Below are 72089 nucleotides of genomic sequence, written 5' to 3'. Positions count from 1 at the left end.
TTGAGCCTGACTCGCCTGGTAACTCTGAGCCCACAGGTATCCTTAAGGATGGAGTGGTATTGTCAGCCGTTTCTCCAGACCTGCGGCGGGCCTTGCAGGAGTTTCAGGCGGATAGACCTGATCGTTGCCCACCTGATAAACTGTTTGTTCCTGATGATTGGACCAATAGAGTCATCTCTGAGGTTCATTCTTCTGCGTTGGCAGGTCATCCTGGCATTTTTGGTACCAGGGATTTGGTGGCAAGGTCCTTCTGGTGGCCTTCCCTGTCACGAGATGTGCGAGGCTTTGTGCAGTCTTGTGACGTTTGTGCTCGGGCCAAGCCTTGTTGTTCTCGGGCTAGTGGATTGTTGTTGCCCTTGCCTATTCCTAAGAGGCCTTGGACGCACATCTCGATGGATTTTATTTCAGATCTGCCTGTTTCTCAGAAGATGTCTGTCATCTGGGTGGTGTGTGACCGTTTCTCTAAGATGGTCCATTTGGTTCCTCTGCCCAAGTTGCCTTCTTCTTCCGAGTTGGTTCCTCTGTTTTTTCAAAATGTTGTTCGTTTGCATGGTATTCCTGAGAATATCGTTTCTGACAGAGGGACCCAATTCGTGTCTAGATTTTGGCGGGCATTCTGTGCTAGGATGGGCATAGATTTATCTTTTTCGTCCGCTTTCCATCCTCAGACGAATGGCCAGACCGAGCGGATTAATCAGACCCTGGAGACATATCTGAGGTGTTTTGTGTCTGCTGACCAGGATGATTGGGTTGCTTTTTTGCCATTGGCGGAGTTCGCTCTCAATAATCGGGCCAGCTCTGCCACTTTGGTGTCCCCGTTTTTCTGTAATTCGGGGTTTCATCCTCGATTTTCCTCTGGTCAGGTGGAATCTTCGGATTGTCCTGGAGTGGATGCTGTGGTGGAGAGATTGCATCAGATCTGGGGGCAGGTGGTGGACAATTTGAGGTTGTCCCAGGAGAAGACTCAGCTTTTTGCCAACCGCCACCGTCGTGTTGGTCCTCGGCTTTGTGTTGGGGATTTGGTGTGGTTGTCTTCTCGTTTTGTCCCTATGAGGGTCTCTTCTCCTAAGTTTAAGCCTCGGTTCATCGGCCCGTATAAGATATTGGAGATTCTTAACCCTGTTTCCTTCCGTTTGGACCTCCCTGCATCCTTTTCTATTCATAACGTTTTTCATCGGTCATTATTGCGCAGGTATGAGGTACCGGTTGTGCCTTCCGTTGAGCCTCCTGCTCCGGTGTTGGTTGAGGGTGAGTTGGAGTACGTTGTGGAGAAAATCTTGGACTCTCGTGTTTCCAGACGGAGACTCCAGTATCTGGTCAAGTGGAAGGGATACGGCCAGGAGGATAATTCTTGGGTGAATGCATCTGATGTTCATGCCTCTGATCTGGTTCGTGCCTTTCATAGGGCCCATCCTGATCGCCCTGGTGGTTCTGGTGAGGGTTCGGTGCCCCCTCCTTGAGGGGGGGGTACTGTTGTGAATTTGGATTCTGGGCTCCCCCGGTGGCTACTGGTGGAATTGAACTGGTGTTTTCATCTTCTCTGTTCACCTGTTCCCATCAAGATGTGGGAGTCGCTATATAACCTTGCTGCTCTGTTAGTTGCTTGCCGGTCAACAATGTTATCAGAAGCCTCTCTGTGCTTGTTCCTGCTCCTAGACAACTACTAGATAAGTTGGACTCTTGTCCATGTTTGTTTTTGCATTTTTGTTCCAGTTCACAGCTGTAGTTTCGTTACTGTGTCTGGAAAGCTCTTGTGAACAGGAATTGCCACTCTGGTGTTATGAGTTAATGCCAGAGTTTAAAGTAATTTCTGGATGGTGTTTTGATAGGGTTTTCAGCTGACCATGAAAGTGTCCTTTCTGTCTTCTGCTATGTAGTAAGTGGACCTCAAATTTGCTAAACCTATTTTCATACTACGTTTGTTATTTCATCTTGATTCACCGCCAATACATGTGGAGGGCCTCTGTCTCCTTTCGGGGTATTTCTCTAGAGGTGAGCTAGGACTAATATTTTCCTCTGCTAGCATTATTTAGTCCTCCGGCTGGTGCTGGGCATCTAGAATCAACGTAGGCATGCTACCCGGCCACTGCTAGTTGTGCGTTAGGTGTAGTTCATGGTCAGCTCAGTTTCCATCTTCCAAGAGCTAGTTCCTATATATGCTGATGCTATGATCTCTTGCCATTGAGATCATGACAGTCATCATAACAGAACCAGACCCCAATCAGAGGACAACACAACATTCACTCCTGATCTAGGAACTTTCCAATATTTATGGACACAACTGTTTATCACTTATCACTCTCCCATAATGACAGTTCTGTGCTGTTATGTATAAATATGTGATTCTTCAGAATTTGCTTTAGTCTGTGCTGATGAAGAGACCTGAGTAGCCTCAAAGGTTTCAATTTGTTGCCATCTTTTCAGTTAGCCATTAAAAGGTATCAACCACTGAGGACTCTCAATTCTAAATATTTTTCTATCTACTGGCTAACACGGTACCAAGATATTTATCTTTCCTGATGCAGACTCATCACAAACTTGGACAACCCCGTTAATATTCCTGACAAAAATATGAGAATTAGTCAGTTTCACAAAAAAAATTTACATTCAGGCATCTGATAGATGACGTCATCACTGGATATGCAAATTGCTTCAGAGAGAAAGAGGACTTGAATGCTATATTTCCACCTGTTGGAAGGTGAATAAGCATCCATACCTTGACAAGCCAGAGCTGATATGTCACTCTACACAAGGAGATGTCATCACTGGAGTCGTTCTCTTTCTTTTCTTCTTCATCTTGTCCAGACTCCAGGGGTTTTCTCATCCACAGCTGTCTCTGCAGACTTCCATCTTCTCCAGTCTTCTGAAGCACATCCCCACACGACACCCTTAAAGATAGCAGTGTCATTATAATGCTCCCAAATAAAAATATTTTTCCTACACTGAGCCCCTAAATAAATAATTGCTCCTCACTATATTCTCTGCACAAAATATGACTCCCACACTGTCCCTCTTATGGTGCATGCTCTACACACTGCCCCCTCCTTTCCATACTGGGCCCACCTCTTCACACTGTTCTCTTACCCTGAGTCCCCCTATAGGGCCCTGTCTCTAAACTGCGCCCCCTCATCACACTCCCCCTCCTTGGTATACTATTGCCTCTTGGCTGTGCCCTTACACTGTTCCCCCATGCTACACCCCCAACACTACTCAGTCTCTATTTTGTGTCCAATCACACTTTTTTTACCCATCCTGTCTCCTCACACTATTCCCCTCAATAGTCTCACATGTTTTCCCCTCCCTCCTCATACATTTACCCTCTCACTTTCCATACTGACTCCGACTCCCCATACTGTTTCTGCACCCATCCCATTACTCTCACTTCCCATATTGTGTCCTCATAAATTTTCCCCTCGCTCCTCATACTGTGTCTGTACTCATCCCCCCATACACGCCCCCTTCTCACACCTTCCTCCTCATATTGTGTCTTCAAATTTCTCTTGCTCCCCATATTGTGGCTGCACGTATCCCTTCCTTGCTTCCCAAACTTGTCCTCAAATCATTTCCTGTTACACGAAATCTCACCCAGCCACATTACACTAATTACCCCATCACATTAATTCTCCATCAGCCATGTTACAGTAAATCTCCCCCCCACAGTAAATACCTGCCCAAACACACAGTAAACACCCCCTCATACACAATAAATACCACCTCACACACATAGTAAATACCCCCTCACACACAGTAAATGCCCCCCACACAGTAAATAACACTCACACACAGCAAATACCCCACAAGACACACAGTAAATACCCCCACACTAAATACAACCACAAACACACATTAAATGCACCACCCACACCCAGAAAATACCCCTCACACACAGTAAATACACACACACATAGTAAATGTACCCCCCTAGTAAACACTACCCTGTTGTGGATTCTGTTTGCGGGCTCCCTCTGGTGGTTACTGCTGGTACTGGGTGACTTTGGTGGGTTGCGGCCTTTGGTTTCCATCTGTCCATCAGAGGCTGGGTGTTTCCTATTTTACCTGGCCTCTCTGTCATTTCCCTTGCCGGCTATCAATGTGTTCAGATGTGCTCTGTTTGGTTCCTGCCTACCTGCTCCCAGATCTTTCAGGATAAGCTAAGTGCTGATTTTCAGTTGTTTGGTTTTTTGTCCAGCTTGCTTAGAATGTCTCTTTGTTAGCTGGTTGCTCTAGTGGACTGAGGTTCTCCCCATGTGCCATGAGTTGGCACATGGGTTCTTGTAATCTCAGGATGGTTTTTTTGATTAGGGTTTTTTGCTGACTGCTCAGTCCCCTTTTGTGTCATTCTGCTTTCTAGTTTTCAGTGGCCTCTATTTGCTAAAACTATATACATCATCTCTGTGTATGTGCCTTCCTCTCATTTCACCGTCAATACATGTGGGGGGCAACTATATCTTTGGGGTTAATTCCTCTGGAGGCAAGTGAGGTCTTTGTTTTCTCTGCAGTACTAGTTAGCTCTTAGGCTGGTGCGTGGCGTCTAGAACCAACGTAGGCACGCTTCCTGGCTATCTCTAGTTGCGTTTGTCAGGCGTAGGGCAGCGGTCAGCCCAGGTTCCATCGCCCTAGAGCTCGTCCGATATTTATTATACTTTGCTTATCCTGTGCTATCCCTAGCCATTGGGGATTCATGACAGTATAGCCGGCCCACAAAGTGTTAATTGTTTGGGCTGAAGCAGGAGGAAAAGAAGTGTTCAAGGAAAATTTTTTATTTTTTTTTCCTTCAGAGTTTTGCTGCCTAGCCCTTAATTGCTGTCTAGCTGCTTCTTACCTCCTCTTAACCCTTGAATGGCTTTGATCTTAGCTGTTTATCATGGATGTCCAGAGTTTGGCTTCCAGCCTGAGTAATCTCGCGGCAAAGGTTCAAAACATACAGGATTTCGTTGTTCACACTCCCATGTCTGAACCTAGAATTCCTATTCCAGAGTTTTTTTCTGGAGATAGATCTACCTTCCTGAATTTCAGGAACAATTGTAAATTGTTTCTCTCTTTGAAATTTCGCTCCTCTGGAGACCCTGCTCAACAGGTCAAGATTGTTATATCGTTCCTACGGGGCGACCCTCAGAATTGGGCATTTGCATTGGCACCAGGGGATCCTGCATTGCTCAGTGTGGATGTGTTTTTTCTGGCATTGGGATTGCTCTATGAGGAACCTAACCTAGAGATTCAGGCTGAAAAGGCTTTATTGGCCCTCTCTCAGGGGCATGATGAAGCGGAAATATATTGTCAGAAATTTCGGAAATGGTCGGTGCTTACTCAGTGGAATGAGTGCGCCCTGGCTGCAAACTTCAGAAATGGTCTTTCTGAGGCCATTAAGGATATTATGGTGGGGTTCCCTGCGCCTACAGGTCTGAATGAGTCTATGGCTATGGCCATTCAGATTGATCGGCGTTTACGGGAGCGCAAACCCGTGCACCAGTTGGCGGTGTCTTCTGAACAGGCACCTGAGACTATGCAATGTGATAGAATTCAGTCCAGAAGTGAACGGCAAAATTATAGGCGGAAAAATGGTTTGTGTTTTTATTGTGGTGATTCAGCTCATGTTATATCAGCATGCTCTAAACGCACAAAAAGGGTTGATAAATCTTTTGCCATTGATACTCTGCAGTCTAAGTTCATTTTGTCTGTGACTCTGATTTTTTCACTGTCTTCCATTTCCGTCGATGCCTATGTGGATTCAGGCGCTGCCCTGAGTCTTATGGATTGGTCATTTGCTAAATGCTGCGGTTTTAGTCTAGAGCCTCTGGAAGTTCCTATTCCTCTGAAAGGAATTGATTCTACACCATTGGCTATGAATAAACCGCAGTATTGGACACAAGTGACCATGCGCATGACTCCCATTCATCAGGAGGTGATTCGCTTCCTTGTACTGTATAATTTACATGATGTACTAGTGCTTGGTCTGCCATGGTTACAAACTCATAATCCTGTCCTGGACTGGAAAACAATGTCTGTGCTAAGCTGGGGATGTCACGGGGTTCATGATGATGCACCTCCGATTTCTATAGCTTCATCTACTCCTTCGGAGATCCCTGCGTTTTTGTCGGATTATAGGGATGTTTTTGAGGAGCCTAAGCTCAATTCGCTCCCTCCCCATAGAGAGTGTGACTGTGCTATAGAATTGATTCCTGGCAGTAAGTTCCCTAAGGGTCGTTTATTTAATCTGTCACTGCCAGAGCATACTGCTATGCGGAATTATATTAAGGAGTCCTTGGAAAAGGGACATATTCGTCCATCTTCGTCCCCTCTGGGAGCAGGTTTTTTTTTTCGTGGCAAAAAAAGATGGTTCCCTGAGGCCTTGTATAGATTATCGCCTTCTGAATAAGATTACAGTCAAATACCAGTATCCATTGCCATTATTTACTGATTTGTTTGCTCGCATTAAGGGGGCTAGGTGGTTCACTAAAATAGATCTTCGTGGTGCGTATAATCTGGTGCGGATAAAACAGGGTGATGAGTGGAAAACCGCATTTAATACGCCTGAGGGCCATTTTGAGTATTTGGTAATGCCTTTTGGACTCTCCAATGCTCCGTCAGTCTTTCAGTCCTTTATGCACAATATTTTCCGTGAATATCTGGATAAGTTTATGATTGTGTATTTGGATGATATTTTGGTGTTTTCTGATGACTGGGAGTCTCATGTTCTACAGGTCAGGAAGGTGTTTCAGGTTTTGCGGGCCAATTCTCTGTTTGTGAAGGGCTCAAAGTGTCTCTTCGGAGTCCAGAAGATTTCTTTTTTGGGGTACATTTTTTCTCCTTCTACTATTGAGATGGATCCCGTTAAGGTTCAGGCTATTTGTGACTGGACACAACCTACATCTGTTAAGAGCCTTCAGAAGTTCTTGGGGTTTGCTAATTTTTATCGTCGGTTCATTGCTAATTTTTCCAGTATTGTTAGACCTTTGACTGATTTGACTAAAAAGGGTGCTGATGTTGCTGATTGGTCTCCTGCGGCCGTGGAGGCCTTTCGGGAACTTAAGCGCCGGTTTTCTTCTGCTCCTGTGTTGTGTCAACCAGATGTTTCACTTCCTTTCCAGGTGGAGGTTGATGCTTCCGAGATTGGAGCGGGGGCGGTTTTGTCACAGAGAAGTTCTAATGGCTCGGTGATGAAGCCATGTGCTTTCTTCTCTAGAAAATTCTCGCCCGCCGAGCGCAATTATGATGTGGGTAATCGGGAGCTTTTGGCCATGAAGTGGGCATTTGAGGAGTGGCGTCATTGGCTTGAGGGTGCTAAACATCGCGTGGTGGTCTTGACTGATCACAAGAATCTCATTTACCTTGAGTCTGCCAGGCGTTTGAATCCTAGACAGGCTCGTTGGTCGTTATTTTTTTCTCGTTTCAATTTCGTGGTTTCATACCTGCCAGGTTCAAAGAATGTGAAGGCAGATGCTCTTTCCAGGAGTTTTGTGCCTGACTCTCCTGGAGACACTGGGCCTGCTGGTATCCTTAGGGATGGAGTAATATTGTCCGCCGTATCCCCAGACTTGCGACGCGCATTGCAGGAGTTTCAGGTGGATAAACCGGATCGATGTCCACCAGAAAGACTGTTTGTTCCGGATGATTGGACCAGTAGAGTCATCTCCGAGGTCCATTCTTCTGTGTTGGCTGGTCATCCTGGAATATTTGGTACAAGAGACTTGGTGGCCAGGTCTTTTTGGTGGCCTTCCTTGTCTAGGGATGTGCGTACCTTTGTGCAGTCTTGTGAAGTGTGTGCTCGAGCTAAGCCTTGCTGTTCACGGGCTAGTGGGTTGTTGTTATCCTTGCCCATCCCGAAGAGGCCTTGGACGCACATTTCCATGGATTTTATTTCTGATCTCCCGGTTTCACAGAAAATGTCCGTTATCTGGGTTGTGTGTGACCGCTTTTCTAAGATGGTTCATTTGGTGCCCTTGCCTAAGTTGCCCTCTTCCTCTGAGTTGGTTCCTTTGTTTTTCCAGAACGTGGTTCGTTTGCATGGGATTCCGGAGAATATCGTTTCTGACAGGGGATCCCAGTTTGTGTCTAGATTTTGGCGGACGTTTTGTGCCAAGATGGGCATTGATTTGTCTTTCTCGTCTGCATTCCATCCTCAGACGAATGGCCAGACGGAGCGAACTAATCAGACCTTGGAAACTTATTTGAGGTGTTTTGTTTCTGCTGATCAGGATGACTGGGTTGCTTTTTTGCCACTGGCCAAATTTGCTCTTAATAATCGGGCTAGTTCGGCCACGTTGGTCTCTCCTTTTTTTTGTAATTCGGGGTTTCATCCTCGTTTTTCCTCTGGTCAGGTGGAGTCTTCGGATTGTCCTGGAGTGGACGTGGTGGTGGACAGGCTACATCACATTTGGAATCAGGTGGTGGACAATTTGAAGTTGTCTCAGGAGAAGACTCAGCAGTTTGCTAATCGCCGTCGCCGCGTGGGTCCCCGACTTCTTGTTGGGGACTTGGTGTGGTTGTCTTCTCGTTTTGTCCCTATGAAGGTCTCTTCTCCTAAGTTCAAGCCTTGGTTCATCGGTCCTTATAGGATCTCGGAGATTCTTAACCCTGTATCTTTCCGTTTGGATCTCCCAGCATCGTTCGCTATTCATAATGTGTTCCATCGGTCGTTGTTGCGGAGGTATGAGGTGCCTGTTGTTCCTTCGGTCGAGCCTCCTGCTCCGGTGCTGGTGGAGGGAGAATTGGAGTATGTTGTTGAAAAGATCTTGGATTCTCGTGTTTCCAGACGCAAACTCCAGTATTTGGTTAAGTGGAAGGGTTATGGTCAGGAGGACAATTCCTGGGTGGTCGCCTCCGATGTTCATGCGACTGATTTGGTCCGCGCCTTCCATAGAGCTCACCCTGATCGCCCTGGGGGTTCTCGTGAGGGTTCGGTGACCCCTCCTCAAGGGGGGGGTACTGTTGTGGATTCTGTTTGCGGGCTCCCTCTGGTGGTTACTGCTGGTACTGGGTGACTTTGGTGGGTTGCGGCCTTTGGTTTCCATCTGTCCATCAGAGGCTGGGTGTTTCCTATTTTACCTAGCCTCTCTGTCATTTCCCTTGCCGGCTATCAATGTGTTCAGATGTGCTCTGTTTGGTTCCTGCCTACCTGCTCCCAGATCTTTCAGGATAAGCTAAGTGCTGATTTTCAGTTGTTTGGTTTTTTGTCCAGCTTGCTTAGAATGTCTCTTTGTTAGCTGGTTGCTCTAGTGGACTGAGGTTCTCCCCATGTGCCATGAGTTGGCACATGGGTTCTTGTAATCTCAGGATGGTTTTTTTGATTAGGGTTTTTTGCTGACCGCTCAGTCCCCTTTTGTGTCATTCTGCTTTCTAGTTTTCAGTGGCCTCTATTTGCTAAAACTATATACATCATCTCTGTGTATGTGCCTTCCTCTCATTTCACCGTCAATACATGTGGGGGGCAACTATATCTTTGGGGTTAATTCCTCTGGAGGCAAGTGAGGTCTTTGTTTTCTCTGCAGTACTAGTTAGCTCTTAGGCTGGTGCGTGGCGTCTAGAACCAACGTAGGCACGCTCCCTGGCTATCTCTAGTTGCGTTTGTCAGGCGTAGGGCAGCGGTCAGCCCAGGTTCCATCGCCCTAGAGCTCGTCCGATATTTATTATACTTTGCTTATCCTGTGCTATCCCTAGCCATTGGGGATTCATGACACTACCCACACCCAGTAAATACCCCCTTCACATGTAAATAACACCTCCAGTAATTAAATCTCCCTCCAAGCAATACATACAAAGTGAAAATGGAGAATCAAAGAAAAAAGGGGAAGAAAGAAACATTTGAGAGGCATAAAAGCAAGACATTTTAAAATATTTTTGAATATATATTTATATTTTTGCTTTTATGCATTTCAAATTTTTCTTTCCTCCCCTTTTTCCGAAATACAAAGTGAAATAGAGAATTTCCTTCACTTGGCACACCTTTAACCTAATTTCATTAACCAATTTGTTTTGTAAATATCCCTCCCTTTCCTTGACACACATTAATACCAAGTCTAAGAACATGTGCTGTTCGAAACGAAACGTGTTGTGAATTAGACTTTTTGGCTCCCTCTTGTGGTTACTAGTGATATGACTCTGGGATTGTCTTTCCTCAGTTTGGCACCCACCTGGGTCGTTAGTCCAGGGGTGTTGCTATATAAACTTCCTGGATCCTTAGTCCAGTGCCTGGCATTGTTGTAATCAGATCCTTTCTGTTTGCTCCTGTCTGCTGGTCCTGGTTCGTGCAAAATTAAGCTAAGTAGTGCTTCTTTGTTTTTTGGTTATTTGCTTTGCTCTTATCTTTTGTCCAGCTTGTACTAAATGTGATTCCTGACTTTGCTGGAAGCTCTAGGGGGCTGGTGTTCTCCCCCCGGGCCGTTAGACGGTTCGGGGGTTCTTGAATATCCAGCGTGGATATTTTGATAGGGTTTTTGCTGACCATATAAGTTATCTTACTATATTCTGCTATTAGCTAGTGGGCCTCTCTTTGCTAAATACCTAGCTCATTCTTACGTTTGTCTTTTCCTCTTACCTCACCGTTATTATTTGTTGGGGGCTTGTATCCAACTTTTGGGGTCTTTTCTCTGGAGGCAAGAAAGGTCTTTCTTTTCCCTTCTAGGGTTAGTTAGTTCTCCGGCTGGCGCGAGACGTCTAGAACCAACGTAGGCACGTTCCCCGGCTGCTGCTATTTGTGGTGCTAGGATACGTAGGCACGTTCCCCGGCTGCTGCTATTTGTGGTGCTAGGATTAGATATATGGTCAGCTCAGTTACCACTGCCCTATGAGCTGTTTTTTTGTGTTTGCAGACTTAGTAATTGTTTCTGAGACCCTCTGCCATTGGGGTCATAACGGTATGCCAGGCCTACATTGAATGTTTAATGCATTGCAGAAGTGGGATAATAAGAAAGGAAATTCTGAGTTTTTTTTTTTTTTTTCCTCTCTTCCTCCCCTTTACCTCTGAGTGGCTTGTGCTTGCTGCAGACATGAATGTCCAGACCTTGATTACAAGTGTAGACCAGCTTGCTGCTCGTGTGCAGGGCATACAAGATTTTGTTATCAGTAGTCCAATGTCTGAACCTAAAATACCTATTCCTGAACTGTTTTCTGGAGACCGATTTAAGTTTAGAAATTTCAGGAATAATTGTAAATTGTTTCTATCTCTGAGACCCCGTTCATCTGGAGATTCAGCTCAGCAAGTTAAAATTGTTATCTCTTTTTTACGGGGCGACCCTCAGGATTGGGCTTTCTCGCTAGCGCCAGGAGATCCGGCATTGGCAAATATTGATGCGTTTTTTCTGGCGCTCGGATTGCTTTACGAGGAACCCAATCTTGAAGTTCAGGCAGAAAAAGCCTTGCTGGCTATTTCTCAGGGCCAGGATGAAGCTGAAGTGTATTGCCAAAAATTTCGGAAATGGTCCGTGCTTACTCAGTGGAATGAGTGTGCTCTGGCCGCAAATTTCAGAAATGGCCTTTCTGAAGCCATTAAGAATGTGATGGTGGGTTTCCCCATTCCTACAAGTCTGAATGATTCCATGGCGCTGGCTATTCAAATTGACTGGCGTTTGCGGGAGCGCAAAACCGCTAATCCTCTGGTGGTGTTGTCTGAACAAACACCTGATTTAATGCAATGTGATAGAATTCAGACTAGAAATGAGCTGAAAAATCATAGACGTCAGAATGGGTTGTGTTTTTACTGTGGTGATTCTACACATGTTATATCAGCATGCTCTAAACGTCTAACAAGGGTTGTTAGTCCTGTCGCCATTGGTAATTTGCAACCTAAATTTATTTTGTCTGTGACTTTAATTTGCTCATTGTCTTCTTACCCTGTTATGGCGTTTGTGGATTCAGGTGCTGCCCTGAGTCTTATGGATCTGTCATTTGCCAAGCGCTGTGGTTTTGTTCTTGAACCGTTGGTAAATCCTATTCCTCTTAGAGGTATTGATGCTACGCCATTGGCGGAAAATAAACCGCAGTTTTGGACGCAGGTAACCATGTGCATGACTCCTGAACATCGGGAGGTGATTCGTTTTCTTGTTCTGCATAAAATGCATGATTTGGTCGTTTTGGGTCTGCCATGGTTACAGACCCACAATCCAGTCTTGGATTGGAAGGCAATGTCTGTGTCAAGTTGGGGCTGTCAGGGAATTCATGCTGATTCCCCGCCGGTGTCTATTGCTTCCTCTACTCCTTCGGAAGTTCCTGAGTATTTGTCTGATTATCAGGATGTATTCAGCGAGTCCAGGTCCAGTGCTCTGCCTCCTCATAGGGACTGTGACTGCGCCATAGATTTGATTCCAGGTAGTAAATTTCCTAAGGGAAGACTATTTAATCTGTCTGTACCTGAGCATGCCGCAATGCGTTCGTATATCAAGGAGTCTCTGGAGAAGGGGCATTGTTGTGATTCGGTTCGTGGGCTCCCCCGGTGGTCTCTTGTGGTACTGGTGTCCTGCAAGCTTTGCCTTCTCAGTTCACCTGTTCCTATCAGGATGTGGGTGTATCCTATTTAACCTTGCTCATCAGTCATTCTAATGCTGGCCATCAATGTATCCAGAGTGATTCTGTTGCATGTTCCTGCTCCCAGTTTTCTGCTCAGCTAAGTTGGACACTTTAGTCCTTAAGTCTATTTTTGTATGTTTTGTCCAGTTTGCACTTATGTGAATCTCTGCAGCTGGAAGCTCTTGTTGGGCTGAAATTACCACTCCAGTGGCATGAGTTGTCACATGAGTTAAGGTAATTTCAGGATGGTGTTTTGAAGGGTTTTGCAGCTGACCGCGAAGTCCTCTGTTGTATCTTTCTGCTATTTAGTTAGCGGGCCTCTCTGTGCTAAATCTGCTTTCATACTACGTGTGTCTTTTCATCTGCTCTCACCGTTATTATATGTGGGGGGCTGCTATCTCCTGTGGGGACATTCTCTGGAGGCAAGCCAGGACTGTGTTTTCTTCTACCAGGGGTAGTTAGTTCTCCGGCTGGCGCGCGGCATCTAGAGACAACGCAGGAATGCCCCCTGGCTACTTCTAGTGTGGTGTGTAGGTTTAGCATCGCGGTCAGCTCTAGTTTCCATCACCCGAGAGCTTGTCCGTTTATTCTATGCTTCTGATGTTTCCTTGCCATTGGAAACCATAACAGGGCATATCCGTCCATCCTCTTCCCCTCTTGGTGCGGGGTTCTTTTTTGTGGCCAAGAAGGACGGATCTTTGAGACCTTGTATTGACTATCGGCTTCTGAATAAAATCACTGTTAAATTTCAGTATCCTTTGCCTCTGTTGTCGGACTTGTTTGCCCGGATTAAAGGTGCCAAGTGGTTCACCAAGATAGATCTTCGTGGTGCGTACAACCTTGTGCGCATTAAGCAAGGAGATGAATGGAAGACAGCATTTAATACGCCCGAAGGTCATATTGAGTACTTGGTGATGCCTTTTGGGCTCTCTAATGCTCCCTCAGTGTTTCAGTCCTTTATGCATGATATTTTCCGGAAGTATCTGGATAAATTTATGATTGTTTATCTGGATGATATTCTGGTTTTCTCTGAAGATTGGGACTCACATGTGGAGCAGATCAGGATGATTGGGTGACCTTCTTGCCGTTGGCTGAGTTTGCCCTTAATAATCGGGCTAGTTCCGCTACTTTGGTTTCGCCATTTTTCTGCAACTCTGGTTTCCATCCTCGTTTTTCCTCGGGACATGTGGAGCCTTCTGACTGTCCTGGGGTAGATTCTGTGGTGGATAGGTTGCAGCAGATCTGGAATCATGTGGTGGACAACTTAAAGTTGTCACAGGAGAAGGCTCAGCGTTTTGCCAACCGCCGCCGCGGTGTGGGTCCCCGACTTCGTGTTGGGGATTTGGTATGGCTGTCTTCTCGATTTGTTCCTATGAAGGTCTCCTCTCCTAAATTTAAGCCTTGCTTCATCGGTCCTTACAAGATATTGGAAATCCTTAATCCTGTGTCCTTTCGCTTGGATCTTCTGGTGTCGTTTGCCATTCACAACGTGTTCCATAGGTCTTTGTTGCGGCGGTACGTTGTACCTGTGGTTCCTTCTGTTGAGCCTCCTGCTCCGGTGTTGGTTGAGGGCGAGTTGGAGTACGTGGTGGAGAAGATCTTGGATTCTCGTCTCTCCAGACGGAGGCTTCAGTATCTGGTCAAGTGGAAGGGCTATGGTCAGGAGGATAATTCCTGGGTGGTTGCTTCTGATGTGCATGCAGCCGATTTAGTTCATGCCTTTCACGCTGCTCGTCCTGATCGCCCTGGTGGTCTTGGTGAGGGTTCGGTGACCCCTCCTTAAGGGGGGGGTACTATTGTGAATTAGACTTTTTGGCTCCCTCTTGTGGTTACTAGTGATATGACTCTGGGATTGTCTTTCCTCAGTTTGGCACCCACCTGGGTCGTTAGTCCAGGGGTGTTGCTATATAAACTTCCTGGATCCTTAGTCCAGTGCCTGGCATCGTTGTAATCAGATCCTTTCTGTTTGCTCCTGTCTGCTGGTCCTGGTTCGTGCAAAATTAAGTTAAGTAGTGCTTCTTTGTTTTTTGGTTATTTGCTTTGCTCTTATCTTTTGTCCAGCTTGTACTAAATGTGATTCCTGACTTTGCTGGAAGCTCTAGGGGGCTGGTGTTCTCCCCCCGGGCCGTTAGACGGTTCGGGGGTTCTTGAATATCCAGCGTGGATATTTTGATAGGGTTTTTGCTGACCATATAAGTCATCTTACTATATTCTGCTATTAGCTAGTGGGCCTCTCTTTGCTAAATACCTAGCTCATTCTTACATTTGTCTTTTCCTCTTACCTCACCGTTATTATTTGTTGGGGGCTTGTATCCAACTTTTGGGGTCTTTTCTCTGGGGGCAAGAAAGGTCTTTCTTTTCCCTTCTAGGGTTAGTTAGTTCTCCGGCTGGCGCGAGACGTCTAGAACCAACGTAGGCACGTTCCCCGGCTGCTGCTATTTGTGGTGCTAGTATTAGATATATGGTCAGCTCAGTTACCACTGCCCTATGAGCTGTTTTTTTGTGTTTGCAGACTTAGTAATTATTTCTGAGACCCTCTGCCATTGGGGTCATAACAGAAACGCAACTGGTAATTGCATCCCCTTCCCTATGTTCCCCCTCCTCTCTTTTTCTATTATGGATTACTAAATGGTGGCCCGATTCTAACGCATCAGGTATTCTAGAATATGTATGTAGTTTATTTATGAAGTTTTCAGAATAATGCAATTTATACACAGGATTCGGCTGGCCGGACACGACCAATTAGCGAAGCATGGTTCAAATTCCACGCCAATTCGCGGGCGGACTGTGCCTGTCGCTGATTGTTCGTGGCTGGGGGTGACCAATCAGTAAAGCCAGGGCCGGCTCCAGGTTTTTGAGGGCCCTCAGTGGGCCCTCCTCTTTAACACATACCACGATTCATGATGCACAGATACAGCAGAGAAATATAGCACAGCCAAGTAGTGTATAACACAGCCCACGTGGTATATAACACAGCCCACGTAGTATATAGCACAGCCATGTAGTATATAACACAGCCACGTAGTATATTGCCCAGCCATGTAGTATATAGCACAGACACGTAGTATATTGCCCAGCCACGTAGTATATTGCCCGGCCACATAGTATATTGCCCAGCCACGTAGTATATTACTCAGCCACGTAGTATATTGCCCAGTCACATAGAATATAGCACAGACACGTAGTATATAGCACAGACACGTAGCATATTGCCCAGCCATGTAATATATTGCACAGCCACCTAGTATATTGCCCAGCCACGTAATATATTGCACAGCCACGTAGTATTTTGCACAGCCACGTAATATATTGCACAGCCGCATAATATATTGCACAGCCACGTAGTATATAGCACAGCCACGTATTATATAGCACAGAGACGTAGTATATAACATTGCCCATGCAGTATATAACACAGGCCACATAGTATAGAGCACAGCGATGTAGTATATTGCATAGCTACATAATGTATACCACAGCCACATAGTATATAGCACAGAGATGTAGTATATAACACAGCCCACGCAGTATCTACCACAGCCCACGTAGTATATAGCAATGTGGGCACCATATCCCTGTTAAAAAAAGAATTAAAATAAAAAATTGTTATATACTCACCCTCTGTCGGCCCCCCGGATCCAACCCAGGCGTTGCTCCTCCTGACGCTCCGGTGCCAAGAGTGCATTGCAGCCTAGCGAGATGATGATGTAGCGGTCTCGCGAGACCACTATGTCATCATCTCGCGAGACCTCAATGCATGGACCGGTCACCGGAGCGTCGCGAGGAGCGGTAAAGGCCTGGGCTGGATCTGGGGGGCCGACAGAGGGTGAGTATATAATGATTTTTTAATTTTTTATCATTTTTAACATTAGATCTTTTTACTATTGATGCTGCATAGGCAGCATCAATAGTAAAAAGTTGGTCACACAGGGTTAATAGCAGTGTTAACGGAGTGCGTTACACCGTGGCCCATTAACGCTGCCATTAACCCTGTGTGAGAACTGACTGCAGGGGAGTAGTGAGCGGCCATTTCGCCACCGGACTGTGCCCGTCGCTGATTGGTCATGGCCGTTTTGCCACGACCAATCAGCGACTTGGGATTTCCGTGACAGACAGACAGATGGAAGTGACCCTTAGACAATTATATAGTAGATGGCTAACTCACCCATGACCATTTTCTGGTTTCAAATCGTTTAAGTAAAGAATTTATGTGTTTTACTGACATCTTGAGTGCAGAAAGCTGGATCATTTCTTCATCTACTTACACAGTGAGCGACTGCAGCAGTGCTGATTGGGGACTCCCTAATCCATCACAACTGTTGGAGAGTGAGCTGGTTTTCCTTCTTTTTTATCACATCACATAGGAGGCACTGGGGCAGCAGCTTATACATCACATAGGAGACACCGGGGCTGCAGCTTATACATCACATAGGAGACACTGGGGCTGCATCTTATATATCACATAAGAGACACTGGGGTTACTATTTGCATCATTGAGACAGGAGATCACAGCATGCTAACTCCACCCACAAAATGTGACCTGATACTAGCACTGGCCAGTGCCAAGATATAATCCTTCATTACATGCATTGCAACATTCAGTAGTGAATGCTTCTTGTCTGTGCTCACAGTATAAGGAGAAATTAAAAGGCTAGAAATGTGATGCTGCCATCCCGATCCAGGGCCGGAGAGAAAGACATAAGGCTGGAGGTTATATTGAGACGTTGGTTATTAGTCGCAGCCAGCATTCACTCATGATGGGGTTGTTGGAGCGCCCGCTAGGGCCGTGGGGTACTTCAGCCAGGTCCGACGGTTCTTAACGGGGTGGTGATGGCAACAGTGACCCAGTCCGTGGCCCTGGGCGTCCAATCAAAGTCAATTAAAGAGGGTAATAAAGTTTATAGAGGATTTGTTTGTGATGCCACCCATGGTGTTCGGCAATAGGGAAATAGCCGACTGCTTAAGGGAACCGCTGGGGCCGATGGTGATGCAGCTGGGGTGATAGGCCCCAGGGCAGCTAAAAAGTTAAAGTCAATGATGGTGAATATTGTGGTGCAGGGCAGGTGACACAATAAATAATTCTGAGGATGCAGCAGGGTGCAGTTTCCACACTTTACTCGCAGTTCTTACATGCAATTCTAAGCCGGGTGCTGTGTCCTTCGGGTCCATGGTCCAGCGAGCTCTCAGGTAATTCGTGGTTCACTTTCCAGTGACCCCTTTCTTATGTTTCTTCCCTGGCGGTCTCTCTGCACTGGCTTTTCTCTCCAGCACTGCACCTCACACACAGTGTCCCAAGCCAGCAGCCTCAGATCCTGTCGGGCGATGTCCTCCTGGTCCCCTTGATTTACGTGGCTGTCTTTTCAGTGAGTATGTGTGGATGTGGCTGTGGAAACTACAGTTAGCACAGCCTCCGGCTTGCTAGCTGAGCCTTGTAGTTCTCCACTAGTCTGGGAGCTGGCTCCCCCACTGCGACCTGTGTTATGATCCGGTGGTAGGATCTCAAAACTGACCTGACACATATGACCAGAAAATAGGACAAGTTCTGGGGATGTGGAAGCTATACTGACCGCAATCCTGATCCTATCCACAAACACTAAAGGCAGCTGTGGAGCGTTCCTAAAATCCTAGACGCCTCGTTCACAGCCTGAGAAACTGACTACCCCTAGAGAGAACTGAATACACTGAGGACTGAATACACCGACAGCAGGCAACAAATGAAGGTCCAGGTGAGTTAAATAGGCCAAGCATAGAAGGAAATGAAGCAGCTGAGCCCAGCCATATCGCTAAAGGCCACCAGAGGAAGCCCAAGAGCAAACTCACACAGTACCACTCATGACCACAGGAGGGAGCCCGAGAATGGAATTCACAACAGTACCCCCCCCTTGAGGAGGGGTCACCGAACCCTCACCAGAGCTCCCAGGCCGATCAGGACGAGCCGAATGAAAGGCACGAACCAAATCCGCCGCATGGACATCGGAGGCGACAACCCAGGAATTATCCTCCTGACCATAGCCCTTCCATTTAACTAAGTACTGAAGCTTCTGTCTCGAAATACGAGAATCCAAGATCTTCTCCACCACATACTCCAACTCCCCCTTGACCAAGACGGGAGCAGGAGGATCAACAGAAGGGACCACAGGCACCACATATCTCCGCAACAATGACCTATGGAACACATTATGAATGGCAAACGATGTTGGGAGGTCCAAAAAAAATGACACAGGGTTGAGGATTTCCAAAATCTTATAAGGACCGATGAAACGAGGCTTGAACTTAGGAGAGGAAACCTTCATCGGGACATAACGAGAAGACAGCCACACCAAATCCCCCACGCGAAGTCGGGGACCCACACAGCGACGGCGGTTAGCAAAGCGCTGAGCCTTCTCTTGGGACAACGTCAAATTGTCCACCACATGGTTCCAAATCTGCTGCAACCTATCCACCACAGAATCCACCCCAGGACAGTCAGAGGGTTCAACCTGACCCGAGGAAAAACAAGGATGAAAACCAGAATTGCAAAAGAAAGGTGAAACCAAAGTAGCAGAACTAGCCCGATTATTGAGGGCGAACTCAGCCAATGGCAAAAAAGTCACCCAATCATCCTGATCAGCAGAAACAAAACATCTCAAGTAAGTTTCCAAGGTCTGATTAGTTTGTTCGGTTTGGCCATTCGTCTGAGGATGGAAGGCCGACGAAAAAGACAATTCAATGCCCATCTTAGCACAAAAGGACCGCCAAAATCTGGACACAAACTGGGATCCTCTGTCAGACACAATGTTCTCCGGAATACCATGTAAACGAACCACATTCTGAAAAAACAGTGGCACCAAATCGGAGGAGGAAGGCAGCTTAGGCAAAGGTACAAAATGGACCATTTTAGAAAAACAATCACAAACCACCCAGATGACAGACATCCTCTGAGAGACAGGAAGATCAGAAATAAAATCCATGGAAATATGCGTCCAAGGCCTCTTCAGGACAGGCAAAGGCAAAAGCAATCCACTGGCACGAGAACAGCAAGGCTTGGCCCGAGCACAAATCCCACAGGACTGCACAAAGGAACGCACATCCCGCAACAAGGAAGGCCACCAAAAGGACCTCGCCACCAAATCCCTGGTACCAAAAATCCCAGGATGACCTGCCAACACCGAAGAATGAACCTCGGAAATAACTCTACTGGTCCATCTGTCCGGGACAAACAGTCTCTCCGGTGGACAACGGTCAGGTCTATTGGCCTGAAACTCCTGCAACACCCGTCGCAGATCAGGAGAGATGGCAGACAAAATCACCCCCTCTTTGAGGACACCAGTCGGTTCAGAAACTTCCGGGGAGTCAGGTACAAAACTCCTAGAAAGGGCATCAGCCTTCACGTTTTTCGAACCCGGAAGATATGAAACCACGAAATTGAAACGAGAGAAAAACAGCGACCATCGAGCCTGTCTCGGATTCAACCATTTGGCAGACTCGAGATAAGTCAAATTCTTGTGATCCGTCAAGACCACCACACGATGCTTGGCTCCCTCAAGCCAATGTCGCCACTCCTCAAATGCCCACTTCATTGCCAACAACTCACGATTACCAACATCATAATTCCGCTCGGCAGGCGAAAACTTTCTTGAAAAGAAAGCACATGGTCTCATCACAGAGCCATCAGAGCTTCTCTGCGACAAGACAGCCCCTGCTCCAATCTCAGAAGCATCAACCTCGACCTGAAAGGGAAGAGAGACATCGGGCTGGCGCAAGACAGGAGCCGAAGAAAATCGACGTTTCAGCTCCTGAAAGGCCTCCACGGCCGCAGGAGACCAATTCGTCACATCAGAACCCTTCTTGGTCAAATCCGTCAAAGGCTTAACCACACTAGAAAAATTAGTGATGAAGCGACGGTAAAAATTAGCAAAACCCAAGAACTTCTGGAGACTCTTCACAGATGTAGGTTGAGTCCAGTCATAAATAGCCTGGACCTTGACTGAATCCATCTCAATAGTAGAAGGAGAAAAAATAAAGCCCAAAAAGGAAACCTTCTGGACTCCGAAGAGACATTTAGAGCCCTTCACAAACAAGGCATTGGCACGCAGGACCTGAAATACCATCCTGACCTGCTTCACATGAGACTCATTCAGACCCACAGACGTGGGGAACCCCACCATAACATCTTTAAGGGCTTCAGAAAGACCCTTTCTGAAAATCGCCGCCAGGGCGCACTCATTCCATTGAGTGAGCACAGACCACTTCCTAAACTTCTGACAGTAAACCTCTGCTTCATCTTGACCCTGAGAGAGAGCCAGCAAAACCTTCTCTGCTTGGTCTACCAGATTAGGTTCCTCATAAAGCACTCCAAGCGCCAGAAAAAATGCATCCACATTTAGCAATGCAGGATCTCCTGGTGCCAGAGAGAATGCCCAATCTTGAGGGTCACTGCATAACAAAGAAATAACAATTTTAACTTGCTGAACAGAATCACCAGAGGAGCGAGGTCTCAGAGAAAGGAATAACTTACAATTATTCTTAAAGTTCAAAAACCTAGATCTATCTCCGGAAAACAGCTCAGGAATTGGTATTTTAGGCTCTGACATAGGACTGCGGACTACATAATCCTGAATGCCCTGTACCCTTGCAGTGAGATGATCCACACTAGAAGACAGACTCTGAATGTCCATATCTGCAGCTGAGTTCAGAACCACCCAGAGATTAAGGGGAGGAGAGAAACTAAACACAGTGCAGAGGAAAAAAAAAAAAATGACTTCAGGATTTCTCTTCTCCCTCTTCTGCTGCATTAACACTTTCTGGCCTGCTGTACTGTTATGATCCAGTGGTAGGATCTCAAAACTGACCTGACACATATGACCAGAAAATAGGACAAGTTCTGGGGATGTGGAAGCTATACTGACCGCAATCCTGATCCTATCCACAAACACTAAAGGCAGCTGTGGAGCGTTCCTAAAATCCTAGACGCCTCGTTCTCAGCCTGAGAAACTGACTACCCCTAGGGAGAAAGCAAAGACCTCACTTGCCTCAGAGAAATAACCCCAAAGTTATAGTCAGCCCCCCACAAATAATAACGGTGAGTTAAGGGGAAAAGACAAACGTAGAAATGAAACAGGTTCAGCAAATGAGGCCCGCTAACACTAGATAGACTGAAAATAGATAGGAAAATTCGTAATGAAGGACAGCATCCAATCCAGGTGAAGTCTTTAAAAAAAGTTTCCTTTATTTGCCAAATGCAACGTTTCGACCACAGAGGTCTTTTTCAAGCTTGAAAAAGACCTCTGTGGTCGAAACGTTGCATTTGGCAAATAAAGGAAACGTTTTTTTAAAGACTTCACCTGGATTGGATGCTGTCCTTCATTACGAATTTTGGTATGTACACTTTCCATGTGGTCCAGTGGAACTAGGACTTGCATCTACATGTCTGTTGTGCTGTCAGCCACCTGCTATTGAAAATAGATAGGAGTCTGTGCGGTCAGTACAAAAACTATCAAAAATAAACCACACAGAGAATACAAGAACCCCCACACCGACTCACGATGTGAGGGGCGCACTCTGCACCCCAGAACTAACCAGCAAGCGAAAAATCACATATAAGCAAGCTGGACTGAACTCATCATATACAGAGAAAAGTTTTCAAGGAAATAATGAGCAAAAAGAACAAACAAACTTAACTTCTCCAGCAGGAGACTGGTCACAAGGAATATTCAGGAGCTCTCAGAAACAGGACTGAATACACCGACAGCAGGCAACAAATGAAGGTCCAGGTGAGTTAAATAGGCCCAGCATAGAAGGAAATGAAGCAGCTGAGCCCAGCCATATCGCTAAAGGCCACCAGAGGGAGCCCAAGAACAAACTCACACAGTACCACTCATGACCACAGGAGGGAGCCCGAGAACGGAATTCACAACAGACCTGGTCCTTCCACTCGATTACGGTCAGTGTGAATTCAGGCGCCCAGGGTGCATTTCTCACTTCCTTGGCCCCTAGAACCCCTTCCTCCTCTCTCAGGAGCTTCTTTCTTTTTTTTAAATCAGATAAATTTTTATTAACAAAATTTTAATTAACAGACAAGTGCAATTTTGTCAACATAGACATGTTTTCATATTTCAAATTACTCCCTTACTCCCCCCTCCCTCCCCTCCCCCTTATTATATATATGAACAGCTACAGGACAATAATATACATTAAAATAGCATCCTATTGGGATCATCCCCCTCTATCCACAGTTTCCACAGTGTTTCAAAGGTTTTCCCCCCTTTTCTTTTTTCATAAATACTTCTTTCCATATTAACAATAATATCAGTCTGTCTAAAAAATTCTTGCACTGTCGGTGATTCTTCACTTATCCAGTGTCTGGCGATTATTTTCCGCTCTACATACAACAATCTGGCTATTGCCACTTTATGACAGTTATGCACCCGAATCTCCTCCACATAGCCCAAAATACAAACCACAGGGTCCCTTTCAATTTTACAACCGTATGATTTCTCAATTGCTTCCCCCACATCTAACCAATATGAGTTCAGCCTCGGACATTGCCATAACATGTGCAGAATTCCTGCCCCCCCGAACTGACACCTAGGACATTCAGAGGTCTGTCTCAATCTGGCTCTATGCAGCCTATCTGGAGTTCTATATATTCTATGGAGCACATATATTTGCGAGAGTCTACCCGACTCACTTAATGATAATTGGGGAATATATGCCATAATATCTTCCCACTTCTCCTCCTCTATCCTTCCCAACTCTTCCTCCCATTTCTCTTTTGCTTTAATCGGGTACCTGTTTAAGAAGGTATACAACAAATCTTTGTAAATATCTGAAACCACCCCTTTTATTCCCCCCTTCACACAAGCATAGTCAACCAGAATATCTTTATGAATCTCCAAATTAACTCTTTTACTCTGTGTTATGTAGGCATGCCTCAGCTGTCTATATTGAAACCTACAGACCTCCGGTAACCCATAGCTCTCTTGCAGTGTCTCAAAGGATGTCAGTCCTTGTGCATCTTGTATTTGGGCCACATATTGAATATCCAGTAATTTCCAATTTTTGAATTCCCCCATTTTAATAAATTCCAGTAATACGTCGTTGTGCCATATTGGAGAAAGATTTGTCAGGAGCCCCACTCCCCTTGTCGTTTTAATTGCCTCCCATACCTTTTGTAGACGTATCAAAGTGGGACAGGCCGTTTCAAACTTCCTAAAACTACCTGCCTCCAAACCCTGAACTAATGGATCCCTTCCCAACAACTGAGCCAATATCCTTTGAACCGAGCCCATGCCATTCACCTCCCTCCAGCCTCTCATCTACTGACCCTGCGCTGCCAAAAAGTAAATCCAAGGGTTCGTTCGTAAGTGCCAGTCCCCCTACGTCCTTAGGGCTCTGCAGTAATTCCAGTCTGAATCTTGGTGGTTTCTTCCCCCACACAAGATCTTGAAATATAGAATTGATGGTGCAAAACCATCTTTGGGGCACCCATATGGGGGTATTGTGCAGTACATACAGTAATTGGGGCATGAGAATCATTTTAATCAGGTTTATTCTTCCAACCACTGAGAGATATAGTCTACACCACGCCCCTCCATCCACCACCAGAATATTAGATTTCTCCCAGTTAATTTCAAGGTCTGATACATTCCCAAATGTCTTAAGGATGTTCATCGTTCCCAGCAATGACTCTCCAGAGTCCTCCAAGAAAAGCAGGTCATCCACATACAGGGCTATTTTTACTTCTACTAGGCCATACCTAAACCCCCTAAGCGAGACAGTATTTCTAACTGTCTGCGCCAGGGGCTCCACTGCCAATGCAAAAAGCAGCAGAGACAGAGGACACCCCTGTCTAGTCCCCTTATAAAGATTAAAACTACCAGACAACCGTCCATTAACTCTAACCTTAGCAGTCGGGGATGTATACAATAGTCGTACCCATGAAATAAAGGTCGACCCAAATCCAAAACCTCTTAATACCTCCAAGAGATAACACCATTCAACACTGTCAAACGCTTTACACGCATCCAGCGATACCACAACTCTACTACCCCGTTATCCGACGGCAGCTGCAAGTTAAAAAATAATCTATGCAAATTTATCTCTGTAGACGTATTTGGCATAAAGCCAGATTGATCAGGACGGACCAGATCCTGGACCACACTCGCCAAGCGGTTAGCTGCTACCTTGGCCAATATCTTAACATCTACCATCAGCAACGAAATGGGCCTATAAGATTCTGCCAACCCCTGGGTCCTTACCTTCTTACAGAATAACCACCACTACTGCCTCTCTCATGGACGCCGGCAGCTCCCCTTCCTTTAACACCTCTTCAAAGACGACCTTTAATTTAGCCACCGATACATCCATCAAATTTTTATATATTTCAATGGGGAGTGCATCAGCTCCAGGGGCCCTTTTATTCGTCATTGACATGATAGCAATTTTAATCTCTTCTTCCGTAATAGGTTCTTCCAACCTTTTCCTATCACAGTCCTTAATATTGGGAAGTCCCGCCGCTCCAAAGAAACCTTCTATATCCCCTAATGTGGCCCTCAGACCAGATGCATACAATTGTTCATAAAACCTACTAAAGTCCCCCAGAATGCCCTCCATGTCTACTATCTCTGTCCCCTCATCCGTTCTTAGCTTCTATACATATGATGATGAGTCCTTCTGTGCTGTCGTCACCACCGAGAGCAAGTGACCCATTCTTTCCCCTTCCTCAAAGAACTGTATTTGTTGAAATGCTTGTCATCTCTCTGCTTTCTTCATATACAGCTTATTGATCGCATCCTGGGCTCCCCTAAATCTACATTGATTTTCCACTGATGGGTTTGTCGCCATGTCCCTTTCTCCCCCTTTTCGTGTCTCTATGACTTCCCTGTCTTCTAACTTAGTTTTGGATTTACATTTACAAATCTCCCTAAAAATAAGGCCCCTCAAAAAAGCTTTCTTTGCATCCCAAACTATCCGCTTATCCTCATAAAGCTGCCAATATTCTTTAACATGAAAAACCAAAAAAACGTACTATCCTTAAAACGATATTTTATTAAATTGTCTAAAATTCCAATAAAGAAGACTCAAATGTATGCAATCAACATCAGCCAACAGCAGATATGCCTGACACAGTCCCTGTAGGTGGCCCTAAAGTATCTTAGACCTACCTACCAGCGGAGGTTGGCACCCTAGATTTCGATATGGCGCCCCCGCTCACCGTCGACTGTCCCTTCTCACCCTAGTAGGGTCCTACTTGCTACCCACACCCAGGTACCCACAGACATACACACACAAATTGACCACTAGGTCACACTAACCAAAAAACGTGAAAAAGTGAAAAAAGAAAAAAGTGAACGAAAAATTCTAAAAACACTGCAGACATTGCTGCATAACTGCACTAAATAGCATGTAACCCACAGTTACCTCAAAGAAATTTTTGAAGAAATATATAAATAGTGCAGAGCTATGGGGTACAGCAGGGCACAGTTGGAGTGTGCTCAGTTGAATATTCAGAGGTCATGAGTAGTGAAGCCTCTAATAGATGTAGCAATAGGTCACTATCTTTGTTAGTGGTTGATGACCTAGAAATCATAGACAGACCAATAAGACTAATGTACAGAGTGGATCCCTAAGCAAAATTGCACCCCTCCGAAAAAGGTTAGCAGATATATGAGTACACTCAATGGATGTAAATATGTTGTTGGGTGATATATATATATTACACCCTAAGTTTGTCCAAAAATAAACGGAACAAAATATTCAACAAAAACCAAAAAACAAAATAAACCCAAATGAAAAAATTATCTGCCTTATAGGGTATCACATATAGTATTTCTCATTTAGTTTAAGGGCTAAATGCACATCAGAATACAGAAACGACTGAGAACCATCCCTCATTACTCTCTCTATATTGGATAATCTGATAAACTTTTATTACTATGAGTAGCATATTAGTCTGCACTCTAGATGCCATACGAGTTCCGCATCTTATACCATAGAAAAAATTAGCAAAACATTAAACAAAATCAGAAAAAAGAAGGAACACAAAACAAATTGGTATCACATATAGTGTCTCTCAATTGCGTTAGATTAATGCATCTAGAAGCCCAAAATATCTGAGGCCAATCCCTTATAGGATATCACATATAGTATTTCTCATTTAGTTTAAGGGCTAATGCACATCAGAGTACAGAAACGGCTAAGAACCATCCCTCATTACCCTCTCTATAATGAATAATCTGATACACTTTTGTTAGTATAAGTAGCATATTAGTCTGCACTCTAGATGCCATACGAGTTCCGCATCTTATACCAGAGAAAAAATTAGCAAAATATTAAACAAAATCAGAAAAAAGAAAGAAACACAAAACAAATTGGTATAGTGTCTCTCAATAACGTTAGATTAGTGCATCTACAAGCCCAAAATGTCTGAGGCCAATCCCTCATTGCTGTCCTATAAGCAAGTACTGTACTTGGTCTGTCTTGACAGAGAAACATAAGGAAAAAAAACTTATCTGAGTAGGTGACATATTCAGTCCCATCTCGCCAATGGCTTCTTGTAGCCATTGTTGCTAGATTTCTGAAGCCATTGCTGCTATACCCGAATTTATCCCCTGATGAGCCCTTAAACTGGGAAGGGGCGAAACGCGTAGGGATGGCGAGATGGGACTGAATATGTCACCTACTCAGATAAGTTTTTTTTCCTTATGTTTCTCTGTCAAGACAGACCAAGTACAGTACTTGCTTATAGGACAGCAATGAGGGATTGGCCTCAGACATTTTGGGCTTGTAGATGCACTAATCTAACGTTATTGAGAGACACTATACCAATTTGTTTTGTGTTTCTTTCTTTTTTCTGATTTTGTTTAACAGGAGACCTGTAGAAGCGCACACGCGCGAAACGGTCCGTCGTCTCCAGACACCCACATTTCCCTGTAAGACCTGCCAACACTATTTTATGCCACAATAAAGGACTGAACCACACGTCAGACGGTGAGTGCCCTCGATTTCTTCTTTTTTACTATTTATCATATGGACTATGTTTCACAAGAGGTGCACCCCGTTCTCAAGCTCTGGCTGCATAGATTGACACACAGCAGTGGATTGGAGTTCTCAGCAATCACCACCTGTCAGTGCGGATAGATTTCTTTCTTTTTTCTTGTTCTGCAGATCATTACCCAATACTAAGTCAATTCTGGAGAGAGACCCATGAGTCGCAGAATAGCAGGAGTAACAAACTTCATTCTCATTCTTTATTCTCCAGAGATCCACCATCCCTAACTCTTTCATATAGTTCCCAAATGACAACAGTTTTCTAGTGCCCTTGCTCATTCCTTGCCTATGCCTATCCCACCCTTCATCCACCACGCTATTGAAGTCCCCGATAATTAACAATGGTAATCCTATGCCTCGTTTATATAATTCAAATATGTCTTGGACCTTTTTCCCTGTATATGGGGGTGGGATATACACAGCCACTATGCACAATGGTTGCCCATAAATTTTGCAAATTAACAAAACATATTGCCCATCCTTATCTACATGACTCTCGATTTCTTCAAAGGATGTGGATGCTCCTATCAAAATCAAACCCCCCTAGCATACGACGAATAAGTAGAGTGATATGTCTTCCCAATCCACCTCCTCTTTAACATTTCCACCTTTTCCCCAAGTAGATATGCAGCGCCCCAGAGTCCGGTTGCTGCAGTAATATTATTCTTCCACCAGGAGGAGTGATATTACGTCTGATGGCACTAAATGAGTGCCATCCTTCTGAGGCGTGTAGCCGGTGGCCGGAACACCAAGGGAGTAATTGATTCTACGCATTACTTCAGAGACCAGCAGGACAGTCAATTCCAAGTTGGCTGCCTGACCTAATATACCTAAGAAGACACGGTGGCAAATTGTGGGGGTCGGGGCATCTCTAGGGTCCCTATAAATAAGTCTCAGGCCATCCCAGTCAAACGGGTTTGTCCTATCCATACCATCTGGGGGACAGAGAGGAAGACATAACATCTAGAAGAGGACTATCCCGTGGTGCTCAGCAGGGAAGTACTACAACACACAGGCGCTAGTAGGAAGGCTATTGATTTCCACCTGGATAAGGGGACTCTGGATTTGCCTTCGGACCGACTGGACTCTGCCTACCCTGTGGTCCGTACCCTGGACTGTGGATGCTGAAGCTTCCAGTAAAAGGTAAAGAGACTGCAACCTTGTGTCCTCGTTATTCCCTGCACCTCACATTATCCACCATCACCATCTACACCTCTGGGGAGCCCTGGGGATACACTTCACCTGTGGGAAGGTATACCATCTTGCTGCCATAACATCACCCCAGCAGACCCCTAAGCAGCGTCGGTCACCCTGACCGAGTACCACAGGTAGCGTCACGAACACCGTACAAATTACACCTTTAATTGGACATCCCTCAAAGGGCCACGGACCGGGTCAGGCCACCGTGACATTCCCAGAACCGATAAGGACCCGGTACTGAGTACCCCATTGCCCTTACGCGTGGGGGCGCTCGAGATATGTCTCTTGAAGACAAATGACATCCGGACTCTGTTTTCTAACATATTCCATAATTGCCGTTCGAGTCCCCTCTGACAGACCCCTTATATTCCAACTAAGAACTTTAATTTTATCCCCCATCATATACTGTAAAGTCACTTTTACAAATTCTTGACCCCTTAAAATAGAATGCTGTTCCCCGTATTTCGTAAATCCCACTTTCAAACAATAAACCCCCTCCCTCCCCAATATTCATTAACACAATAAACCATAACTAGTGTTGAGCGATACCTTCCGATATCGGAAAGTATCGGTATCGGAAAGTATCGGCCGATACCGGCAAAATATCGGATCTCGCCGATACCGATACCCGATACCAATGCAAGTCAATGGGACGAAAATATCGGAATTAAAATAAACCCTTTCTTTCCTTGTAGGTTCATTCTACATGAAGGAAAACAGCTAAGAATAATGTAGGATGTATTGGGGGAGGTGGCGGAGATATTAAAGGCATAGAGGTTTAGCCCAATCACATAGAATAGCAGGAATTTTATTTTTTTTTTAATACGTTCGGAGTTACAAAGATATTGACTATGTTAAGTTTTTTTTTATTTTGTCAGATATTGATGTTTCACTACTTCCACGCCCTTCACCCTCTTTTTTACTTCTCCCACACTTTCTTCTTCATCATCATCAGCATCTTTGACATCAACTTCTTCTTCACCTTATTCATCTTCTTCTTCATCTTCTACCTATTATTTTTTTTTGTTACATTGTTCATATTCTTTATATTTAACTATTATTCTTCTTCATATTCAACTTCTTCATCATATTCTTATTTGTGACAGGCATTCCCGTAGTTGTTATCTCTAAAAGTTTGAAGATTACACCTTCCGTTCTGCCTGTCACAAAAGAGTTACATTTGTCCGCGTTCAGTTTGGCCTGCAGCATCAGGCTTTATCCAGGGGCACCACGAGGAGGAACGGACTCACCCCCATACACTGCTTAGTCTTCTTCTGCTTATAATTTAGATAATATCTTTTGCTCTGATATTTAGTGTTATGCTTAATGTTCTTCTGCTCTTTGTTCTGCAGCCTCTTGTTCTTCTGCTTCTCGGTCTCCCATGTCGTCGTCGTCTCCAGGGTCGTCGTCTCCGGGGTCGTCGTCATCGGGGTGGTCTTCAGGGTCATCGTGTCCAGGGTCGTCATCATCTCAGTGGTTGTCGTCTCTGGTGTCATCGTCATCTTAGGGGTGGTCTTCCGGGTCGTCGTCTTTAGGGTCTTGAACTTGGAAATGTAGCAGAAGGTACAAGAAGGCTGAGAAAATGCCGAGAAACAGCTGATGGAACTGGAACTCGGATGGCTACCCGAAGGTCCAAGAGCCAATGGAACTACCGAGGACCAGCTGACGTTACTGGAACCCGGTTACTAAGCAGGAGGTACCCCTTGCCTGAAAGCACTACCAAGGACCACCTGACGTTGGTGGAACTTGGATACCCAGAAGGAGGCACCTAAGCCAAAGGCTCTGCCCAGAACCAGCTGACGGTACTGGAACCAGGATGGGGAGCAGAAGGTACAAGAGCAAAAGACACTGCCGATAACCAGCTGACGGTACTGGAACCCGGATGGGTAGCCAAAGGTCCAAGAGCCAATGGAACTACCGAGGACCAGCTGACGTTACTGGAACCTGGTTACTAAGCAGGAGGTACCCGTGCCTGAAAGCACTACCAAGGACCACCTGACGTTGGTGGAACTCGGATACCCAGAAGGAGGCACCTAAGCCAAAGGCTCTACCCGGAACCAGCTGACGGTACTGGAACCAGGATGGGGATCTATTCAAGCTTGTCTTCCTAGAGCCCCAACTAGTGGTGTTGGAGCAAAGGGTCAGCAGGGGCAGCAGAGTGTAGGCCGAAGCCTGCACTGGAGGCATTTGGAGGTCTGTTGTGTCTGCGTGGCGTTTGCAGGACTGTTGTGAATTCCGTTCTCGAACTCCCTCCTGTGGTCATGAATGGTACTTCGGTGAGTTCTGTCCATGGACTCCCTCTGGTGGCTGTGAGGGGAGCTGCTGGTTCTGAGATTCCTTCCCCACCTGCCCTCGTTTAGGGCTAGGCTGGATTCTCTATTTAACTCCACTCAGATCGTTACTCCATGCCAGCTGTCAATGTTCTAGTACTGGTTCAGATCTCTCCTGTATCTTTCTGAGGACCTGTCTACTCCAGCGAAGCTAAGTTCCTGCTTGTTCATTTGTTACATATGGTTTTTCTTGCTAAGTTCTAGTCCAGCTTGCTATCATGAAACTGCCTGGCTAGCTGGAAGCTCTGGGGGTGCAGAGTGGCACCACCGCACCGTGAGTCGGTGCGGGGGTATTTTTTGCACACTCTGCGTGGTTTTGTAGTTTTTTGTGTTGACCGCAAAGACCCCTTTTCTATCCTCAATCTGTTTAGTTAGACTGGCCTCCCTTTGCTAAAGCCTATTTCATCCTGTGTTTGTGATTTCCTCTTAACTCACAGTCAATACTTGTGGGGGGCTGCGTTTAACTTTGGGGAAATTTCTCTGAGGCAAGTGAGGCTTTGTTTCCTTTCTTTAGGGGTAGTTAGCTCTTAGGCTGTGAAGAGGCGTCTAGGCAGAGTCAGGCACGCTCCACGGCTATTTCTAGTTGTGTCGATAGGAGTAGGGTTTGCGGTCAGCAGAGTTCCCATTTCCCCAGAGCTCATCCCGATTCTGTGTTTAACTATCAGGTCATTCCTGGTGCACCTAACCACCAGGTCCATAACACAGGACACGATGCCGGCTACACAGCAGGGGAACAGCTGGCGTTGCTGAACCCCACTGACACATTGGCGGGTGTTTTTCTCTGTGCAGCCAGCACTTCCGGGCACCAACTGGCGGTGTTAGAGCCCAGGGTCTGCAGGAGGAGCAGAGTGTAGGCCGAAGCCTAATTGAACCAATTTTAAAGGTAACCTTTAACCCCCCCTCAGGTGTTATAAACTAGAAGAGCCACACCTTGTGCAGCTGTAATGCTGCACAAGTGAAATGTTGCTCTTTAAGTTTTGAAACTTGCAGACGCTGAACGAAACACGTATAAAATTTAGCCCCTTATACAGTCAAACTGTCTTAGAGGCGTGAGTTCCCTTCTTAATGAGACGCAGCACAGCTGTCAAAAAAATCACCTTGGTGCTTGGCGCGGCCTCCTGAGCGTCGCATTTTGCTGTACAGGAGTCTGCGCTGTTGTGTTATCCCTTGGCCCTGCGCTGTTAGCGCTGCCCGTCTTCTGACATCATTTCATGTCGGCTGGCGCGGTTCACGATGCCCATGAATCCCAGCCCCGCAGTGTCTTTTCATTAATTCACACTGCGGGGCTGGGATTCATGGCCTTGCACAGTCAATATGTTCGTCTCTCACTTGTGTCCTTACACCTGCTACAGACTGTGCGACGTCAGCTGATCCCTTATCGCATGCCACGGCCATGAAGTCGTACAGTCTGAAGAAGGCGGAAGGAGATGAGTGACAGGTGAAGATATGCACTGCAGGGCGGCCGCAGAGGCGCAGCCAGCCAACCAATGATGTCAGAAGACGGGCAACGCTACCAAGGGGGTTGCAGCGTGTCATTACAAAGGAAAGTCACACCTCAGGGACAGTTTAATGGTATCAGGGGACACATTTTAAACGTGTTGCGTTCGGCGTGTGCAAGGAGAATAACTTAATGAGCCACCTTGTACAAATGCGGCATTACTGCTGTACAAGGTGGCTGTTATACATGCCAACGCCTGGGGGGGGACAGGTTCCCTTCAATTTCAGTTCTTGTGTCTGCGTGGCATTTGCAGGACACGATTCCAGCTACACAGCAGGGGAACAGCTGGCGTTGCTGAACCCCACTGACACATTGGCGGGTGTTTTTCTCTGTGCAGCCAGCACTTCCGGGCACCAACTGGCGGTGTTAGAGCCCAGGGACAGCAGGAGGAGAGGGAGCAGAGTGTAGGCCGAAGCCTACACTGGCGGCAGTTTTAGGTCTGTTGTGTCTGCGTGGCGTTTGCAGGACACGTTGCTGGCTACATAGCAGGGGAACAGCTGGCGTTACTGAACCCCACTGACACATTGACGGGTGTTTTTCTCTGTGCAGACAGCACTTCTGGGCACCAACTGGCGGTGTTAGAGCCCAGGGACAGTAGGAGGAGCAGGCTGGAGGTATTACCGCAACACAGCAGGGGAGCAGCTGGCGTTACTGAACCCCAGTAACAGAGGAGCGACTATTGACTGTGCAGACAGCACTTCTGGGCAGCAACTGGCGGTGTTGAAGCCCAGGGACAGCAGGAGGAGCAGATTTGTTTTGCCAGATACACAGCTGGGTATCAGCTGACGTTACTGAAACCCAATAACACGGCAGCAAGTGTTAACTGTGCAGCCAGCACTTCCAGGCACCAACTGGCGGTGTTAGAGCCCAGGGACAGCAGGAGGAGCAGAGGAACACAGTGTAGGCCAAAGCCTGATTGTAGCTAGTCGAAAGGGAACCTTTAAACCCCCCAAGGCATTTGTAGCTGAAAGAGACATCTTGTGCAGCACTAAGGATGCAAAAGGAAAAGGTGGCTCTTTTAATTATGCTCCTTGCAAACACAGAACTAAACACTTATAAAATGTGTCCCCTGATAGTGTGAGACCGTCCCGGAGGTGGGACTTTCCTTTGTAATGGGACGCAGCTCAGCCATCATTCCTACCCCCTTGGTGGCGTGCGCCGCCTCCTCAGCGTTGTTTGAATCTGTCCTGGAGCCTGCGCTGTTATGTTATCCCTTGGCCAGGCACACTTAGCGCTGCCCGTCTTCTGACATCATTCAGGTGTCAGGCTGGCAGCGCCTGTGCCGCCACGCTGCCCGAGATCCCACCTCGCAGTGTTGTCTAATGTAATCCCACTGCGGGCCTGGGATCCATTTGCATGTGCAGTGCATATCCTCGCCTCTCACTCCCCTCCCTCCGGCTTCTTCAGACTGTGCGGCATCATGGCCGTGGCATGCTATTAGGGATCAGCTGACGGTGCAGAGTCTGAAGAAGGCAGAGGGAGATGAGTGAGAGCCTGAGGTGAAGATATGCACTGCGCATGCCCCTGGATCCCAGGCCTGCAGTGTGATTAAATCAGAAGACACTGCAAGGCGGGATCTCGGCCAGCGCGGCCGCACATCCGCAGTCAGCCTGACACCAAATGATGTCAGAAGACGGGCAGCGCTAGGTGTGCATGGCCAAGGGACAACATAACAGCGCAGGCTCCGGGACAGAATCAAACAATGCTGAGGAGGCGGCGTACGGCACCAAGGGGGTAGGAATGACGGCTGTGCTGCGTCACATTACGAAGGAAAGTCCCACCCCCGGGACGGTTTTACGGTATCAGTGGACACATTTTATAAGTGTTAAGTTCTGCATGTGCAAGGAGCTAAACTAAAAGAGCTACCTTTTCCTTGTGCAGCATTACTGCTGCATAAGGTGGCTCTTTCAGTAACAAACGCCTGGGGGGGACAGGTTCCCTTAAATTTTTGTTGTGCCAGCGTGGCGGTCGCATGACACGTTGCCGGATACACAGCAGGGGAGCAGCTGATGTTACTGAACCCCACTAACACATTGGCGAGGTGTTTGGCTCTGTGCAAACAGCACTTCCGGGCAACAACCAGTAGTGTTGGAGCCCAGGGACAGCAGGAGGAGCAGAGTGTAGGCCGAAGCCTGCACTGGAGGCATGTAAATGTCTGTTAGTGTGCCAGCATGGTGGTCGCATGACACATTGCCGCATACACAGCTGGGGAGCAGCTGACATTACTGAACCCCAATAACAGAGGAGCGACTGTTGACTGTCTGGACAGCACTTCCAGGCACCAACTAGTGGTGTTAGAGCCCAGGGACAGCAGGAGGAGCAGATTGGAGGTATTGCTGCACACACAGCTGGGGAGCAGCTGACGTTACTGAACCCCAATAACAGAGGAGCGACTGTTGACTGTGCGGACAGCACTTCCAGGCACCAACTAGCGGTGTTAGAGCCCAGGGACAGCAGGAGGAGCATAGGAACACCGTGTAGGCCGAAGCCTGATTGGAGCAAGTCGAAAGGGAACCTTTAACCCCCCCAAGGCATTTGTAGCTGAAAGAGCCAGCTTGTGCAGCACAAAGGATGCAAAAGGAAAAGGTGGCTCTTTTAATTATGCTCCTTGCAAACACAGAACTAAACACTTATAAAATGTGTCCCCTGATACCGTGAGACCGTCCTGGAGGTGGGACTTTCCTTCGTAATGGGACGCAGCACAGCAGTCATTCCTACCCCCTTGGTGGCGTGCGCCGCCTCCTCAGCGTTGTTTGAATCTGTCCCGGAGCCTGCGCTGTTATGTTATTCCTTGGCCAGGCGCACTTAGCGCTGCCCGTCTTCTGACATCATTTGGTGTCAGGCTGTGTGCGCCTGTGCGGCCGCGCTGGCCAAAATCCCGCCTCGCACTGTCATCTAATGTAATCCCACTGCGGGCCTGGGATCCGTGGCCATGCGCAGTGCTTATCCTCGCCTCTCACTCCTCTCCCTCCGGCTTCTTCAGACTGTGCGCCATCACGGCCGTGGCATGCTATTAGGGATCAGCTGACGGCGCACAGTCTGAAGAAGGCAGAGGGAGATGAGTGACAGCCTGAGGTGAAGATATGCAATGCGCATGGCCATGGATCCCAGGCTCGCAGTGTGATTAAATCAGAAGACACTGCGAGGCGGGATCTTGGCCAGCGCGGCCGCACAGGCGCAGTCAGCCTGACACCAAATGATGTCAGAAGACGGGCAGCGCTAAGTGTGCCTGGCCAAGGGATAACATAACAGCGCAGGCTCCGGGACAGAATCAAACAACGCTGAGGAGGCGGCGCACGCCACCAAGGGGGTAGGAATGACGGCTGAGCTGCGTCACATTACGAAGGGAAGTCCCACCTCCGGGACGGTTTTACGGTATCAGTGGACACATTTTATAAGTGTTAAGTTCTGCGTGTGCAAGGAGCTAAACAAAAATAGCTACCTTTTCCTTGTGCAGCATTACTGCTGCACAAGGTGGCTCTTTCAGTAACAAACGCCTGGGGGGGGACAGGTTCCCTTAAATTTCAGTTGTTGTGTCAGCCTGGCGGTCGCAGGACACATTGCCGACTACACAGCTGGGGATCAGCTGACGTTACTGACACCCAATAACACTGGGTCGTATGTTTTGACTGTGCAGACGGCACTTCTGAGCCTCAACTGGCGGTGTTGGAGCCCAGGAATTAAAATTCAGGTGGTAGAAAGATTGTCTACAGTATCCAGGTCTCCTGTTGTGTTCGTCACCTAATTATTTAATCAGGAAGAGGAGTGGCAAATTCCTGCGAGATCCAGGCCTGGTTCATTTTCAGGAAAGTAAGCCGGTCAACGTTATCGGAGGATAGTTGCATGCGACGGTCAGTTAGTACACCACCTGCAGCACTAAAGACGCGTTCCGATAATACACTAGCCGCAGGGCAAGCCAGCACCTCCAATGCATACTGGCTTAGCTCTGGCCATGTATCCAGCTTTGAGACCCAAAACTTGAAAGGGGAAAAGCCGTCTGGGAGTACAGCAAGAGGGCAAGACATGTAGTCTGTCACCATCTGACGGAACCGTTGCCTCCTGCTGACTGGAGCCGTCTGTGATGGTGTAGACTTTTGTGGCGGGCACACAAAACTGTGCCACAGTTGGGCCATACTGGTCTTGCCTTGGGCAGAGGCACTGCTTCTGCTCCCTCTCTGTGCAGAGAGTCCTCCACTGCCTTGATGCACTGAGCTGCTTTGTAATGCACTAGCAGCACTTCTCTCAGTTGGACTGGAGAAGATGATGGAATTCACCAGTGTGTCTTGGTACTCCCGCATTTTTCGCTCCCGGTTCAACGGTGTGATGAGGCTTTCTACGTTGTCCCGGTAGCGAGGATCGAGGAGGGTGAATAATAATAATCAGACATGTTGAGAATGTGGGCGATGCGGCGGTCGTTTCTCAGGCACTGCAGCATGTAATCCACCATGTGCTGCAGACTGCCAACTGGCCAAGAAACGCTGTCCCCTGCTTGAGGCGTGATCTCTGCCCGCTCGTCATCACCCCACCCTCGCTGTACACACTGACTATTGGACAATTGTGTAACTCCCTCCTCTGGATGGATGTCTTCCTCCTCCATTGACTCCTCCTCATCCTCCTCACAAAGTGTCCCCTGCCTACGCGTTTGTGAGGAACCACGTGGCGCTGACTGTCCAGAAGATGATGGAAATGGTGAATCCTCATCCTCCACCTCTTCCACAACATCATCCCTTAGCGCTTGCAGTGATTTTTCAAGCAGGCAGATAAGGGGGTTGCCGAGGCCCAGAGCTGCCACCAGATTTCGGCCATTGTCACACACTACCATGCCTGGCTGGAGATTCGCTGGCACAAACCACACATCGCTCTCTTGCTTGATGGCATTTCAGAGCTCCTGCACTGTGTGGCTTCGATTCCCCAAAGAAATTAATTTCAAGATGGCCTGTTGACGTTTGGCCACGGCTGTGCTCATGTCGGTCATAACAGGTAAACGTTCACGGGTCCATGTGGAGGTGGACGGTGATGGCTCCTGCAGCGATGTTTCTGAGAAACTTGTGTATGAGGAGGAGTCAATGTGTACAGACTGGATTCCTGCAATCCTTGGAGTGGGCAGGACTCGTCCTGCGCCACTCGCACGATCTGTACCCGGCTCAACAACATTAACCCAATGGGCAGTGAGGGAAAGGTATCGCCCCTGTCCATGGTGACTGGTCCATGCATCTGTGGTGAGGTGGACCTTGCTACTGACGGCGTTCAGTAGCGCGTGTTTTATGTGTCCCTCCACATGCTTGTGCAAGGCAGGGACGGCTTGCCTGCTGAAATAAAAGCGGCTGGGCACATTGTACTGTGGGACTGCCAATGCCATCAAGTCATGGAAGCTGTCAGTCTCCACCAGCCTGAATGACAGCATTTCCAGTGACAGAAGTTTGGCAATGCCTGCATTCAGAGCCTGTGCTCGTGGGTGATTTGACGAGAATGGCCACCTTTTCTCCCATGCCTGTACTACCGATGGCTGTAGACTGGCCTGGGAGTGTGAGGATGACTGGGAACGTGGTGCTGCGGGTGGAATTACAGTGGGTCTCTGGACAACAGTGCCAGAGGTTCTTCCATGGTGATCCTGGGAGGAAGCCGAACCAGCTGTGTGTGAGCTGGAGGAAGAGGCAACATGAGCTGAAGAGGTGGTAGCTGCCGCTGTTGGTTGGCCTAGCTCTTCAGTGTGTTTTTGTAACTCCGCCGCATGCCTGGTCCGCACATGTTTCCACATATTTGAGGTATTGAGGCTGCTGACATTTCTCCCTCTTTTGATTTTCTGATGACACACCTTGCATTTGACAAAGCAAATGTCGTCTGCAACTGTGTCAAAAAAGGCCCAGGCACTGCAAGTCTTGGGAGCGCCCTTTTTGGCTGTTGGAAGAGGCACGCTCATAACGGCTGCCGAAGTGGAGGCTACAGGCTCCGCAGTCTTCCCCCTCCCTCTCCCTCTTTGGCCCATTCGGGGAATCTCTTCCTCAGAGCTGCTCCCACCACCTTCCTGTCCCTTACGCCACAATGGGTCAAGGACCTCATCATCTACACTACCCTCTGCCACCAACTGCTCCTCCTGGGTAGTCTCAGCAGCACAGCACGCACCAGAAAGTGGCACCTGAGTGTCATCATCAGCGGATGCGTACTGCGGTGTGGTGACCGGAGGCATGCCTCTTCAGACTCAGAGAGAAAAAGCTGTTGGGCATCACTGCACACTGCCTCTTCTTCCATTTCTCCAATGCTGCTTGGCTGGCCCCCTGTTTCCAAGCCAAGAGATTCAGAGAACAGAAGTAGAGACGGCTCCTGTCCTGGGCTCTCCGACTGCCTGGGCAATTTGGCAGGTGGTGAAGAGACAGATGGGTGCTCTCCAGTGCTCTGTGCCTGAGAGGATGTGGCACTAATTGAAGTCGATGCGTTAGCTGCCATCCATCCGACAACGGCTTCAATTTGGTCTTCACGCAGCAGCGGTGTACAGCGCTCTCCGACAAAGCTCCGCATGAAGGACTGTTCCCTGCTGAAACTGGGTGACGATGAGTCACCAGTGCCCGCAGCAGGCACAGAATCCCCATGTCCACTCCCTGCTCCGCGCCCACGCCAACGTGCCTTACTCCCTGTCTTCTTCATCTTGGTTGACTGATAAAGATAAGCAGAAAAGTACTAACGGCTTAGTGTGCTTATTCCTGAACAGCTCCTAACAGGTATAAGAAACACTAATTTTCTAAAGTGTGGACTAGACTTTAATATGAGCTAATGTGGCCTACACAACTGTAAAGTGGTGTTTGGTGAACTTAATTAGTTATTTATTTTTTTGGGGCTGAACTGACTACAGGGCGAGCTGCACTCACACGGAGACCATGCAGACAGCTGTAAACGGCGCTGCAAGGCCCAAAAAACCTCCTCTACGTTATCCTATGTAGTGTTTTTCCACAATTTAGCTGAATACGGGTGGAAAGCCACTAAAAGGAATTATTTGAAAAAATGTGAAGCGGGCTGCACTATTTGCTAAAAAGGATAATGTATTTTACGCTATGAGGCAGTGACGCACCCTGAGCTGGATACAACCGGCTGTGGCTGCACACAGACTACAGGGCGAGCTGCACTCACACGGAGACCATGCAGACAGCCGTAAACGGCGCTGCAAGGCCCAAAAAACCTCCTCTACGTTATCCTATGTAGTGTTTTTCCACAATTTAGCTGGATACGGGTGGAAAGCCACTAAAAGGAATTATTTGAAAAAACGTGAAGTGGGCTGCACTATTTGCTAAAAAGGACAATGTATTTTACGCTATGAGGCAGTGACGCACCCTGAGCTGGATACAACCGGCTGTGGCTGCACACAGACTACAGGGCGAGCTGCACTCACACGCAGACCGTGCAGACAGCCGTAAACGGCGCTGCAAGGCCCAAAAAACCTCCTCTACGTTATCCTATGTAGTGTTTTTCCACAATTTAGCTGGATACAGGTGGAAAGCCACTAATAGGAACGATTTGAAAAAATGTGCAGCGGGCTGCACTATTTGCAAAATAGGACAATGGAATAGATAGAACAGTATGAGACAGTGAACCACCCTGAGCTGAATACTACCGGCTATGGCTGCACACAGACTAGAGAGTGGGCTGCACTCACACACACACACAGAGACCTTGCAGATCGCTGTGAAAACAGCGCTGCAAGGCAAAAGCAAGGTGAACACACAGCGGTTGCTAAATTAGCCTGGGAAAAGCACAAAGAAGCAAATCGCTATCTCAACTGGCCCTCAGTCAGAACACAGCGTCCTATGCCTAACTGAATTCACAGCAGAGTGAGCCAGAAAGGGCGGCAGCGTTTTTTTATAGTGCATCATGACATCATTTCAGCAGCCAATCACAGCCTTGCCAGTAGTTACATGCCCACCATGCTGAACAGGATGTGCCCACACTTGTAATCATTCCTCATTGGCTGAATTTGTGCTGTTTGAATTATGGGAACTTCCGATTCCGGTATCCGATATGCCATAAGTATCGGATCTCGGTATCGGAATTCCGATACCGCAAGTATCGGCCGATACCCGATACTTGCGGTATCGGAATGCTCAACACTAACCATAACCATTCCGTTGGTATATTTCTCCTCTCTTTATCAGAGAGTGGGTAGTCCAACGTCTAGCTAACCTTTCCGCAGTGATTTTAAACCACTATCTAACTACAACATCTCCCCAACTCCTCCGCATATACATAACATCAATATTGCAATAAGTCCCTCTGTATTCCGTGACAGCTGTTAAAACAGAATCCAGAGGCTTCTATAAGGCAGCAACATCTCCATTTTCACCATTTTCCTTTCACTTCCCCCTGTCCTTGTCAGCTATAAGCTTCTTTTTATTTAAGTCCAGCCATTTATTAGCTTCATCTGGTGTTGGAAAAAAATGAACTGCTCCCAGGGTTACAACCCTAAGCTTTGCCGGGTACAGAGTAGAGTAGATCAAGTTCAGGTCCCTCAGTCTCTTTTTAACCGATCCATAGCTCATCCTCTGCTTTTGCACCTCAACCTAGTAATCAGGGTAAATAGAGATCTTTTGACCATTAATGCACATGTCCTCAACCGCTTGGGCACTCCTCAATATAGCGTTTCTGTTTCTATAATTAAGGATCATAGCAAGGATGGTACGAGGGCGGGACTCCGGCAGGAAGGGTCTCTTAGGAACGCTGTGTGCTCTTTCCACTGCAAATAACTTAGACAGGTTATCAGCACCAATCTTATTGTGGAGCCATTCCTCCACAAACTTTGTAGGATCAGTCTCTTCAGTCTTCTCAGGGATGCCCATAAGTCTTACATTATTCCTCCTTGATCGATTTTCCAGATCATCATTTTTGGTAGCCAAAGCAGCACATTTTTACAGACCTGAGTATGAGACTTCTGTATTTTAGAGAGTTGATCCTCTGAGCCTCTCAGTCACGCCCCGTAGCACCGTATGTTGGGACCGACCTCCATTATCCTCCCCCACTGGCTCCAGAAGCCGTCCACTTGCATCAATTGCTAGGCCATTCCCTCCAGGAGCTTCTCTCTCTACGTCTGCTCTCATCCACTTCTCCTCACCAACTCCTCTACTGACTGACTAACTTCTCCCTCTTGTTTCCATGACAACTCCTCACAACTCACACTGTCTCCACACACACCCTCTACCTTGTTCCCCCTCTAGCCTGAGATGGGGCCTTCCCTCAATAGGGTCCACCCAGATCCCCTGGCCTGGAGTGATGTAGTGTTGGATGCTAGTATGTGGGTCCCGCGTAGTGCCCCCTCCTTACCCAAGAGCCGAGTACCACACCTCTGAATGAGGTGCAGTACCTCTGTGGCGACTGGACCCTCAGGGGCGCCACATTCACCCCCCGTTAAACACAGCACGTCCACGGGCTGGAAAAGAGCAAATAATATATATTAAAGCATGCAAATATTTTTCTGTATTGCAATTCAACAAGTAAACGGTATAACTATTTCTTCCCTTTTTGGGAGGTATTTTACACTTAAACATTGCATATAAATAACAGAGCATAAAACACAGCATTACTCCTAAAAAACTCTTCTCAATTAAGTTCAGCACATTACAGTGAGATCCCGAGCCGGGTATTCTTCTCACTGTCCTTAGTACAATATCGGGGAACCAGTCTCACACCCAAAACGTAGGCCCTGGGCGTGTCTACAGGGCATAGCTGGTCACCTCGTTGGACCACTTTTTCGGCCACGCCAGATGGTTTTTATTCTCTGGTCTTCCGTAAGATATAGATTGTCCCACTTGCACTCTAAAGGTTTAATGGAAAACCAACAAGGGGCACATTAAGTGCTACTTTTGTACAATAAAAGTTCTGGCCACTCATCGTCCATGACCACATTGTCTTTAAATGGAACAAACACTCAGTTTAACCAAACATTCAGCTTAACTTGTCTTAGTAGTCTCTCTCTACTTTATCTTCCATGGTACCACTTGGTGCCTGCATCCCAATGTTCCTTGGCATCACAACAGTTAACTCAAATGGTGTCAGTCCTACAGCCGGGGTCTGTGTGGCCTGTGTCCACACTACCACATTTGCTGGAGCTGCAGAGCCTGGTGCAGTGTCCGGGATTGAAGCTGCCAGTTGTCATTTTGGCACTGCACTTGTTCACATAGGAGTAACATGTCCCCACATGCACTTTTTCACATTGAGTGCTTACCACCCCCTTTCACCCACATACTGGGTGTAAGTCACTAGGTCTCCTGGGTGCAAGTCATGATAAGGGTGGCCCTCCTGCAGATGTGACTCCACGTCTCTGCGGGTCACAAATAGTTCCTAGACCATCCCAGGCTCTTTGATGATTCCCCAGCCCTTTCTTAGGTCAAAGGACACTACTGTGTCCTGTCTCAGTGGACCCTGGTCAGCATGTCTAGCTTTGCAGGCCTGGGCCCTCATGTTCCTTGTTCCTCCATTGTCCTCCGCCGGGCCCAGCGCTCCTGATCCTCTGCCTCCCTCTTGGGCACTTGCTGGCAGCAGTAGTCCTCCCAACTACCAACCCGGTTTTCTCCCACTTGGGTCTCCCCCGGGAACCCCATCAAGCCTGTCCCCTGGTGCTCCCACCGGATGACCACCCTCTCAATGTGCACCTCCGAGGACATGAGTTCCGGCTGCAGTGGAGCCACCAGTTCATCTTCTATGTCTGCTGTCCGGTCCCAGGCTAAGTTTTTACACACCTGGCTGGGTTTTAGGGCTGGCTGGGTTTTTTAAGGGCCGAACTAAGGTCTCCTTGGCCACCGGGGAAACGTTGGTATCTGTTTCCTGTCCGGTGCCGGTCTCCTCCTCCTCCTTCTCCACTGCCAGTCGCGAGGCCACCCTCCGTTCAGACACTTTTTTCAGCAGGGCCTCCTTCCACTTTGCGACCTCAGTAAGCTGTGTCTCCAGGAGTTAGTGACTCCACTCCTACACCTCGACTCCAAGGAACTCCGGGTCCACCATGGGCAGCTGGTCTGAGTCCTTCTGTTGGCTGGGGGAGTCCACCGCTTCCACCCCACACTCCGGAGTCCTCTTTTCACCACTCGCCATGGTGCTCATCGTGTAAGTTGTTGCCTCTCCTGCAGCACACTTTTCCACGTGATCCTTCTGCTCTCTCCTTCGTGGGTAGATCCTCCTTCTTTTCCCGCAAGCCATACCAGGAGGTGGATTCCTCTGGCTGACAGACAAGTTCATTTTGCATTGAAGTCTTTACAGTGGGCGGGTACGGCTTTCGCGCCATTCGGTAACCCAGCCCACATTAGGCGCACGAGACCCGGGTTTATCGGGTTGTTCCATCCTGTTCATTATGCCAAAATGGAGAGCCATCGGCCGGGTCCAATGGTTATTAAGGGGGTGGTCACAGCAGCAGTGACCCGGTCCGTGGCCCTGGGAATCCAATCAAAGTCAATTAAAGGGAGTAATAAAGTTTATAGGGGATTTGTTCGTGACGCCACCTCTGGTGTTTGGCAATAGGGAAATAGCCGACGCTGCTTAAGGGGACTGCTGGGTCTGATGGTGATGCAGCAGAGGTGTTGCAGCTCTCCATGGGTAGAGATAGGCCCCAGGGCAGCTAAAAAGTTAACGTCAATGATGGTGAATGTTGTGGTGCAGGGCAGGTGACACAATAAATAATTCTGAGGACACAGCAGGTTGTAGTTTCCACACTTTACTCACAGTTCTTAGATGCAATTCCCAGCCGAGTGCTGTGTCCTCCATGTCAATGGTCAAGCCAGCTCTCAGGTAATTTGTGGTTCACTTTCCAGTGACCCCTTTCTTATATTCCTTGCCTGGCCGCCCTCCTGCCCTGCGTCTCACACACAGTGTCCCAAGCCAGCAGCCTCAGATCCTGTCAGACGACGTCCTCCTGGTCCCCTTGATTCTACATGACTGTCTATTTGGCAAATATGTGTGGATGTGGCTGTGGCTCCTACAGTTACCACAGCCTCCGGTTTGCTAGCTGAGCCTTATGGTTCTCCACTAGTCTGGGGGCCAGCTCCCCCACTGTGACCTGGTCAGGCACCCAGGGTGGATTCCTCACTTACCTGGCCCCTAAGACCCCTTCCTTCCTCCTCTCTCAGGAGCTTCTCTCTCTACGTCTACGTCTCATACACTTCTCCTCACCAACTCCTCTACTGACTGACTAACTCCTCCCTCTTGTTTCCATGACAACTCCTCATAACTCACTCTCTCCACCTACACCCTCTACCTAATTGTTCCCCCTCCATCCTGAGATGGGGCCCTCCCTCAATAGGGTCCACCCAGATCCCCTGGCTGTCAGTTTTTTAAGTCACCTTGTGAATGATTTTCCCCTTTGTTAAGATGGAGTTTGCTGTTTTTGTCTGCCCTACTTCCTGTTCGTTTGTTTAAAACCCGGGTCAGGTGTCAGCCTCTTTGCTGGAGTATTCTGATTCTGTTCTCCTTCAGCTCAGCTGCTGGTTCTGAGTGTGTCTCTACCTCTGGCTTTGGACATTTCCTGCATTTGTAAGCTACTCTCTCTAGGTTATCATTAGTCTGCTGACTTGGAACTTAACCCTCGGTTCACTCCTTCTGGTAAGAACTGTGTTTTTGGAACTTTGTTTCGGGAGTGTGTGTTGCCACTTAATCCTTCATTTACTCCCCCTGGTGGGAGCTGTTGGAAACAACACCAGTATAATACTTTAATGTGAACCTGTTTCTGAACTTACCCATGTTTATGCCACATCTGGGATCAACTTGTGAACTAGTTTCTGGACTTACCCGTGTTCATGCCACACCTGGGATGAACTTGTGGACTTGTTCTGGACTTCCCTGTGTTTACTTCATACCTGGATTTGACTCTTTCTGTGCCAACAGTGTTTGGATCTGCACCACGTCACCCGTCACACTCACCTGTCTGAGGACTCTGCCTTAAGAACTCTGCCAATTTACTGTATATATTTCAAGGACTCGTTTCATTCTAGGACACTGTGGGTTATCAGCATATTGTTTTGGGTGTTATTGCTGTTGTACAAATACACTATTTGCACTAAAGAAACCCGTCTCTTTCTGTTCATTGCCCCATGCTATCAGAATCCTTGAGTTCCTACAATAGTATTACACTGGCCTGGAGTGATGTAGTGTTGGCTTCTAGTTTGTGGGTCCCGGGTAGTGCCTCCTCCTTACCCAAGAGTGGAGTACCACACCTCTGGATGAGGTGCAGTACCTCTGTGGCGACTGGACCCTCCGGGGCACCACACTGTCAAAGGTAGAAAAAATTAAACCTTTTCCATAATAGGTGCTTATTGGCTGGTGGAACACTAGCAGGTAACAGCAAGCGATAGTTGAAGTCCTTGGAGGTAGCAATGGAAGTTGTAGGAAACAATCCAGAAAGGAGTGGGTACAGTCTTGGTAAGACAGCTCTCAGGGGCTGGAAGACTGGAATTAGACACAGCTAGACACAATATTCAAACAATTAATGAGTTTTCCATGTGGCTGTAAGTAGACCTCAAATAGAGGACAATATAGCTTTCACAGGGTTCAGAATCTGCCATCTTAATAAAGGGTGATTGCAGAACACAACAGCTTTAAGTGGTAGGCAGTATAAATGCTGCACAATGATCAAGATGAACAGTAGCATCCACTATTGGTTAATCCGCAAAAGGACAACAGGAACCCTGACACCAATATGCATAAGAGAAAAGTTGCCTTAACTTGCTAATTATTAGTATGTGTGGCTAGAAAAAGGAGAAGGATCAGGAATGTTGACCACACTCAATCATTTGTTCCCAAGTGAGATAAGCGTAACATATACAGTTATGGAAAAATTGGTAGGATTAATTGATCGCCAAGTGAGAATTTGGCCAACATCTATTGAAAATGTATGGCTAGCTTTTTGTTCTTACAGATAAGAAAACACTCTTAATCCAACCCAAATATCTTAGGTGACTGAAGGTAATTTATATTTACCAATCATCTACTCTTCAGCCTTGTACTTTATTGCACCTGTCTGCTATCTTGTACAGACCGTTGATGAGTAATTTCTCTATAAGACATGTGAAATATTCACTGTCAGCATGTCGCTGGAAACATTTATCACAGTCTGCCTATCATTGTAAATGTCAAGCATGTAACACAAGCATACAGTATGTTAGTCAAGTAAAGACTAGACCGGCCTGATAATGTGCACAATCATTCTTGTACATTCTACTGGTTTTACATCTGAGCCACAGCTTGCAACATAATATTTTAGTGTTTGCACGACTCGTTAAAGGGTTGATTGTGACTTGTAGGATCGCTACTTCCAACAGGTGGCGCTATAGAGTTTAAGTCCTCTTTCTCTCTGAAGAGGCAATTTGAATATTATATTTCCCAGAGGAGCATTGCATGGCAAATAAGCCTCCTTACCTTGACAAGCCAGAGCTGGTATGTCACTATCCATAAGGAGAAACGTTGCCCCTTAGACCCCAGTCCAGAGCCTCTCATCTAGCCAAATTAGTTCTCATGCTTCGCACTGACAAGGGCCAACAGCCGGAAACACCGTGTCTGCGAATTGAGATACTGATTTGGCTTTTATCATAAGTCATATTGCACGACTCGTTCAAGGGTTGATTGAGACTTGTAGGATCGCTACTTCCAACAGGTGGCGCAATAGAGTTTAAGTCCTCTTTCTCTCTGAGGAGCCAATTTGCATATTAGATGAAAAACAGAATTTAAAGGGAACCTGTCACCCCCAAAATCGATGGTGAGGTAAGCTCACCGTCATCAGGGGCTTATCTACAGCATTCTGTAATGCTGTAGATAAGCCCCCGATGTTACCTGAAAGAGGAGAAAAAGAGGTTACAATATACTCACCCAGGGGCGGTCCCGCTGCGGTCCGGTCAAATGGGTGTCTCAGGTCCTTTCCGGCGCCTCCTATCTTCATTCCATGATGTCCTCTTCTGGTCTCCATGCCGCGGCTTCGGCGCAGGCGTACTTTGTCTGCCCTGTTGAGGGCAGAGCAAAGTACTGCAGTGCGCAGGCACTGGGCCTCTCTGACCTTACCGGCACCTGCGCACTGCAGTACTTTGCTCTGCCCTCAACAGAGCAGAAAAAGTATGCCTGCGCCGGAGCCGCGGCGTGAAGACCAGAAGAGGACGTCATGGAATGAAGATGGGAGGCGCTGTACTGGATCTGAGATGCCCATCGGAGCGGGACTGCCCCTGGGTGAGTATATTCTAACCTCTTTTTTTGATCTTTCAGGTAACATTGGCGGCTTATCTACAGCATTACAGAATGCTGTAGATAAGCCCCTGATGCTGGGGGTCACTGGTTCGCTTTAACTGTAAAAGCTAAATAGAATGACATTAAATACAATTTAATATGTGACATATAAATGAAAAAATACTGTGTTAGAAAATGAAGAAATGCTATGTAATATAGTATATAAACTTAGGAGAAAGAATAGAAAGTATTCAATTTCTGTTGTTTTAAAATATACAAGCAGTAGGCTTTAAAAAATAAAAATAAAAATAATTTTATACTGTTGGCACGAGCCGAACTCGGTTACAAGGTATCTTTGATAAATGTTTAAATCTATATTTTTATTTTTAATGTAGAACTGCTCTACTCATTACCGTAGCTTATGATTAGGAAACAAATAGAGCAAATTATTTTATTGTTAAAAATAACTTAAATATTTAAATCATGTCACAGAGAGACTGTAAAGCATTTCATTACTACAATTGGTAATTTTCTATATTCTATTTTCTATTTATATTTTATATATTGTAATATAACATTTTAACACCAAATTTAAAGGGAACCTGTCACCCCCAAAATCGAAGGTAAGCTAAGCCCACAGGCATCAGGGGCTTATCTACAGCATTCTGTAATGCTGTAGATAAGCCCCTGATGTATCCTGAAAGATGAGAAAAAGAAGTTAGAATATACTCACCCAGGGGTGGTCCCGCTGCGGTACGGTCCGATGGGCTTTGCAGTCCGGGGCCTCCCATCTTCTTACGATGATGTCCTCTTCTTGTCTTCACGCTGCGGCTCCGGCGCAGGCGTACTTTGTCTGCCCTGTTGAGGGCAGAGCAAAGTACTGCAGTGCGCAGGCGCCGGGAAAGGTCAGAGAGGCCCAGCACCTGCGCACTGCAGTACTTTGCCCTCAACAGGGCAGACAAAGTACGCCTGCGCCGGAGCCGCAGCATGAAGACAAGAAGAGGACGTCATCCTATGAAGATGGGAGGCTCCAGACCGGATCGCGACGTCCATTGAATCGGACCGCAGCAGGACCGCCCCTGGGTGAGTATAATCTAATCTCTTTTTCTCATCTTTCAGGATACATTGGGGGGCTTATCTACAGCATTCCAGAATGCTGTAGATAAGCCCCTGATGCTGGTGGGCTTAGCTCACCTTCGATTTTGGGGGTAACAGGTTCCCTTTAAGGAATACACTACTCATTAGGGCAGTTTGTGGAGCAGTTCTTTTATCTAAATTAGTGTATTTTTGGCTAAAAAGATAAAAAGATTTACAGTTTGGTTTCATTAAAAGTGTTGCACCATTTCATAGTGAAATGTTTATTGCTAGCTGTAGAATGAGTTAACTGAGAATCTGTCAGTGAGGTTCCACTGGAGAGATTATGACTCATATATATACAGTACAGACCAAAAGTTTGGCCACACCTTCTCATTTAAATATTTTTCTGTATTTTCATGACTATGAAAATTGTACACACTGAAGGCATCAAAACTATGAATTAACACATGTGGAATTATATACTTAACAAAAAAAGTGTGAAACAACAGAAATTATGTCTTATATTCTATGTTCTTCAAAGTAGCCACCTTTTGCTTTGATGACTGTTTGCACACTCTTGGCAAATTTTGATGCCTTCAGTGTGAATGTACAATTTCCATAGTCGTGAAAATACAGAAAAATCTTTAAATGAGAAAGTGTGTCCAAACTTTTGGTCTGTACTGTGTAATATATATATATATATATGTATAAAGTAGGGCAGCGGTGTGCCAGTAATAACGCCAAATGTCTGGTGAAATTCCAGGAGTATAAAGTAAACATGAAAAATTGTATATAATGACTTAGATAAAATATATATAAGGTCCCTGGGTCCCCCAGTGAATTTTACCAATGATTTGGTGCCTTAAGTGCCACTGCTAAAAACGATATTTTATAGCATGCGATTGGTTGCAATAAAGGAATTACCTTAGTTAATGTAAGTTGTTCCTGGCACGGTGCGTTGTTTGTAGAAAACAGATGGATAGCGATCAATGTTGGGAAAGCTGGGTACACTAACTGTTAGAGCTACACCATAATGACTTCTGTGGAGAGCTGGGTGTGGTGGTAGCAGTCTGGCTGTGCTGCTGGTGGTGTGTTAGTTGTAAAGGGAAAATGGGTAATGATTAGTGATGGGCGAGCACTAAAATGCTCGGGTTCTCGTTGCTCGGGTCAAGCAAATAGGAATATTCGGGTACTCGGCCAGAACAACGAGCCCAATGTAAGTCTATGGGAGACCCGAGTATTTTTACCGCAATCCCCACCTGTGTCCTTTTAAGGTCTAAAAACGTCTGAAAATGATGGAAACACTGCTCAAATGACACAGGGACATCATGGGGATCGCCCCTGGAAGCATTCCTGACTCCTAGTTCATAGCCTTAATCATTTTTTTCCGAGATTCATGTCATTTTTCCCGGTGCCACAAAAAACACATGAAAACGAAACCAAAACGGGTTTTGCTTGGAAATGTGTCAAGATACATCCTTTGCAGGTTAATGACTTGCCTGTAAGGCCAAATATTTAACCCCAGACCAAAAATTTCCAGATGTTACAGCATAGTGGAGGGGATTTTATGAAATTCCGCCTCCACTATGCGTGGTAACACGCACCCTGCGGCCCTGCGATAACGGACATGCTGCTCGTCTTCTAAGATCGCAGCATGTCCGTGTACCTTGCAGCGCCGCTGCGCCACCGCAAGGTATATCACAGGGCCCTATGTGTGGGGTGCGATGATGCCGGATGTGTACAATGAACACAGCCGGCATCATCGTGTCACAGAAGGGGGCAGGGCTTAGGGCGGAGCGGGTTTGCCGCTCCGTCCATACCGCCGGCCATCCTGAACGTGGACACATACCCTTAAAGTCACAGAGCCTATTTTTACTGGTGCATCAGGCGGCATTAATCTTCTTAAAGGGCCATTAGGAAACAGTGGGTCTCCTAAGCTGTTGTAGCCTATGCTGTGAGTGGATGGGCTGCCAAGAATTACGACGCACCACAATACCCCTGTCATAAGATGTCCAGGGGGGACTCCTGAAAAAGTGTTCCATTGAATTCACGGCCTGCCCTGCTACCAACTATTATGCACCCCGATAAGCCTTTGAACCCACATAGTGGATGGCCCCATGAAAAGCCACTTTGCAATATGCATTTTGTGCTCCATACTCCTTTGTTTTATACATTGGCGGCAAGGCCAGCACTGCTGCATAGTCAGTCATATGCACCCCATTAGGCCATGGAACCCACATAGTGGATGGGCCCATGAAAATCCTATTCACAATTTGCATTTTGTGCTCCATACTCCTTTGTTTTATACATTGGCAGGAAGGCCAGCCCTGCTGCATAGTCATATGCACCCCATTAGGCCTTGGAACCCACGTACTGGATGGCCTCATGAAAATCCACTTCACAATATGCATTTTGTGCTCCATACTCCTTTGTTTTACACATTGCCAGCAAGGCAAGCCCTTCTGCATAGCAAGTCATATGCACCCCATTGGGCCTTGGAACCCACATACTGGATGGTCCCATGAAAATCCACTTCACAATTTGCATTTTGTACTGCGTACTGCTTTGTTTTATACATTGGCGGCAAGACCAGCCCTTCTGCATAGTCAGTTATATGCACCCCATTAGGCCTTGGAACCCACATAGTGGATGGGCCCAGGAAAATCCACTTCACAATATGCATTTTGTGCTCCATACTCCTTGGTTTTATACATTGGCAGGAAGGCCAGCCCTGCTGCATAGTCATATGTACCCCATTAGGCCTTGGAACCCACATACTGGATGGTCCCATGAAAATCCACTTCACAATTTGCATTTTGTACTGCGTACTGCTTTGTTTTATACATTGGCGGCAAGACCAGCCCTTCTGCATAGTCAGTTATATGCACCCCATTAGGCCTTGGAACCCACATAGTGGATGGGCCCAGGAAAATCCACTTCACAATATGCATTTTGTGCTCCATACTCCTTGGTTTTATACATTGGCAGGAAGGCGAGCCCTGCTGCATAGTCATATGCAACCCATTCGGCCTTGGAACCCACATACTGGGTGTGCCCATGAAAATCCACTTCACAATTTGCATTTTGTGCTCCATACTCCTTTGTTTTAAACATTGGCGGCAAGGCCAGCCCTGCTGCATAGTCAGTCATATGCACCCCATTAGGCCTTGAAACCCACATAGTGAATGTGCCCATGAAAATCCACTTCACAATTTGCATTGTGTGCTCCATACTCATTTGCTTTATACATTGGGGGCAAGGCCAGCCCTGCTGCATAGTCAGTCATATGCACCCCATTAGGACTTGGAACACACATATTGGATGGGCCCAGGAAAATCCACTTCACAATATGCATTTTGTGCTCCAAACTCATTGGTTTTATACATTTGGCATGAAGGCGAGCCCTGCTGCATAGTTAGTCATATGCACCCCATTAGGCCTTGGAACCCACCTAGTGGATGGGCCCAGGAAAATCCACTTCACAATATGTATTGTGTGCTCCATACTCCTTTGTTCTACACATTGCCAGCAAGGCCAGCCCTGCTGCATAGTCAGTCATATGCACCCCATTAGGCCTTGGAACCCACATACTGGATGGGCACATGAAAATCCACTTCACAATATGCATTGTGTGCTCCATAGTCCTTTGTTTTATACAATGGCAGGAAGGCGAGCCCTGCTGCATAGTCATATGCACCCCATTAGGCCTTGGAACCCACATACTGGATGGGCACATGAAAATCCACTTCACAATATGCATTGTGTGCTCCATAGTCCTTTGTTTTATACATTGGCAGGAAGGCGAGCCCTGCTGCATAGTCATATACACCCCCATTAGGCCTTGGAACCCACATACTGGATGGGCCCAGGAAAATCCACTTCACAATATGCATTGTGTGCTCCATACTCCTTTGTTTTATACATTGGCAGGAAGGCGAGCCCTGCTGCATAGTCATATACACCCCCATTAGGCCTTGGAACCCACATACTGGATGGGCCCAGGAAAATCCACTTCACAATATGCATTGTGTGCTCCATACTCCTTTGTTTTATACATTGGCAGGAAGGCGAGCCCTGCTGCATAGTCATATACACCCCCATTAGGCCTTGGAACCCACATACTGGATGGGCCCAGGAAAATGTGTTCGTATTTTTTAATGGTATGATGTTTTCCTCTTTGCACAATTATTTACAGGAGAATTTTACCATTTTATGTGACATGTTCTTAACACCAAGGTTCAGATGCGGCTTTAAAAAAGGCAAATACTTGCAATACAAGGTAATTTTATTGCAAACTACAAAATTCAAGGTATAATATGATTGAATAGTGTGAGTACATACACTTTTGTATGTGTTAACATACAAAGGTTAATAAGTACATATAAGGATTACATAAATATACTGATTACGTATATATGAAGATTAACTACATACAGTATAGCTAGATCATCACCAAGAGGCTTTTAAACATCATCCGTCTGGAATATCAGAGAAGCAACACCAAGACAGAGAACCCCACAAGGATTTAGATCAAACCACCACCAGCATAGCTTCAGTAAACCTTAATCTTTTACAACGACAAACAGCAAACATATAGAGGCTTAGGGTACTGTCTCACAGTGGCACTTTTGTCGCTACGACGGTACGATCCATGACGTTCCAGCGATATCCATACGATATCGCTGTGTCTGACACGCATCAGCGATCAGGGACCCTGCTGAGAATCGTACGTCGTAGCAGATCGTTTGGAACTTTCTTTCGTCGCTGGATCTCCCGCTGTCATCGGTGGATCGGTGTGTGTGACACCGATCCAACGATGCGTTCGCTTGTAACCAGGGTAAACATCGGGTTACTAAGCGCAGGGCCGCGCTTAGTAACCCGATGTTTATCCTGGTTACCGTCGTAAAAGTAAAAAAAAACAAACAGTACATACTCACATTCCGGTGTCCATCAGGTCCCTTGCCGTCTGCTTCCCACTCTGACTGACTGCCGGCCGTAAAGTAAGAGCAGAGCACAGCGGTGACGTCACAGCTGTGATCTGCTTTCACTTTACGGCGGCACTCAGTCAGAGCGGGAAGCAGACGGCAAGGGACCTGACGGACACCGGAATGTGAGTATGTACGTTTTTTTTTTTTTTACTTTTTTTACGATGGTAACCAGGGTAAACATCGGGTTACTAAGCGCGGCCCTGCGCTTAGTAACCCAATGTTTACCCTGGTTACCCGGGGCCTTCGGCATCATTGGTCGCTGGAGAGCAGTCTGTGTGACAGCTCTCCAGCGACCACACAACGACTTTCCAACGATCACGGCCAGGTCGTATCGCTGGTCGTGATCGTTGGAAAGTTGCAGAGTGTGACAGTACCCTTAGAACTGTTTGTGAAGTGAATAAACAAACATTTATCAAGATCGTGTCACTATGAGCATTGTCTGTCACATCTATAAATGTTTTACAAGAAATGCAGCTATGTGATTGTCTGAATGCATTTGGTATACAGTATTTCAATCTTGTTTACAAATTGCCATTTCTATATTCTCCATTTATACATTTGAGGCAGAAAAAGTTAAGGCTCACAAGGAGAGAAACAAATATAGTGGACAAAGCTATATTGTTAATGAACTACTGAGGCAAAGTAACAGCATTGCTTTATCAAATTTATATGAAGTGTATTGTGTCCAATGTTAGCAACCAGGCAACACAAAAAGGAACTTTTCAAGTGAGCTCTTTAAGGTACACAAATGTTATGACTATGCACAACAATATTGAGGCAAGCATATTATGATAGAGACTAGTCAATGTCATATCTCCTATATGGAGCTAAATACAATATGCATAGAGGACTAATAAGGATCAGCTGCAAAAATACAACACAAAAGAACCGAAGAAAAACAGCCATAAAGATCCTATATAAATAATTTTATTGGGTAAACATTAAAACACCAGACATGAACAGGTAAAAAAGCATAGGGAAGGGGGGCACCCATTAAACCATGAACAGGCCAAAACACAGGACCAGGTGTCCACACATCACCGAGTCACTAGCAGGGGTGCAGCACTATACAGGGTTGTTAGGAACAAATGCCCATGTTAATTAAAGACAATGCTTATAGAAGGATATTTATACCATGGGCATATGCTACACATCATAACACAAATCATCGCCGTAAGGCATAGCTACATATCTAATACCTGCAGGACCGGTGTATGGGTGGACCAGCTGTTCCGCCCATACACCGGTCCTGCAGGTATTAGGTATGTAGCTATGCCTTACGGCGATGGTGTCCTTTTTGGACTGATTAAAATAGTGCCATTACAGCCCCCTTGCCCAAAATGCTCCATACAGTGCACGTTGACCCTGGTGATCTAGTGGCAGGTACAGGACAGATTGCAGGAGACCGAGTTAAGAAGTAAGCCCAAAGAAATGTCATGCCCAATTCCCCAATGTGTTGTCCTTTTTGGACTTAAAAATATAGTGCCATCACAGCCCCCGTGCCCAAAAATCAATGGCCTATAACAGTACTGAGCACGTGCACCCTGGTCATCTAGTGGCAGTTAAAGGACACATTGCAGGAGACAGAGTTAAGAAGTCGGCCCAATGTAATGTCATGCCCAATTCCCCAATGTAAAATCCTTTTTTTCTAAAAAGAAAAGAGTGCCATCACAGGCCCCTTGGCCAATATGCACCGTACAGAGCACGTTCACCCTGGTGATCTACTGGCAGGTACAGGACAGATTTCAGGAGACGGAGTTAAGAAGTCGGCCCAATGTACCCAATGTAATGTCATGCCCAATTCCCCAATGTAAAATCCTTTTTTTAAAAAAGAAAAGAGTGCCATCACAGGCTCCTTGGCCGACATGCACCGTACAGAGCACGTTCACCCTGGTGATCTACTGGCAGGTACAGGACAGATTTCAGGAGACAGAGTTAAGAAGTCGGCCCAATGTGATGTCATGCTCAATTCCCCAATGTGTTGTCCTTTTTTAAAAAATAAAAGAGTGCCATCACAGCAGCCTTGGCCAAAATGCACCGTACAGACCACGTTCACCCTGGTGATATAGTGGTTCTGGATGAGGAGGATGAGGATAAAAACAAACAGACCAAATCTGGAAGAGTATAACCATGTGTGGTTGTGAAGAGGTGCATGAAAATACAACTCCCCAAAACAGAGAATGTATTTGAGGTTATGTTTCGCTGGTTTCACTTGGCGGTGTACAGAAGTCTTTCCCAATCCAGGCCTTGTTCATTTTGATAAGAGTCAGCCTGTCAGCATTTTCAGTTGACAGGCAGATGCTCTTCAGCACGGTGGCGCAGTGAATAGCACAGCAGCCTTGCAGCGCTGGAGTCCTGGGTTCAAGCCCCCCACTAAGGTCATCATCTGCAAAGAGTTTGTATGTTCTCTACGTGTTTGCGTGGGTTTACTCCGGGTACTCCGGCTTCCTCCCACATTCCAAAGACATACTGATAGGGAATTTAGATTGTGAGCCCCAACGGGGACAGTGACGATAATCTGTGCAAACTGTAAAGCGCTGCGGAATATTTTAGCGCTATATAAAAATAAAGATTATTTATTAATAAAGATTATTTGTTATAATTCCACCAGCGGCACTAAAAACCCTCTCTGACAGAACGCTAGCAGCATGGCAGGCCAGGACCTCCAAGGTGTAGAGAGCCAGTTCATGCTACGTGTCCAGCTTGGATACTCAATAATTAAAAGTCACAGAGGAATCACGGAGGATGTTTGTACGATCTGCAAGGTACTCCCTCACCATCTTCCCAAACATTGCACTTCTTGTGACAGCACCCCTTGCTTCCTTGCCACCACGATGGGAGGGTCTGAGAAAACTGTCCCAGAACTTGGCCATTGTTCCCCTGCCTGAGCTGGATTGTACTTCTGTCTCTCTCGCTTTGAGTCCTTGGTTGTACAACAAACTCTGACGTTTGCTGCCAGCGTTCTCACGTGGGAATATTCTAAGTAGTTCTGCTACAAGGGCCCACTGGTACTGCAACATTTTAGCACACCACTCTGCCTCAGGCAGAAGAGATAGAAAGTTCTCCTTGTAGCGTGGGTCTAGAAGTGTCACCAACCAGTAATGAGTGTCACCCAAATTTTTGATAATCCGAGGGTCAAGTGAAATGCAGCGCAACATAAAGTCAGCCATGCGTGCCAGACTGCTAACAGGCAAGACTTCCGTGTCCTCACCAACAGGATGACTGACCATGCTGTCCTCCTCCTCCTCATCCTCCTCCTCCCTGTCCTCAGGCCATCCCCGCTGAACAGAAGCTAATATACATGTGTTTGTAGTACCGTCTATAGCACATGAAAGTAGCTCCTGTTCTTCCTCCTCCTCATGCCAATCCACGTTGAGAAGACATGAGGCTGGGCTGAGTGTAATCCCCCTGTATGTTTCCTTGCTCCACGTCCTCTTGCTCCGCCTGCAATGCATCCTCTTTGATTGTGGGCAGAGAGTTTTTCAGAATGCTGAGAAGCGGGATGGTGATGCTAATTATGGCATCATCGCTGCTCACCATCTTGGTGCAGTCCTCAAAGTTTTGGAGGATGTTGCATATGTCTGACATCCATGTCCACTCCCGAGGTCTTATGTTTGGAGTCTGACCTGAAATTTGATTGACTTATTGATGTTGGTAGTCAACAATGGCCCTCTTCTGCTCACAAATCCTTTCCAACATATGCAGCGTAGAGTTCCAACGCGTGGGGACATCACACAACAGTCGGTGAACTGGAAGCTGAAACCGCTGCTGAAGCATGGCAAGAGCGGCTGAAGCTGTAGCTGACTTTCTAAAATGGGCACACAGATGGCGTACTTTCACTAGCAGATCTGGCAGCTCCAGGTAGCTTTTCAGAAAATGTTGAACCATGAGGTTAAGCACATGGGCAAAGCAAGGTACGTGTGTGAGCTCACCTTGCCTCAGAGCCGCCACCAGGTTACGGCCATTGTCACACACGACCATGCCTGGCTGTAGGTTCAGCGGTGTCATCCAAACATCTGACTGCTCTTTCAGAGCTGTCCACAACTCTTCTGCATTGTGCGGTTTGTCACTTATGCATATTAGCTTCAGCACAGCCTGTTGCCGCAGTGCTTCCAGCTTCTGACTGATGTGTTGATTTCAGACATGGAGGATGAAGAGGAGGAGGAGGTGTAGGAGCTTTAGACTGTAGGGGCAATCCTGATTGACTTAGGGCCAGCAATCCTCGGCGTGGGGAGGATGTGTTCCATCCCAAGGTCCGACTGGGTCCCGGCTTCCACTATGTTAACCCAGCGTGCCTTCATTGAGATGTACCATCCCTGCCCACAAGCTCTTGTCCACGTGTCCGTGGTTAGGTGGACTTTCCGTTAACAGCATTGTTGACGGCATGGCTAATGTTGTGGGACACATGCTGGTGTAATGCTGGTACGGCACACCGAGAGAAATAGTGGCGACTGGGGACCGAGTACCTTGGGACAGCCACCATCATCAGGTTGCGGAAGGCTTTCGTCTCAACAAGCCTAAAAGGCAACATTTCTAGCGCAAGCAGAAGAGAAATATTAGAATTGAGGACTGTGGCCTGTGGGGCATTGGCTGGATATTTCCACTTGCGTTCCAAAAACTGGGTTATAGACAACTGAACGCTGTGCTGGGACAAGGACGTGGACGTGCTTGCTTATGGTGCTGCTTGACTGTGGGCCACAACAGGTGCACGGCTAGAGGCATCTTCACATGCACGGTGAACTGGGGATTTGATTCTACTCAAAACAGTAGAAGAAGCAGTGGTGTGACCAGCAGGCAGTGGTCCTGGAACCTTGGGTTCGGCCCACAAAGTCGGGTGCTTTACTTGCATGTGCCTGATCATGCTGGTGATGGTCAGGCTGGTTGTTTTGCTATCCCTGCTGATGCGGGCATGGCAGGTGCTGCAAATGGCCTGTTTGGGGTTATTGGCAGAGTCTTTAAAAAATAGCCAGACTCGGGAAGATCTCACAGGTGGAATGGCAACTTCACTCATGTTGGTGTTACAGGGAACGGATGTACGACGCCTTCTATCTGTGGCCACCACACTGCTTCTTCCTGCCTGTTGGGGGATATGCCTCCTTCCCCATTTGTGCTGCTGCTATGTTGGTGGTGGTCAGGCTGGTAGTTTTGCTACACCTGCTGATGCGGGCATGGCAGGTCCTGCAAATGGCCTGTTTGTGGTTATCGGCAGAGTCTTTAACCCCTTCATGACACAGCCTATTTTGGCCTTAATGACCTTGCCGGTTTTTGCAATTCTGACCAGTGTCCCTTTATGATGTAATAACTCGGGAACGCTTCAACGGATCCTAGCGATTCTGAGATTGTTTTTTCATGACATATTGGGCTTCATGTTAGTGGTAAATTTAGGTCGATAATTTCTGCGTTTATTTGTGAAAAAAATGGAAATTTGGCGAAAATTTTGAAAATTTTGCAATTTTCACATTTTGAATTTTTATTCTGTTAAACCAGAGAGTTATGTGACACAAAATAGTTAATAAATAACATTTCCCACATGTCTACTTTACATCAGCATAATTTTGGAAACAACATTTGTTTTTGCTAGGAAGTTATAAGGGTTAAAATTTGACCAGTGATTTCTCATTTTTACAACAAAATTTACAAAACCATTTTTTTTAGGGACCACCTCACATTTGAAGTCAATTTGAGGGTTCTATATGGCTGAAAATACCCAAAAGTGACACCATTCTAAAAACTGCACCCCTCAAGGTGCTCAAAACCACATTCAAGAAGTTTATTAACCCTTCAGGTGTTTCACAGCAGCAGAAGCAACATGGAAGGAAAAAATGAACATTTAACTTTTTAGTCACAAAAATGATTTTTAGCAACAATTTTTTTATTTTTCCAAGGGTAAAAGGAGAAACTGGACCACGAACGTTGTTGTCCAATTTGTTCTGAATACGCTGATACCTCATATGTGGGGGTAAACCACTGTTTGGGCGCACGGCAGAACTCGGAAGGGAAGGAGCGCCATTTGACTTTTTGAATGAAAAATTGGCTCCAATCTTTAGCGGACACCATGTTGCGTTTGGAGAGCCCCCGTGTGCCTAAACATTGGAGCTCCCCCACAAGTGACCCCATTTTGGAAACTAGATGCCCCAAGGAACTTATCTAGATGCATAGTGAGCACTTTAAACCCCCAGGTGCTTCACAAATTGATCCGTAAAAATGAAAAAGTACTTTTTTTTCACAAAAAAATTATTTTAGCCTCAATTGTTTAATTTTCACATGGGCAACAGGATAAAATGGATCCTAAAATTTGTTGGGCAATTTCTCCTGAGTACGCCGATACCTCATATTTGGGGGTAAACCACTGTTTGGGCGCATGGCAAGGCTCGGAAGGGAAGGCGCGCCATTTGACTTTTTGAATGGAAAATGAGCTCCAATCGTTAGCGGACACCATGTCGCGTTTGGAGAGCCCCTGTGTGCCTAAAGATTGGAGCTCCCCCACAAGTGACCCCATTTTGGAAACTAGACCCCCCAAGGAACTTATCTAGATGCACAGTGAGCACTTTAAACCAACAAGTGCTTCACAGAAGTTTATAACGCAGAGCCGTGAAAATAAAAAATAATTTTTCTTTCCTCAAAAATGATTTTTAGCCCAGAATTTTTTATTTTCCCAAGGGTAACAGGAGAAATTGGACCGCAAATGTTGTTGTCCAGTTTGTCCTGAGTACGATGATACCCCATATGTGGGGGTAAACCACTGTTTGGGTGCACGGCAGGGCTTGGAAGGGAAGGCATGCCATTTGGCTTTTTGAATGGAAAATTAGCTCCAATCATTAGCGGACACCATGTCACGTTTGGAGAGCCCCTGTGTGCCTAAACATTGGAGCTTCCCCATAAGTGACCCCATTTTGGAAACTAGACCTCCCAAGGAACTAATCGAGATGTGTGGTGAGCACTTTGAACCCCCAAGTGCTTCACAGAAGTTCATAACGCAGAGCCATGAAAATAAAAAATAATTTTTCTTTTCTCAAAAAATTTTTTTTAGCCCTGAATTTTTTATTTTTCAAAGGGTAACAGGGGAAATTTGACCCCAATAGTTGTTTTCCAGTTTCTCCTGAGTACGCTGATACCCCATATGTGGGGGTAAACCACTGTTTGGGCACATGCCGGGGCTTGGAAGTGAAGTAGTGATGTTTTGAAATGCAGACTTTGATGGAATGCTCTGCGGGCGTCACGTTGCGTTTGCAGAGCCCCTGATGTGCCTAAACAGTAGAACCCCCCCACAAGTGACCCCATTTTGGAAACTAAACCCCCAAGGGAACTTATCTAGATGTGTGGTGAGCACTTTGAACCCCCAAGTGCTTCACAGAAGTTTATAACGCAGAGCCATGAAAATAAAAAATAATTTTTCTTTTCTCCAAAAATTTTTTTTAGCCCTGAATTTTTTATTTTCCAAAGGGTAACAGGGGAAATTTGACCCCAATAGTTGTTGTCCAGTTTCTCCTGAGTACGCTGATACCCCATATGTGGGGGTAAACCACTGTTTGGGCACACGTCGGGGTTCGGAAGGGAAGTAGTGACGTTTTGAAATGCAGACTTTGATGGAATGCTCTGCGGGCGTCACGTTGCGTTTGCAGATCCCCTGATGTGCCTAAACAGTAGAAACCCCCCACAAGTGACCCCATTTTGGAAACTAAACCCCCAAGGGAACTTATCTAGATGTGTGGTGAGCACTTTGAACCCCCAAGTGCTTCACAGAAGTTTATAACGCAGAGCCGTGAAAATAAAAAATCATTTTTCTTTCCTCAAAAATAATTTTTTAGCCCGCAATTTTTTATTTTCCCAAGGGTTACAGGAGAAATTGGACCCCAAAAGTTGTTTATCAGTTTCTCCTGAGTACGCTGGTACCCCATATGTGGGGGTAAACCACTGTTTGGGCACACGTCGGGGCTCGGAAGGGAGAGAGCACCATTTTACTTTTTCAACACAAGATTGGCTGGAATCAATGGTGGCGCCGTGTCGCGTTTGGAGACCCCCTGATGTGCCTAAAAAGTGGAAACCCCTCAATTCTAACTCCAACACTAACCCCAACACACCCCTAACTCTAATCCCAACCCTAACCACAACCCTAACCCCAACACACCCCTAACCCTAGTCTTACCCCTAATTCCAACCCTAACCCTAAGGCTATGTCCTCACGTTGCGGATTTGTGTGGATTTTTCCGCAGTTTTTGAAAAATCTGCAGGTAAAATGCACTGCGCTTTACCTGCGGATTTACCGCGGATTTCCAGTGTTTTTTGTGTGGATTTCACTTGCGGATTCCTATTATGGAGCAGATGTAAAACGCTGCGGAATTGCACAAAGAATTGACATGCTGCGGAAAATACAACGCAGCGTTTCCGCGCTGTATTTTCCGCACCATGGGCACAGCGGATTTGGTTTTCCATAGGTTTACGTGGTACTGTAAATGTGATGGAAAACTGATACGAATCCGCAGCGACCAATCCGCTGCGGATCCGCAGCCAAATCCGCACCGTGTGCACATAGCCTAATTCTAACCCTAATTCCAACCCTAACCCTAATTCTAACCCTAATTCTAACCCTAATTCTAACCCTAGCCCTAAGTGCAACCCTAGCCCTAAGTGCATCCCTAGCCCTAAGTGCATCCCTAGCCCTAAGTGCATCCCTAGCCCTAAGTGCATCCCTAGCCCTAAGTGCATCCCTAGCCCTAAGTGCATCTCTAGCCCTTAGTGCATCCCTAGCCCTAAGTGCAACCCTAGCCCTAAGTGCAACCCTAAGTGCAACCCTAGCCCTAAGTGCAACCCTAAGTGCAACCCTAACCCTAAGTGCAACCCTAAGTGCAACCCTAAGTGCAACCCTAAGTGCAACCCTAGCCCTAAGTGCAACCCTAAGTGCAACCCTAAGTGCAACCCTAAGTGCAACCCTAGCCCTAAGTGCAACCCTAAGTGCAACCCTAGCCCTAAGTGCAACCCTAGCCCTAAGTGCAACCCTAAGTGCAACCCTAAGTGCAACCCTAACCCTAAGTGCAACCCTAACCCTAAGTGCAACCCTAAGTGCAACCCTAAGTGCAACCCTAGCCCTAAGTGCAACCCTAAGTGCAGCCCTAAGTGCAACCCTAGCCCTAAGTGCAACCCTAAGTGCAACTCTAGCCCTAAGTGCAACCCTAAGTGCAACCCTAGCCCTAAGTGCAACCCTAAGTGCAACCCTACCCCTAACCCTACCCCTAACCGTACCCCTAACCCTACCCCTAACCCTAATGGAAAAACAAAAATAATTATATTTTCTATATTTTATTATGGGGGTGATAAAGGGGGGGATTTATTTACTATTTTTTTATTTTGATCGCTGTGATAGAACTTATCACAGCGACCAAAATGTGCAGGAACGAATCTGCCGGCATCCAAGATGGCGGCGCCCATGAAGAAGACGGCCGGACACCGGGAGGGACATCGGAGCTAGGTAAGTATGGGGGGTGGGATTGGAACACGGGGGGGGGGGATCGGAGGACCTGGGGAGCGGACAGGAGGACCGGGGGAGCCGACAGGAGGGAGGAGGGGAGCGGAACGGAGATCGGGGCAAAAAGGACGACTGGGGAGGTGATCGGTGGGGTGGGGTGGGGGCAGATCGGGGTCTCCAGCCATGGCAGATGCTATTGCAGCATCGGCCATGGCTGGATTGTAATATTTCACCATTTTCATAGGTGAAATATTACAAATCGCTCTGATTGGCAGTTTCACTTTCAACAGCCAATCAGAGCGATCGTAGCCACGGGGGGGTGAAGCCACCCCCCCCTTGGCTGAAGTACCACTCCCCCTGTCTCTGCAGATCGGGTAAAATGGGAGTTAACCCCTTCACCCGATCTGCAGGGATGCGATCATTCTGTGACACAGCATATGCGTCACAGGTCGGATTGGCACCGACTTTCATGACGCATACGCTGTGTCACAGGTCGGGAAGGGGTTAAAAAATAACCAGACTCGGGAAGATCTAACAGTTGAAATGGCAACTTCTGTTATGTTGGTGTTACGGGGAACAGATGCACGCCTTCTGTCTGCGGCCACCACACTGCTTCTTCCTGACTGTTGGGGTGCTTATGCCTCCTTCCCCATGTGTGCTGCTGTCCTCGCTAGGCATGTCCTCCTGCCAGGTTGGGTCAGTCACTATGTCATCCACTACCTCATCTTCCACATCCACACCCTGCTCCTCCTCCTGACTTTCTGGCAATTGTGTCTCATCATCGTCCACCTCTTGTGACACTTTCCCACCATCGCCTTCGTGTGAATCGGGCTGGTCAAAGCTTTGGGCAGCTCTACATGCGATCTCATCTTTCCCCACTTCAAGTTGACCGGCAGAGATTTCTGAATCTTGAAATGGAAAAATGATCAGCTCTTCAGAGTGTCCAAGTGTGGGATCAGTTGTCTCAGGGCACTCGGCATGGTGGGAGGAAGGAGGATCAGGGTGAGGAATATCCTGGCCACACTCACAGCTACTCAGACTTGACCGTGTGGAAGACAAGGTGTTGGTGGTGGCTAAGTGACTGGAAGCATTATCCGCTATCCAACCAACAACAGTTTCACACTGCTCTGGCTTCAATAGTGGTGTGCTGCGGTCCCCTAGAAACTGGGACAGGAAGGTCGAGCGAGAAGATGTGGGTCTTTGTTGTTGCCCACTTTCACCTTGCCCACGGCCTCTGGATGCACCATCAGCATCACATCCACTTCCCCGTCCCTTGCCCCTTGCCTTGCCCATTTTAAATGGACTACTGCACTATTTCAAATGCTCAACACAAATGTCTTTATTAGTAGCGAAATAATATGTGATCAGTATGCCTGCAAATCTATGATTTTTCAAACCCAAACACCAGGCAGGCCTCAGCCTGACCTAACAGACTGTATTCAATTTTTTTTTTTAAAGTTAATTTATGCGAAATAGCGTTGTATACGATTTGAGTATCTCACACCCAAAAAATAAGTACACCTGCCCTCAATGCCAAAACTTGGATCAGAGATACAGTATATGACGGCTGTAACAGAAATACCACACTGGCAAGTCTGTGGCCTTTCTAATTATTTTTTAGGCTGAATAGCGCTGTATAGAATTTGAGTATCACACAGTCACAAAGTAAGTACACCGGCCTCCAATGGCAAAACTTGGAGCAGAGATATATGACAGCTGTAACAGAAATACCACACTGGCAAATCTGTGGCCTTTCTAATTTTTTTTGGCCCTAAATAGCGCTGTATAGAATTTGAGTATCACACAGCCACAAAGTAAGTACACCGGCCTCCAATGGCAAAACTTGGAGCAGAGATATATGATGGCTGTAACAGAAATACCACACTGGCAAATCTGTGGCCTTTCTAATTTTTTTTAGGCTGAATAGCGCTGTATAGAATTTGAGTATCACACAGCCACAAAATAAGTACAGCGGCCTCCAGTGCCCTAACTTAGAGCACAGAGATATATGACGGCTGTAACAGAAATACCACACTGGCAAATTTGTGGCATTTCAATTTTTTTTTATGCTAAATAGCGCTGTATAGAATTTGAGTAACACACAGCCACAAAATAAGTACACCAGCCTCCAATGACCAAACTTGGAGCACAGAGATATATGAGGCCTTTTTTGGTGAATTTAAAACACCAAAAAAAAAAAGGGACACAAGGATAGCACACACAACTATGCTACGTATGCCTGACAAACTATCACTTTTCAACAGGCCTCAGTCTGACAGAACAGACTGTATATTTTTTTTTTTTGGGGGGGGGAATTTGTGGAAAAAAAAAAAAGGTATATAGACAGTAAATAAGCTGCAGCAGCAGGCAGTTATGGAGCTTTGGGAAGGATGCAGTGGGAGCAATGGACACACATACAGTGCCTGCAGGCCTTGCACTGATGTGGATATGCTGTGCCCTGCCTGCCTAGCGCTGCAATATCAAGACCCACGAATTAGCCCTAAAAAGGACTGTTGGTTTCTCAGGAGTTGTGGATGTAAGAGTTGCAGATATACACTAACTCTAAAAACCACGATTCTGACCCTATCTCGCAGCAGCTCTCCCTACTCTCGCTGAAACAGAATAACAACTTATATGACTAAACACCATGGTAACTCATAATATGACAAAAATCTGTACCATAGGTGAAAAGGACCAACAAGACCTATCATCACGATAAGCACATAACGCGGAAAGAAAAAAGATGACAAATGGTCACACACAATAAATAGAAATACTATAAACTTTATTAATAGCATACCACAATATTAAAACCAGGTGAAAGGAGGGAAGGTAGTAACAGCACAAAAACCTCTGTTATAGAGTTAACAGGAAGGGTGCCACCAGGAATACCAGTCCTACAGGCTTATACATTATCAGAGTAGAAAAAATAAGCAAAAATAGGAAACAAATAGTAAAAAACTAAATAAACAAAAATAATAATTTGATCCTACTGCAGTCAGGAATACCAAGCCAAATAACAACAGTTCACATATAAGATAGGTAAATACAAGAACCGCTATAGTGCTAACCTAATTGAAGTCCCATAGCCTATCAAACAAACATAGTAGATATTATTGGAGCAAGGTACCCACCGCACAGAGGACTGTAGTACTGGAGGCACGCTTCCACCCCAACGCGCGTTTCGGCGATCACACCTTCATCAGGGGGCAAAGACAGTGAGTGCACATGGGTTTAAAAAGCTCCCGGACCGGAAATGAGCGGGTGCAACGACCAAAATAGTCCGTACGGCAACAGGAAAGAAAGAAACAGTGACCGCATATACCGGAAGTATAGGGGCGTGGCTATCAAAGTGATTACGCAGTACCGTGGAAACCATGACGCAGAAGCGTCAAAAAGAAAACGCTGTAACATGGCAAATCAAAACGCAGCAGCGTCAGGAAAAGAACGTAACTCCGTGGAAACCACAACGCTAAATAGTTGCGAAATTTCATGAACACCATAGCGCCGGCGACGTCCAATGGGGGCCAAAGGGAGCCGGAGACCACTGGGGCCCCAAGTGATCCGTAGCATCCAAAGGCCACCACAAGAACGCACCGGCGTATAGGATTCACTAAAGCAGCACCCAAAGATGTAATAATTACTGCTAGATGGAATCACTACAATCACTAAGAATGGCCCCATTCAATTGTACATAGACATAAACATAGAATATAAGAACATAAAATAAAGGGACAAATACCAATAGATACCTATGACACCGACCACAAACTATATATTACTTAATCACCTCTAATCCTACAGAAATACAAGAAGCTCATCCCACAGTTAATGAGAGATTAATACAACGAATTTAACATACAATCTATACATTGCAAATGCAATAAAAGTGATAACAATCACATATATAGATAGCAATAATAGATATAGAGAAAGCATATATATATATATACAAAACTGTGGTTGTAATAACTGTGGCCGTAGTCAATTGCTCATTTCTGCCTTCTAAATCCTTTTCATTCTTTTTTCTTCTTTTTAAACTCTTTTTTTTTTTTTTTTCTCAATTTTTCTTTTTTTCTTTCTTTTTTTTCCTTTTTTTCTTTTTTTCTCATAGAAAAAAAATCTGGGATATGCCGCAGGGTACTACCAGGTCAACATGTGCTAAAAACAACGAAGTAAGTAAAAAACAAGATTAAAAACAAAGAACTAACAGCGTAAACGTGCAGATACTACCAGCAGGACCGATAACAGCATATACACTTGGAAGAGGAGCAGTTGTATTAATGCCAATCTTACAAAAAGGGAGCATAGCTAATATTGTCATTAAGGCCAGTCGGCTGAACCGTGCCCAGAGTCCATATCCATCTTGACTCGACGCGGGCCAGCCTCTGAAAGGTACCACCCCCACGGATCCCTACTTCATGTAAATCAATCCCTCTAGCCCTGAGAAGATCAGGGTTACAGTCATGAAAGGTCTTGAAGTGGCGTGGTATTGTTTTGAGGGTGGATGTGTCTTCCACAGTAGCCGCTGCGCCGATGCCCAATACATGTTCCCGGATACGTGTTTTAAGTTGGCGGGTGGTCATACCTACGTACATTTTGTCACAAGGACATGTGACAACATAGATCACATTGGTACTAGTACAGGTAATTTTTTTCTTTATTTTAAATTCGCGTGATCTATCCCAGTTGGCAAATACGCCAATTCTCTCAATGTTTGGGCATGCGACACAGCGGCCACACGGAACACACCCCACCCGAACCGCCATACTATCAAGAAATGTGGTAATCCTCTCACCAGTATAATGGCTATGCACCAGGGTATCTCTGAGATTCCTGGACCGTCTGACTGCAATCCCAGCCCTCTCAGGGAGATATCGTGCAATAACAGGGTCAGCCCTCAATACATGCCATGATTTTTGTAATATATTTTTCATCATCGGAAATTGGGAGTGGTACCTAGTAACAAATCTGACAATATCGTGCTCTTGTTTAGCATTGCTCTTATATAGTAGTGAATCCCTCGAGGAGTATTTCGCTCTATTGAACGCTTTTTTGATACTGCGTTTACTGTGGCCTCTGGACACTAATCTGTTTTTTAAATCTTCAGCCTGCTCACAGAAGTCCGTCTCAGTAGAACAAAGTCTACGCAGACGGAGGAATTGCCCCGTGGGAACTGATTGAATGACATGATCCGGGTGTGAGGAGGAGGCGTGCAACAAGAGATTGGTAGAGGTAGGTTTCCTGTAAATCACTGTCTGCAGGTCACCACGAACATCCCGTTTAGTCATGACATCTAGAAACTCGATGGCATTGCCATCGAATTTGTATGTCAATTTAATATTACTGGTGTTATCATTAAGGGATGTCATGAATTCCTGCAGGCTGATAGAAGAACCCCGCCAGATCATAAAAATGTCATCAATGTACCGTGTCCACAGAAGGACACGGCACATTGACTCCGGATGATCTGGCAGGGAGAGGCCCCTCTCCCACAGCCCCAAGAACAGATTGGCGTAAGCAGGGGCAAAGGGGGCACCCATTGCTGTTCCTTGGAGCTGCAGGAAGAAGGACCCCTTAAAAACAAAAAAATTGTGAGTTAAAGAAAATTCCAGGAGATCACAAATAAGTTTTATGATTTCAATTGAGGAGTTGGATGCATCTAAGAAAAACTTGACCGCTCGAAGGCCATCGGAGTGTCGAATACTGGTGTACAACGACTCGACGTCGGCTGTAACTAACAATTCCTCATCCCCGAGACTGACCCCATCCATAAGTCTCAGGAATTCACCCGTATCCTTAAGATACGACGGAAGACTTATAACCAATGGCTGCAACTTAGAGTCGATCCATTGATTTACCTTCTCGAGGTAATTGCCTCTGCCAGATATTATAGGACGCCCAGGGGGCGTCTTTGTGTCCTTGTGTATCTTGGGGAGAAGATAGAATGTCGGAATTGTAGAGTCACTTGTCAATAATGCTGATGCTAATTCATTAGTGATGGTACCCGCATCTCTAGCCTGTTTAACAATATCAACAAGTTGTTTAGAGAAGGCGGACAAGGGGTTAAACGTGAGTTTTTTGTAACAAACTTTGTTGTTTAACTGGCGATAGGCCTCCTTCTCATACATTGAGTTCGGCCAAACCACCACGTTACCCCCCTTGTCCGCCGGCTTAAACACAACATCCCCAAGACCTTGAAGGACACGAAGACGCCCCCTCTCCTCAAATGTTAAATTATCTTTATAGATGTGTTTGGGGATTCCCTGAAAATCTTTGGTAACCATTTGTACAAACAAATCTACATTTGGACATGAAGACAGGGGAGGAAATTTTTTGGATCTAGAACGAATGGAGGTTGGGATCATACCTCCTTCAGGGGTGTCGTGTTCGACTGCCAATTCTTCCAAAGTACGAAGGGCTATCTGTTCTTCCTCTGTGGGGAAGAGTGCAGCCAGATTACCATCAAAAAAATATTTTTTGAAAATTAATGATCTGGCAAAGAGGTGAAGATCTTTTACAGCCTCAAACACATCAAAGGGTGCTGCAGGTGAAAAAGATAGACCCTTCTCTAGTAGTTCTAAATCAGTATCAGTAAAGTCATGTGAGCTAAGGTTAATTACCTTGTTGTTATATTTACGGGGCTCGGTGGAGGAATCATCTCGTCTGTAAGGATGAAACATAAAATCTCTCTGGTTCCGTGTAGTCATTCTTGACCGTGTGGTCACTGAAGATGTAGATCGTTCTGAAGTATCACTTACAGAAGAGATGGACGACTGAGACTGGGCCCGCCTCATCTGTCCATCGCCTTGTCTACTTTTTCTCCATAGGTACACCCTTTTACACTCATAATCATGACGATCTCTACCAATTTTAGATGACTGAGTGTCTTGGATTTTTTTAACAACATTTTCCAAGGATTTCTCAATTTGTTTATTACATAGGTCGAGTTGTTCCATAGTCCCACATAATTTCAACTCCTCCTCTGCCACCTTAATAGATGCATCCAACTGTTCAATGATTCCTTTATTGTAATCTCCCAATAACTTCATAAGTTGACCAGAACAATTATTGCACGCCTCCTCCCAACCAGCAATAAAGGCTATTTTGGTCGTTGCACCCGCTCATTTCCGGTCCGGGAGCTTTTTAAACCCATGTGCACTCACTGTCTTTGCCCCCTGATGAAGGTGTGATCGCCGAAACGCGCGTTGGGGTGGAAGCGTGCCTCCAGTACTACAGTCCTCTGTGCGGTGGGTACCTTGCTCCAATAATATCTACTATGTTTGTTTGATAGCAGGCTATGGGACTTCAATTAGGTTAGCACTATAGCGGTTCTTGTATTTACCTATCTTATATGTGAACTGTTGTTATTTGGCTTGGTATTCCTGACTGCAGTAGGATCAAATTATTATTTTTGTTTATTTAGTTTTTTACTATTTGTTTCCTATTTTTGCTTATTTTTTCTACTCTGATAATGTATAAGCCTGTAGGACTGGTATTCCTGGTGGCACCCTTCCTGTTAACTCTATAACAGAGGTTTTTGTGCTGTTACTACCTTCCCTCCTTTCACCTGGTTTTAATATTGTGGTATGCTATTAATAAAGTTTATAGTATTTCTATTTATTGTGTGTGACCATTTGTCATCTTTTTTCTTTCCGCGTTACTCGCTGAAACAGGAACAGAATGCGGCGAGCAGGGCGGCGCCAGGTCTCTTATACTCAGGATGATGCTGTGCGGCCCAGCCACTCACTACCTGATCACAACAAAGATGGCTTCGGCGTTTCATGGCCTGGCAGACAATCCCTGCACCGTGATTGGGTCTCTAAAGTCCGCCAAAAACGCGGGGTTGAGACTGCAGTTACTGCCAAATAATGCCGGAAATGCCCGCTGCTCGGCGAGTACCCCGAGTACCCTGATACTTGGGCAAGTAACGAATAGTGGCGAGCACGTTCACTCATCAATAGTAACAATCAATGTTGGAAAAGCTGGGTGCACTGGATGTTAGGAAAGCCACACTTGAAGACTTCTGTGGAAAGCTGGGTGCGGTGGTGTCGATCAGACTGTGCTGCTGGTTCAAGCAGGCGATCGAACCAGCAAATACTATCCACTGACCCGCTTCATGTTGGTCCAAGGATGACAATTGCAATGAAGTTCAAAAATGCTAGAAGGTTCTTTGTTTGGGCAGTGATAGTGAACGAACGCTGCCCCGGCCGGTGGCAAGCGTGCCAGAATCACTGCCGTTGATCTACACGGTGAATACCGCTACTAGTTAAGGTAGTGATGTCACTCCCTTACCTACAGTCAGGTCTATCAGGTAATGTAACGGTCTCAATCCAACGCATTTTGGGAGCTAACGGCTGAGGAAGGAAGTCATGAGTCATGAGTAAGACTGCTTAGTGCAGTCAAAATGTGTCGACTGGGTCATGTCGACCATGTAAATTTTTCTTTTGTATGCACCATATTTTCTTTTGAAAAATAAAAATAAAATGAAAATCCAGTCCTGTTGAGCTGGATTCCAATTTTTTCTATTTTTCTTGATGTGAGGCCAGGGCGAGACCGGTGTCTGAGCCCAAGGTGGATGAGCATAGAGCAACTGGGTGAACTGGAATTAAGTTTTTATAACTTTCAAATTTGCCCTCACCTCTGCAAAGCAGACCTACTTTATATCCCTCGTATCTTCCTTATCCTTTAACCCCATACAGTTGTTCAACACTCCCTCATTTTTGCTGAGGACTTTGCCACACACCTAAAAAATAAAATTAACCAAACAAGGGAAGTCTTTATTGTTCAATGACCACAACCCCTTTGTATACTAAAACAATGCCCCT

Source organism: Ranitomeya variabilis, chromosome 7, assembly GCF_051348905.1.
Source record: "Ranitomeya variabilis isolate aRanVar5 chromosome 7, aRanVar5.hap1, whole genome shotgun sequence".
Taxonomy (NCBI): Eukaryota; Metazoa; Chordata; class Amphibia; order Anura; family Dendrobatidae; genus Ranitomeya; species Ranitomeya variabilis.
The sequence above is the reverse complement of the archived record's forward strand: the minus strand, read 5'-3'. Positions refer to the sequence as shown.